Genomic DNA, 72,089 nt, shown 5'->3' on the forward strand with positions numbered 1-72,089 from the left:
TACACGCTGCGTCATTGAGCGTACCTTTGGAATCCTGAAGAGCCGCTTCAGGTACCTGCATAAAAGTGGAGGCGCACTGCAATACAGCCCTGAGACCTGCTGTAAAACCGTGGCAAGCTGTGCAATGCTACATAACATGGCAATGAGGAAAGGCCCCACAATTGATGTGACCGATACAGACAGATCGGATGACGAGCGCCCTGCTCCCCCTGCCAGACCTGCAGCAGGAGTTGGGGCAACTGCTGGATGCCAGAGACGGACAGAGATCACACAAAACTACTTCTAGGTGAGTAATGATGAAATGAGACAACAAAGCTTGATGATGTGTGAAGTGTTTATTCACACTTCACATTAAAGAAATAGTAGCTGACCTCAGCACATGTTGTGCACACAGTGCAGGTAAGGCACAAGTAACTGTGCAAACAGCATTGTAGGGTTCATTCACCCGTGTTGCAGTAAGTGTCACCGCACATGTTCACCTCCTTCGGTGACGTCCAGGCTGAGTGCCCCCCATGGTGTTCCCTTGTCCTGCGCCCTGTCTGGCACTGCGTCGTCTTTCCCCTGGCAAGGTGGGAGTGACGCTGCTCCGACTTGAGGTGTCCTCACTGTCGGCAGAGGCCATGAGTGCGCTGCCACCTTCGTTGGCCATCTGCAGCTGCTCCACAGCAGTGGTAACCTGCGCAAGTCCTCGGGCTATGTCCTGGCAGCAGTGCGCCATCTCGACCTGCATAGTTACGCTTCTGCGTGCGAGGGTGCTGGTGGTGGTGCAGAGGCGGTTCACGGCCTTCGTGTAGTTGTGGAGGCGTGCATTGGCACGTCGGCCAGCCCTGTCATTGGTGGCTTGGTTTTGCCTCAAAGTGTCACAGAGCTCACGGATCGCCCCTGCCATGGCCATGAAGCCCTCTCCCATGTTCTTCTGCTCATTGTGTATGCGGCATAGCTGCCTATTTATTGATCTCAGTGCTTTGCAGGCGCTGTTCCTGCAGCATGCTCTGTTCCAGGCCTGAGAACACGGATCCTTCTGCTTCAGTCGCAGTGCTGCTCCTGGGCCTTGATCTGCATGTGTCCTGTGGTCTACTCCTTGGCCTTTGTGTGTCATGAATGGGCATGTGTGACACACCCTGACTCCCCTCTCTCCTGTCGGTGTCATCCCCTGTGGCAGGTAATTCGTCCTCAAATGGAGGCAGTGGGGGCACATGTGCGCGCTTCCTGCGCTGGATTGGCTGCTGCTCAGTGTCATCACTGGAGTCCGCAGGGTGTGCAGGCTCCTCTCCCTCTGCGCTGTCTTCTTGTGCCCTGGAATGTGCTGTGGATGTAAAGGGACTACATGAGTTTGTGTTATTGTCTGCATGTGGCAATCAATAAAGTTCCTACAGTTTTTTTTGGCTAACCTCTGACACTGTATCATTCACTTATCCCCAACCCACATGTTGCATTAAATTTCCTTTGTCTCATGGACACACTGTCAGACATAGTACTACGAGTCCCATGATGCATTGCTGGGTGTGCTGTAAGACCTGGGCTGGAATTACATTTTGGGAGTTTACTATGCGCATTTGGGGAAGTGTGCATGGGATGGGGAGGAGTGTAGATTGATTTTGCATGCATCTTACCTTGACTGCTGGATGCAGGGTCGTAGCTGTCTATGTCAGCCACACCACCAACGCTCTCTGGCAGGAGAGTAGAATCCACAAGCTCCTCATGGGGTGTTGGCTGCTCTGCAGTGGATGGTCCTCCTCCAGTCTGATTTGCGTCCTTCAGTCTGGCTGCCACCCTCTCCTTCGACCTCTGGCGCATGTCGTACCACCGCTTGCACAGCTCTTCGATGGTACGAGTGGTGACTCCCACTGCATTCACCTTATTTTGTATTTCTAGCCAAATTTTCCTCTTCCTCGCCTCTGGGACACTCAGTGCCTTCTTGCCGAAGAGGAGCTCATGGCTGCAGACCATCTCCTCAATGAGGACCTCCTGCTCCTTTTCTGAGAACTTATGCTTTCTCTTCCTTTTCTCTGCATCCTTGCCCTGCTGTTGTTTGGTGGAATCCATTGCTGGTTGCACTCTCCTGGGATGCCTCCTCACACTCCCCAAGCAGCCTCTGGGTGTGGCTCAGGTGAGCAGGTGCAGGAAATCACTCCAGTTTTCTGTTTGTGATGTCATCAGGCTGCACCTGGATTGCAGATTCCCGTTTTTGCGATTTCTTAATTAGCGAATTTCGCTATTAAGAATTCGCAAAACGGGTGTCTGAGAATAATTTGCGATTTTTAAGAAATCGCAATATATTTGCGATAACTTTTTTACATCCCGCTTAGCGAATCTCAATTTGCGAATCGCAAAATATCGCAAATTAGGATTCGCTAAACGGGAGTTTGATACATATGCCCCTAAGTGATTTGCCCAGAATCACAGGATATTTAACCTCCCGCTAGACTCGAACATGGTTCCCCAGCTTTAAAGACGGTCACTCTAGCCGTTTAGCCACATCCTCTTTCCGAGGATCTATTAGTCCACAAAGGCCTTTCTGAATGCAAATCACTGATATTCTCCATGGTTGGTATACCAACTGACAGTAGTGAAGACAGTACTCAAAGTGAAAGTGCTGGTAACTATACAATATGATACACATATTAAATCAGGATTGTCCCTACTGAAACATATGTCAAGCCCAATAAAAATATTGTTCCATGTTAAAAGTCATATTCGTCACACAAACCTCACCTGTGTAGGCACCTCCAATGCATCGTGAGGAGTTTCTTAGATTGTTACAATGTGGGCTGGCTGATAGATAATGGGACCCAGAGTCTTCTTTCTCATATTGTCCTTGTAACATGTATTTGGTTGAAAAGTTAACATTATCTCAGGTACTGCCCCTTTAGGAAATCAATATAAACAACATTGCTATTGGCCTTAAAAGAGTGTTTTAAAGGGGAGCATCCCTAAATGTATACACATGTATCATATTGTAGTGTTTAGTAGCGTGTACAGCACCTTCAATTTGAGCACTGCACTGTCTTCACCACTGCCCATAGTTATACTAACCAAAGACAATATAATTGATTTGCTTTCCAAAAGCCCTTTGTTGATTAATTGATGATAATAATTGAATTCTATACAGGTTCTCACATATCGTATAGACCTGTGCAAGAATGAGGACACTGAGCAGTAGTCATAACAGAGGATGAAATGGTTTGCTACAAGTCATGAATCAGTGACCATCAAAGCAAGTGGTCTGTGGAAATAAGCTGACATCAGTAAAATAATTTCCCAAACACAGTATTGATTGTAACTCAAATGTCAGCAGTTAGAGCCCTTCCTCCACTTCAGAAAAACAACCCCTCTTCAAGCCACGCCTCATCACAGTGAAAACTGCCAGTGACTGGAACCCATTGAAAAGATATCCCACCTTGCCAATGCATTTCATTTCAAGACAGGAGGCTACTTTTATGCATAAACACCTTTTAATGCCACTCTCTGCAGCACCTTTAAAGAACATCTAACAATAAACAATCTAGAATTAGAACACTACAGTCAATGTGTAACCCCATCTCAGAACACTCTTCCTCTTTTAAATACTACTCTACAACAGATAAGTACCTTTATTCTTACAGCAGTTGTTTATTCTTACAGCAGTTGTTTGTTTGAATAGAGATGATTGTGTGTTTAATATAGCCTTATAGCCCGCCTTAGCAGGGTATACCGGCTATTAAAGGCCCGCTCCAACGTTAAAGGCCCGAGCCAAAGGCGAGTGACTTTAACAAGGGAGCGGGACTTTAATATCCGATATAGCCCAGCTATAAAAGGCTATAAGGCTATTAGAACATTCTGCCATAGAGGGCAGAATGTTCTAACAAATTAAACAAAGGCTTCATGGAGCGCTAGAGGATTGAATTCCCCTCAGGCTCCCTGAAGACTTTGTTCACAGCCACAGCTGTAAACAAAGACAATCCTTGGAATGTTGGAGCTCCTGGCTTATACCAGCCATTATAAGCCCGGAGCTACTCCATTGTTTTCAATTGAGCTCCCAACGTTCCAATGTTCTAATATGAATTGAGCAAAACCAAAGGGGATGAATTAAAGCATGCATTTATTTAAGACAAGTGTCCAGTTTGTGCACTTTAGAAAAAAATCATAAAGCTTCTAATTTTCAGAAGCACGTTAGCAAGAAAAGTGTTTTTTGAATGATTTGGTTGTGTGGACGATCAGGAAGATATGAAAATAACAAATTAGGGAAGTGTGAAAGTGACAAAACCACTAGGAGCATTATAAAACAGCTTGTGTGGCACGCGCCTACCTTACTAGTGAGATGGCTGCAGAATGTGGGCATGAGACATTTTGCTCTCGAGATGTGTTGTTCACTGTCTCAATAAAAGCAAACTAGCAGGAGGATTAGGCACGCTAGAGGATCTTGCGAGAATTAAAAGCCATCTTAGACTCGGCAATGGTACATTGAAATTCAATCTAGACACACGAGCGGTTATCACAGAATATTGCCATGAAGTTGAAGTAACGGTTGTAGGGCCAGATGTACGACCCATTTTGCATGTGCAAATGGGTATGCGACCCGTTTGTGCATGCAAAAGTACCAATGGGCCATGTATAAACCCTATTTAACGAGTCGCAATTTATTTGCGACTCGCTAAATAGGATTTGCAACTCGCTATTAGGAAGGGGCGTTCCAAGGGCGTTCCTTCGTAATAGCGAATCGTAACCTTATGTAAGAATTAACTGCCCTCTTCAAAAGGATGGTAAAGCACTCACAAATGCAGGGGAAAATATTTTTTAGGGACCACTACCTGCCCTTAAAAAAGAAAACGAAAATGTTCAATTTTTCTTTTTTTAAATGCATCCCATTTTCCTTTAAGGAAAACGCACTGCATTATATAAAATAAAACTGCTTCATTTAAAAGCAGTCCCAGACATGGAGGTCTGCTGAGCCCAGCAGGCCACCATACCTGGGAGGGCCAGCCATTACCAATGGGGTCGCAATTTGCGTGTGCCTCTTGAATATTGACGAGGCATGCAATTTGCAACCCCATTGGAAATTGCAAACAGTGTCTCTGACACAGTTGTACTTTGGCATTATGGACTTCCAAATTGCGACTCACAATTTTTCGCAATTTGCAAGTCGCTAATGCCAATGGTGGTATATCTTGCCAGAAGAGGTTCATTTGATTGGTTTTTAATCTGGAGAGTGCTGATTTAGAGCTATGTGGAGCACCTTGGTAGAGTGTGTATATTGGATGAGATTGAATTTTAAACTAGTTACAGTTAGGGGCTTAATAATTATTTTATTTTACATAGATAGAGGGAAGAACATTTTAAGGAAGCTATTTTGTGAAACAATATTGGGAATTGTGACATTTAAATAGGTATATAATTAGATAGCAGATATGGAGTCAGAACAAGGACGCAGTGTTGGTGCAGGTGGATCTATGATAGATTAGAAGTTGGTGCGGAAGTTAATTCAACAGGAAATGAAGAGTAAAGTTCAGGAATCTGTGGCAAATATTCTAGAGAAAAAAGAAGGAAAGATTGGGAGTCTGATGAGGAATTGTTTTCCCTGTTTGAGGAAGAAGAAAGTTTGATAGGAATTGGAGGAAAGAGATTGGCGGAGGAATATAATAAAAAAGGACTTACCTTCAATGGCCAGCCGCCGCCTCTCCTCTGTCCTCATTCTCTTCAGCTTCCTGTCCCGGCCGGTGGCAGAATGAAGTGCCCGGGTAGACAGGCTGCTTACTGAGCCAATCACAACACTGCAATGCACCGTTGTGATTAGTCTGAACGCTGTGGATCGGCGCTCAGACTAGAACAGGGAGCCTGCACACGTTCCTGACCAGTCTGTGTAATGCAGAGGGCTGGCCAAACAGTTCATGCGCACTTAGGGAGTGCACACCACTCCTCCCCTGCTCTGGCCATCCCCACACTGACTGCAATAGGAAAATAATGTGATAATAACTATACGTTATTATCATTTGATTTTTCCTTTTGAGCAGTGGAGCGACGCTCCTCCGTCTTAGCGGAGGAGCCTTCACTGATAACTTATGCAAAAGGAGCAAGAAACAACCGCATCTGCCTTGCTTGATGATTATATTGGCAAACAAGATTGTTCACAGAGAATGATCATGATTAAAAATGACTATTTTTAAAGATTTGTCAGAAGTGCTGTAACCAGTGCTTTGCCTGTTGAGTTCAGGCATAGTATTCTTGAAATGTCCTTAGGACGCAACAGGGGTTTGAGCCAGTTTTTACAAAGGGAACCACAAACATTTGTCTGGCCCATGTGTAATACAGATTGTGCATTTGCTAATTGTGCACTAGTGCACGCTCAGGAGAAGCACGCCCTCTTTTGCCTGGTGGTGTGACCTTCATAGTGCTCCACAATACAGATGCAGGCAGAAAGATGACGAGGGCGCTTCCCCGAGGGTGCTCCTCATAACAGTAGAAATAATAGCCCAGGGACCCTTCGGGCACCTCCCTGCAGACAGGTGCAGCAACTTATTCCATTTCACATGCAGGCCGCATTTCCGCCAGCACAATGAAAGTTGGACCAGCTGCCTCAAAGAGCTGATCCACTAACACGCTGTTCACAGTGCATGTGAGGGATTGTCTCTGCACAGAGAGCAGTACATTTGGGGGTAGATTTACCATCTTTTCACACAAGGCAATGCAGCTAGCAACTTGCTGCCCTGCTTTGCTTGAAAGGGAGAGGGCAGGAATGCTCCATATTAACAAAGATAGGGAGCATTTCGTCTCTCTCCATGCACTGGAGCACTGTGTGCTGCCTAGTGCCAATGCAGGTACCCTTGAACCATAGTGCAAAGGTATCTGAGTTACGGGCAGGATTGCTTTTGTGCAAACAGGGATACCTTCATACACAAAAACAATCCTTGGAGGCATACTCCTTCTATGTCTGCTGCACACATGTGGAAAGAGGTAAGAACAAGGAGAAATAAAGATATTTCTCCCCTTTACACCTCTGTCAAGTAGGGACACCATTTTGGCACAAGCCAAGCTTCATACATCTTTTTAAATCTGGGATTGCAGCAAAATACATGGCCGGATGCTTGGGAATGCTCACGCTCCACCAATGTAATGGCTGCCCGACACAAAGTAAGGCAGAGCTACCTTGTGTTACTTTGTATTTAGTAAACCACTGAAAGCTGTGCACAGTGGCTTTGTGTGACTCAGTAAATCCCAGTTAAAGACTTACGCTGCCTTGCGACTACTTGCTTCACGCAAGGGCAACGCAAGTGCTTAGTAAATCTTTGCCTTGATGTGATACAGCGCACAGTCTCACCCAACATCTGGCACACACACTTAAGTTTGTGCCACTCTGCAGAGCGGGACAGTGTGCCGTATCTGCAATTGAGTCACAGGAGTGCAATGAAATTATGACTTTTTTTGGTAGCTGCCAATTTGAAACTTTAAAATGCGGCTACATTATAAAGTTGCCATCTTTTCTCTATACATTCGTGGATCTGAGCTGGCAACACTTCTGCGCATTGATCAGGGTACTTTGAGAACAGTGACATGGGCCAGCTCTGGTCTATATGCCCTTGAAGGTTTAACTCCTTCGTTCAAGGCCTCAGCTTTATAGTTGGCTGGAGGAGGAAAACCTCTTCCAAATATATTCTTTCCTGTAGAAAGCTGCCTTTTAGGAAGCTGGAAAGTGTACAGCTGTGACATGTCCTTTATCCACTGTGTCTCACCGATATGGCATGTGCTTTTCATTGTATTTTATCGAAGACTCCAATAGTAATTTTGAGCATGTGGAGGATTTATTTTCTCACATGATCATGCAGCTTCGTCCAAACTTACTCGACTACCTGCACTCGACTCAGCCTTGATTTCAATTTTCGTGGCTCCTGCAATGTATTTTATGGAAGATGCAAGTGATTTAAAACCAGTACTTGTATATGTGCTAATACAGCGTTAATACTGGACCAGTTTTAGGTGGGTTGATACAATTGTAATTTTGGATGGAATATCTGTTGCTTCCTGCTGTTATGTAAACATGTTTTTTTTACGTGCAATAATATATGATCTCAATAACAAAAAAATAATTTGTGTATTTAAAGTATTCACCTCGGGGACATAAAGCTTTGACTAGTCACTATAGTGTGCATGTAACTCCCTATCCTGCTGTAGGTCAGTAGAATTGTCAGCCTGGGTAAAGAGTTCTAACATAAAATGGCTGTAATTTATTCTGATGGTATCCGAGAGTACAACATATGGGGCATATGTACAAAGAAGTGGCGGAGTGAGGCGATAGCCGGCATGACTTAACGCCTCACTCCGCCACTTCTGAAACGCAGGGCTGCACCATATTTACAACAATATGGTGCAGCCGGGCGTTTCCCCCTACACTATCGCTACACTTAGCAGCCTAGCGCCAACGCAGGCACCCTTGCACCACAGTGCAAGAGGGTCTGCTTACAAGGGAGGATTGTTTATGTGTAGGAAGGTGTCCCTTCCTGCATATAAACAATCCTAAAATGCCATTTTGTCACTTTTATGTGTGCTGCTTCATGCAGCGCACATGAAAGTCACAAAATTGCATTTTTTTGCAGATCGTTTATGTACAGGAAAGGACACCTTCCTGTACATAAATAATCCATGGCAGTTTGCTTTTTCCATTTGTGCTGCACAAGGCAGCACACATGGAAAAAGCAAAAACTAGGAGAAATAAAGCAATTCTACTTGTTTTGCCAAGTTAGGACCAGGTTTTCCCTGGTCTTAATTTTGGCACTTCCTCCTATGTACGCTGCGCTTGTACATAGGGGTAGCGTCAAAATCAATGGGTGTTACTGTGGAACGCCCACTGCAATACCCACTGCCCACCCCTTTCACACTAACCAAAGCGTGAATGGGTGCCTTATTTACAAGGCACTGTTAAGCCACATTAAGGGCCTCATGTAGGTAAATAAATTTTACCGGTTCATAAATACCGAGCCGTACCGAATCGGTAAATTAGAACCGGTAAGTTATATGTAGGTAAAAATTCGGTAACAGTTACCGATTCGGTAACAGTCGGTAAATACGAATCGGAATTCACCGAATCGGTAAATACCGAGGTGGAATCCACCGAATCGGTAAATACCGAGGTGGTATCCACCGAATCGGTAAATACCGAGGTGGTATTTAGCGAATCGGAAAATACCGAGGATACTACCACCTTCCCTCAACTAAGTAGCCAAGATCACAATCATGTCATTACAGAAGGTCTCTCAGGCTTGAATAGGGGACCCCATACCACAAAGATCAGCTTAGTGAAATCACATCACAGGAGCATCAGGAGTCTCCTCGCAGGAAGGCTCGTCTTCGGTCTGAATAATAAACATGATGTCTGAGCAATGAAAAGCACCAACTGTCAGGTATGTGCAGCTGCGCGTGTGCCATGGCTAAATCGTGGGTCGAACAACCTAGAGTGGAAAACATGCATTGTGTAACATTCCAGACTGTGTGTCACAGCATGTACAGACCAAGCTCGCTGCGCAGAGCTTGGGATGGGAACAACAGAATGCACTCGTCTGAAGGAAGTCTCGAGTCAGCAGTTTATTCAAGAAAGAACATGTAAACGCAGTGTCGTGTGCAAAGACACAAATATGGCTACATAACATTCAACGTGGTTATGCCAACTGAACAATGCATGTACGTATTCAGGGAGAACTCACTACACGCCCCCTTGAGCGAAGCAATATGTAATAGGCAAGAAAAGAGAGAACGCAGAGTTCAGTTTCGTCAGAGCAGAACAGGGCGTAACCAATGCCGCGCCAAAGTCCTACAGTCCAATTAATTGCAGCATACAATTCCAAAAAACACAATGCAAGTATAGTAAAAAACTCAAGCAGACCATCAGGAAGAGAAACACGAGAAATAAAAGAAATAAATGTTGCGCCAGGGTGCTGTCCAGTAGCACAGGCGCAATGGACGACAATCCAGTTAATCCATGAATGTATAGGCAGCATATGTGGCCACGGCTTCCAACAAGCAATCGTTTCCAGGGCCACTAAAAGTCTCAGCCATCCAATTGAGTAAAGAAAAGGAACATACGTGTTCTCCAACCAACGGAGCCTCCAGCACAATCAGAGGGCACCCGGAATGTTCCTCCAAATAGCTCATGGACAAGAAGTCGTAGGCTGCCGCTGAGATGTCCCAATTACCCAGGATACCATGCGCCGCTCCACACGCCATGATCCGGACACCAGAACAGGACAACTCGTGAGACACTAAGGGCCGCATCAGTCGATCGAAATCCGGCACCGGAGACACCATGTTGGTCAAGCACAAATCCAGAGGCCATTCAAAGGGACAATCCAGGCAGTGTAATACAGGTTGTACGCAGGTGAAGTAGGAATACCTGAAGGATAATCCATAAGCCAGGCTCAAAGTCGCCAATGGCAAAGTACCATAGAAGTCAAGCATCCTATCACGAAGAAGATGCAGACGGGACAGGTGCTCGTGTGGCACAGAAGGAGCAGCCATTCCGGAGTATGAAGAGTAAAAGCAGCACACCTGCCACCAGCGCCAGAAGCAGCGGAACACCTCCAAAGATGCTCGAGAACAGTGAATGAACAAATGCCGGAATTACACCAAAAATAGTTTGGAAAGAGGTCACGAGACCCGAGCCCCACATGTTAAAAAAAATGAGCCAGGCCGGTCGTGGACGAGGCATTGATAATACTTTGGATCAAAGAGCCGAAATGCAGGGGGAGGTCAGTATTCAGAGGCACCTGTTCCTCAGTGCGCGTAGTAGCAACGTGAAGGACAAATATTTCACGAGAGGAAGTCAAAGGCACCTCTTTGTGGGACAATGGCGCTCTATTCTGCTCAACTTGTTGGACTCTGCTTTCAAGGTTGGAATCGAAGGCCAGATGGAAACATCCCGCCGCCCATGCGGGGGTGGAAAAAGAACAGTATAGCAGCAGACAACTTCATGCGAGACAGTTATGTACGGGATTACCACTCACATCCTGCAGCAAACTTCATTAATCATAATTAAATGAATACCGTTTGCAAGCACAGTGAAAGAAGGTGTAATCACAGGCACTGGGATACCTCGTAGGACGCACGCCAAAATCGGGGCTTGTACATTGCAAGCGCCGTGTACTTGCATGTGCCTATTGTCTCATGTATGAATCCTAGAAGTGAGAGTGCTAGAGCTAATATCTATAACGGCTTAGGCCTTCTCCATGTTTGCTTGGTCAATAGCTCTCAGTCTGGAAGCCGCCTCACTGTGCGACAACTTGCAGACCTCGTTGTAAATAGCATACGCGCACCTTTTGGTTCTGCCACCCACGGGACCATTCACAACTTCATTCCATTCGGTATGCACATTGATGGAGTGGGTGGACTTCCTGATCCTGTAGATGTGCTCTGTGTCAGCTGGTGGACAGAGTGGGATGTGTGTCCCATCAATGCAGCCAATATAATGGTGGTAGAAATTCCTGAAGGAACGGGACAGGCAACTCTGGGATACACCACCCACCGCAGCTGTCACCACCTGAGAAATGCCGGATGCCAGCAGATGTGGGCTGCAGAGCACCTGCACATGTGGGGGTATGGCGTGCGCCCTTCTTATTGGCTGGTCCAGGAGTGGGTGCGGGTCCCTGATTGAGTCCATGATGGTTTCGGGGTGTAGCCTGTGCCTCTCATGTATCTCTGCATCAGTCAGCTGGAATAGTGTGATGCGCTGTCTGTGGATGCGTTCCTTCCGTCGCCAAACCCTCAGTCCTGCTGCCTGTAGACGTAGGCGCCTTGCAATGGCGTACATAGCTGCCAGGGTGTCCACGCTGTTGCATTTTGGGATTGCTTAGCTGCACTGTTGTTGGTTACCACCTGCTTTCAATCCGTGTTAATTACCGACTCTTATTTACCGATTTTCTTGGATTTCTTAATTACCGAGTGCTCCTACATGTCATTTTGATTTTTACCACTTCATATTTACCACTTCATATTTCCCGATTCGTTAATTATGTATTCGGTAACTATGAATCGGTATTTACCGCCTCATATTTACCGAACAGTGGTTTTTGGACTCCTACATCTCACTTGTCTGAATACCGGTCGGTAACGGCATATTTACTGAAAATCGGCCGTTACCGACCGGTATTTCGCTACCTACATGAGGCCCTAAGTGGCTTACACTGCCTTGTAAATAAGGCTAAGCCCCTATCGCCACCACAACGTCGGAAAAAGAGACGTTGTGGTGGTGATAGAGGCTTGTACATATGCCCCTTAGAGAGAGCGTTGTGGTAATTAATGGTATAGCTGTAAAAAATCGAGGTAGTTCCTCTTGATGCTCCCTGAGCTAAAGCTAATTGTCTTCAAATAAGACAGACATGTAGGGAGGCGTTAAGAGTGGAAAGAGCATAAAGGCACTTGCAGAAAAAGCACATTTTCGGATTACTTCCATACCTTTGTGAACACTACAATATAGTGGCTGAGATATGAGGGAATACATGGATTTTTGTTTTCTACTGGGAACCACCAGTATGCATTATTCCCACTTCGGGTTGCAGGTAAGGAAGACCTATAGCCTCTGAATAGGGCATCTGCTAGCAAGGCCCTCATTACTAACAGGCCCGGGAAATGGGCCGAATTTTCTCTATAACAGGACTGACTGATACAGGGGTTCACAGTATCTCAAGCGGTGTAGCAAATCCATCCCATTCTAAGATGTACACCGAGAGCCCATTAAGAAATTAGAAATTATTGGGCGATTCGTAAATTCTGGATCTAATTTTCCCGGTAATTCTTTGGACTTTCACCTGGAGTCTACTGCTGCTTTCCAGCCACATCCAAATTAAGTTGACAGTTATTATGGGGACCCGCCTTAAAATGAGTACCACTTGGGGCGATCACTGTAGCCCAGCAGAATCGAGAAAACTGCTGGAGAACAACACAAAAACCACATAGAGCAGCTACCATGAGCTTGTGACATACGTTACCTGGGCCAGGTTGTGGCCTTTGTTCACATATGGTAGAAAAGTCCTGCTTTCACCTCAACACTAAAGTAATTATGAAGTAAAAACAAACATACTCGCACTGAAGGAGACTACCCTGGGTGCACATGTGCTCATTGTGAAAGAGCAAAATGCACAGCCACTCAACGGGGGCATATTAACAAGGGACATATCTCCGCTTTTTTGGCTTTAAAAGCCCAAAAAGCGGAGATAATAATATTGCCCTATTACCAGTGCGGCGCTAACATTCATTAGCGCATGTTAGCAGCCGTATTCCACACGCCTCGCATTGCATCTCTAATGAGATGCAAAGTAGGCGTTCCCTGCCAAAAGTAACAGGAACATATCGCTAACTGTCCTTTGCCGTATTTACAAGACGGCCCAAGACACAAGTAGCATTACAAAAAGCCGCGGTTATCGCCAGGAATTAACGTCTAAGAAAATCCTGACTTGCCTATATGTTACATGGGAAGTGGATTGTACGGCTCAATGCACATCTCCCTATTAACAAGGATTCCCCTTACGCTGCCGGTGTATTGCTGGATTCCCAGCAATAAACCCGTATTTCACCACTATCGCCGGATTTTTGATCGCCATGGAGATATGCGTTGATAATAACGCGATATCTCGGTGATTGAATCCAGCTGGCGTTGTGCAAAGTCGCGCTAAGCAGGAAATGCGATAATTATCGCATTTCCTTGATAATATGCCCCAACGTGAGGTTAACCAGTTGCCCCATGCTGTTGGGATTGGAAGTAAAATGTGAATGACATCACAGCAGCTCCTTTGAGTAAGAATATTATACATATCATTTTTGTAAAATCGAAAGGTCTTGGCTAACGCCAGTCCTAAAAAGTACTCATTTTGAGACCACAGATGGTCAGTTGGCATACTTGTGCCAGAAAGGAAACTTGGCACACATTTGACATTCTCACCAGGTACCATCTCTTCCTTCAGCTATGGCTGCTAGTCATTTCCATCGCTTGTTTGACTGTGTTCGATCCGTTCCACTTTTTCCGCTCTATGCATCCCCTGGGTGGCTTGGGGCTCTGCAACCGATATGTTCTATCCGTAGTCAAACGGGCCTTTCCTTAAATTCTAAAAAAAAATCCACGGTGTCAAAAGCAATCCATGCCATTTTCCAATATTACACTAGCAGGAATTTAAGGGCCCTCTTGGTGATGGAGAAATGGACAATTACATGTTACAGCAATGTAAGCATCGGGCGGACACTGTGGCATTTATAATAACCCTATAGAGGAATTGCAGATAATCAGCTTTCAAAGCGCCACCCATATTTTTCCAGTTTGATCACTAGTATTAATCATTTTGAAAGGTGTATGAAAATGTGCTTTGTAAAGTACGCTATTTCCTTGCCAGCATTCAGCCCATAAGAGACTCGATTGTGAATCACCTGTGTTGCCTCTGTCAGTGAGTGCCCTGCAATGCGCCAGGCTGCCAGCTTGGATGTCTGTCAGGGCCAGAGTAAACACCCCCGGTAACTGAGAAGGCCCGCTTTCCAAGGAGTTTGCCTGACAGTGTGCGCAGCTGGCCGAATATTCAGTAATTAAACAACTTCATACATTACGGCGCTGCTTCGCAGACATGTCTTCTGCAGACAGGATAACAATCTCTCCTTTGTCTGCAAATGCTGGAGACAAGTGGTTGGGCGAAATGTGGTCAGACTAATTCTGTGTCAAATATGTTTGCATGATAGTTTATTTACCGTGCTGTGCGAATGTTCTTCTGCCATTTTTCAAGGGATAAATAAGGAATGATGTAGTTTACAGGATTTTCACATGGTGATGCAAGTGTTTGTTTATTTAGCATGTCACTTGCTCTCCTTTATACAATATTTTACATGAATATTTAATGAACTCTGCCATAACATACCAGAAAAAAAGACTGTAACTTAGCCTTCGAAAAATAAGCAACTGTCCACGGCTTGGCGCAGCCTTTTGGAACACGGTCAATAGTCTTCCATTTCAAGTCACTGCAGTGAATTGAGCGTTAAGGTGACACATTTCTGCAGCTCTGTGTGCGCGGAATGGCGGGAAGGGGTTTGGGTAGATTAATGTAAGTAAGGGCAAGACAGGAAGATTTCGACGGCGCAGTAGCGTAACGAAATTTGAGGGCTCCCCCCTGCAAAGTACAAGGAACGGCCCCCCTCTGGACTCACTCAGGAGCTCTCAGGTTACTGTGCTGAGAGGGTCCCCTGGGGTTAGCCTCCCCCTTCCGCACTGCGGGGGCTTGTAGTGACCTGCTTGTCACTGGTCTAGTGTTCCTAAGTACCTGCCAATCCCAGAGGGCTGGCTTACACACCATCCCACACCCATCCACGGTAAGCGTCACAGGACATGTGGCCCTGAGAATAAAAGGAGCCGGGCGCATGTGCCCTGGGCCAGTTCTACCAACCAGCTAACAGTGTCTGTGTCCTTATTATTTATGCATGGGGGCCTAGGGCCCCGCACCATTACATTGGCGATGCACATGTTGGACCCGTCTGTGTAGCCGCCTTGTTGGTGGATGAGGGGGAGAGAGCAGCCTGTATCGAGGGCATCCCCTGCTAGCAGGCACAGGAAGGGCCTGACTGTCCACAGGGCATGAAGTGAACCCAAGCGGTTGCGTATAAGTGGATGGGCTGTGTGGAGAGCTAGCATTCGGGGAAAGGAGACTGCCACAGAACCCCACAGTGAAGCGGACCCCCACCTGACCAGTAGGAGAGACAGCGCAGAGAGAGACAAGAAATTGCTGCAAGTTAGAGCAAAAGGCATGTGGCAGCAACTGCAGCATGAGTGAAACTGCCACCCAGCTCAGTGTGACTCGCCACCAGAGACAGCATACCAGTGGCGGTAATTAGAGTCCAGCAAGCATAGGAGGCAAGACTGGGTAGATGTGGAGTACCCCACGAGTGTCAAGTGTGCCATGGCTCACCTACCTAAGGAGCACCATGCGGTGGGGGCGAAGAGGTGAGGCAGCTATGCCAGAGCACCCCACCGCACAGGAACTAGAGCGCTGTGTCGGCGCCTGCATGGCGTGAGGGCTCCGTACGGCCCAGGAAGAATAGACTTACCATACTATGAAAGAGGTGCCCCTGCATGTGGGAGGTCTCCTCTGCATGGAGACCAGCGACGGCATTCAGCAATGGTGCCCTGCCCATGGGTGGAGTGAACACCGGAAGGCCAGCAGGAGTAAGGCTGCTGCTGTGAAGTGGCCGGCGTGAAAGAGAGCTAGCTTCAAGCACCAGGGAGGCGAAGCCCACAGCGTGGGTTAAGGGTTAAGCTGTTGAGGCCGATTGATCCTGACACTGCATGTGAGGTTCAGCCCAGGCAGTCTTGCAGGCAAAGTACTGAAGAGGTGCAGGGCTGGAGGAGAGGCTGCATCTGCACAGTGCGAGTCTGCACGAGGAGAGAAGGAGTGCTGTGTGTGCGGCCGTACCTAGAAGATGGCAAAGCTGAAGTGAGTATGAGGGCTGCTGCAGAGCACGATGGAGCAAGGGTCCCGCTTGGAATGGAAAAAAAGAGTAGTCACTGCTGGCAGCTTGAGGAGTACTGAGGAGGTTCTGCTGCTGTGTTGAACACTTCCTGCTGTGCCCGCATAGGGCGAGGTCTTCGCGCAGCCCGTGAAGGTGTAGAGAGTGCTGTGAGGGGTTGAATATACACCTGTGGCAGACAAGACAGGTGGAGGCTGTGGTCTGGGGGGCAATATATCAGAAACTGTGGCAGCATCACCTACAGGTCACAGAAGGCACCACACCTGACAAAAAATAATCTACATTTTAAAGTGACAGGGCAAGGCACATGCAGAGCCGCTTCGGTACAGCTGCTGTGGTGTAAAGCTGATGGGGTAAGATGGACATATGCGTGTTCTGGAGTGGCAGACCCCCCGCAGTCTCAGTTTTGCTGGGGGTGATGACAGGATCACAGCATTAATCTGCAGGAGAAGTTAGCTGTCTAGGAGTCTTCATAACTCCAAGCAAACCTGGTGACTGTAGAGGTGAGCAAGCTGGACTATTTGTGATATCCACTTTGGGGTCACACGGGAGACTGGATGGTGAGACTGCGCAGATGTCCTGAAGAAGACTTTCCGACCACTCCCCACCAAACCGTGGCTACCCAGGGGCAAAGGCCTCAGGGAAGCTGGTTAGAGCAGGTCCCACCATGAGAGATGAGTCTACTGACGATCCTCCGCATGTCCCAGGAAGATGAAGATCTCATGCTAGGTGGCAGGAGTAATCCTACCAAGAAACAACTACCCTCCAGGTGGAGCGAAGGACTTGAAGGTGGGAGTCGTAGCGCTTTCTCCACAAACCTAGATGGTGGCATTGAAGTGACACGGCGAAGCACACTCAGTTCAGTGGAAGCTCGGTAAAGAAGGTGAAATCGTGACATCTACCAGATTCACTATCTGTCCACCTGCACCGTCACAGAGAACTGTACATAGAGAGACATTAGTGTCAACTTCCATGCCTTGAGTCTAAGGAAGACAGGACCCACAGGGCAACACTGAACTGTGCCAAGCAGAACTGGTGATCCTAGCTGCAGTCATTGTCTTGTTTCTGCAAGCAACTGAACGACTAAGTCGAAGTTCCTATTTATTGTTTTATTCTCTCACACAGGTTGGACTTTGTTGTTCCAGTTTGAATAAAGTTGTGGAGGGATGTAGTAACCTTCTCGATACCGGTCTAATGTTCCTATGTACCAGCCACTCCCAGAGGGCTGGCTTACACCCCACCCCACACCCATCAACCACAGGCGTCACAGGACATGTGACCCTGAAACTAAAAGGGGCCGGGCGCACGTGCCCTGGGCCAGTTCTACCAACCAGCTAACAGTGTCTGTGTCCTTATTATTTATGCATGGGGGCCTAGGGACCCCCACCATAATAGGGCTGTGGGTGCCTTTGTTACACCACTGCACTAAGGCTGTGTAGAGCCAAATTAGTGGAAATATAGGTCAGGGCAGGTCATTCAGTTTTTGTACCTTTCTTGTTTTGCTCTTGCCTGGACTCAATTTATAGGTAAGCATTTCAGGTTCAAAGTATAAGCACCTTTTCGGAACGGATAAGAGGAGTCTTCATTTATAAACAGTATTTTCTTCTTAGAATGAGATTTAAAATCTCAATTACCTACTGGTAGTCCTGGAGTTCTCAGTCACAGTCCCATCAAAACGTATCTCGTCCCACGGGAAAGGATTACCTATCACAGCTAAAAAAATAAATAGCAATAGAAACTCACTGCTGTCTTCAATCAGTTTCGTCTTGTGTGACTGAATTAAAGGAGGATTCACAGGTCACTTCCTAAACACTACCATGTAAAACATAGGCCCACTGGAAGCTTGAAATAAAATATCTAGGATGGAAAGGCAGGAGCTCGGACTATGACAATGGAGACTAGACCTCTGAGTAATGAAGATTGCCCATATAGAAAGAAGTTATAGAGTACAAGTAATTATAAGAGCCCCCATCCAGAGTATGTGCACATTGTTAATCAAAAACGGAAAGCAAGGAAAAAAGACTTAGAGTTCTAAATCCTGAGAAACATGAAATCTAGAAGAAATTTTGGGTAGAAAAAAGGTTCTGGTCAGAGCTACTCTTAAAACTGTAAAAATGTGTCTTACAAAAAAGGAAATGCATTCCCCCTAAATGCCTTCCTAAAGAAATCAAAAGTAATACCTTTGCTGAAAGAACCTTTATCAAACTTTTTCAAATTGTATTAAATCCAGAGACTAAAAGTGAGATATTGAAATATTCAAAGTACATGTTGCAGGTCACAGAAAAGGAACTGAAATGTGAATTACTGGTCTTCTAAGGAAAAAATATCACAAGGTCAATTCGGAGATAAATAGTATCACTGAACCTCTGAAAGGTCAGACAGTAGCCTATTCACTTCTCAAAGCTGAAACTGCCTTAAGGAAAAACCTCTCATACCAAAATCCAAGACAATAAAAGGAGTACTAGAAAACCCTTGCAGTCCATTTCATGAACACCAAATTAAAAAAGTCACCAGTGCCTAGCATAAACATTAAGGGGCTTATTTATGAGCCTTTTGAGCAGTCGGTGGGTCGCGTTGTGTGACGCACCGATGGCCAACGGCACAGCCTGCTGCATGAAATTTCCGAACACACATAAAGTCATCCTGCGTGGCTTTACCTCTGCTCATAAATCTCACCCCGTTTCATGCAATAGTATGTGTGTTAGGGGCGTGACATTGGTGTTGCTGTGAGTGGTCCCACACAACATCCATGTCCACTGATGCATTTCCAGATTTATGAGCAATCGTAAATCTGGAAATGCATCAGGATGCTACGCCACCCCCAGGGGTGATGTGGGGAGGCGCAACGAGGAGAAATTTTTTCATTTCTCCTCGTTTTTTCCGCTTTCAATGCGTGCTGCTTTCTACAGCATGCATTTGAAGAGGAAATCACCTCAAGTGATTGTTTTTGTGCAGGAAGGTGCCCCTTTCTGCACAAAAACAATCACCCTTGCACCATGTTGCAAGGGTGTCTGTGCCTGTGCATGGCAGCAGCTTGTGCGCCAGCACAGGGAAAGGCACAGAGATATGACATGTTGCTGTAAATATGTTGCATTCCTGTGCCTGTAAACGAACGCAGCGTGGCTAGCAAAATTACTTGCGGCACGGTGCTGTGTTAGTTTCCCATAAATAAGCCTGTAAGAGTTATGAGTTGCCTGGCGACGTGCTTGCTGAAAAAAATCTGCAGCTTCATTAGAACATTGTTGTCCTCGTGTGGAGCTTGCATGGGAATGACTTTCTGATCAGAGTAGCCCCAGAAGGTGATAGACAAGTTGGAAACATCCAAGGAGAGCCAGTGGACAATTTCAAGGCCGTGGGACACCAAGTCTAACAAGGCCACACCAGGCCAGTATTCCTCACATCATTGTACTGAAAATTGCACCATTTGAATCAAACATATAGGAAGAATGAGTAAAGCATTCCCTCAGGCCATGGAAATGACAGTACAAATACACTTTATGTCCTGGTTTTTATTGCACTTCGTCTCAAGTGATTCATACAATTCTGCATTTTCAGTGGTGAAGTATGTTTTTTCAGCTATAATGTAGATTTGTTACTTCTTTTTAACATTGTTTAATGAGTAATTTAACATTGTTTAATGAGTAATGTGTTTATCTTTTATGGGCTACCTCGTAAGACCGAATAAAGACTGAATTGAATCGACAGGACAACTATTTCATGCTTTTCTACAAGGATGTAGGGGACAGAAGTAGGAAAGAGGATCACTCTCTTCCATCACAATAAAACTAGCTAAAGAAAGACCGAAGTAACTCACCACTGTCAGGGGCCGTATTACAGTAAGTGCCTGGGTGGCGCAATAGGCGTTTGTGCTGCGTTTGTGCCTCGTTGTGTGCCCCCGGGCTCTTTAGTATTGCAGAAGGGGGCACAGATGCTTGTTCGTCCCCTTCAGTAATACTGATAGCTCTGCCTTCAGGGGGCTTTCCCTCATTTGCATAGGGGCGTGCCCTATGCAAATGATGGAATTCCTTTGCCTCTGCGTGCGCGTCATATTACAGACAAGGGTGCAGAGGCAAAGAAGCTCTCAGGGGGCGCACTCACAGTGAACAACCTTCTAGGTGGCGCACTGTGACAGCAACCCCTGAGAGCTGCCCTCTTGGATGGGGAACGGGAGTCCTATGAACCCCCCAGACATCCCTTGAAGGGGATTAGAGATCCCATTGCAGGCTGGTGCAGTCAGCGTCTGTACCCGCCTCCAAGGGGATCTCTAATCCCCTTCAAAAGTGCAGGCAGGTTGCCACCTGCACTGTGAGAACACAGAGCGGCTTCCAACAGCCGCTCCATGTTTTCATATGAATGCGATTCCCCCTGGGCAGCCCAAGTTCGTGACTGCCCTGGGGCAGCACATTGGTCGTAATAGGGCGCATTTTCAGTGTTTGCGCTCGGCTCACCTTTTAAAAGGTGCGCCGGGCGGAAAAAAGAAAATGCGTAGTATGGCTCCTGAAGTCATTGATGAGCTAATACCCATTATCCCTCCCCAGAAGATTGACTGCTTTCAGAGAATGGAGATGCATCACAGCCTAAAAGATCTACTGAGCAAGGACCCCTAGCTTTGGTGCAGGCGTAACCCCTCGCTGGTTGATGTAGTGTAACGTAAACTAACCTGCTCGATTGTCTGGGATGAAGCGATGAAGGCTCACCCTCTCCCTGCAAAATTGGCAGCCCATGTTCATGCTGTGGAAGACAATTACTAGGCGATAAGGTAATTTGGAGGAGAGAGAGAGAGTAAGAATACAATGGTCCTTCAAACTGCTTGTCTTCTGACATCTCTGCACTGCTCTCCCTGTTGCACCTGAGTATGCTGTTCTGATATAGTTTATGTGCCTGAGTGTGGAGCTAAGGTGTTACAAGAAAGGGGGACATGTTTACTAAACAAACAACTCAAACAGAAAAACAATGCCACAATAATAAGGCAAAAACTGTGCAACGAACCATAAGTTCTTATTGTACCTCAGTTCCATTTGATCTTTCTCTCGGGGCTACTGGCATTCAAGTAGTCCGAATACCATTTGCACTCGAGAAAAGTGCAGGTTACTCAGCAATACTTCAAACACAGTCTTTTGCCACATGTGGCACTATAACCTTACTAACATAGTTTGTCTTGTAGCTTTTTTTTTTTTACCTCATTCGCCATCAGATACATTCAGAGTTATTCAATTTACTCCTATGGCCCACCTCTCAAATGACACCAACTGTAGAGCTCTGTATCTAGATAGATATGCTTTACACAGAGCCTCTCTACAAGCTTGTTCTGTATCACACGGGGCGCCTCTCAGAAAACAGAGAGATAAAGTAAGTTAGTGTAAAGGCTTAATCATTGGACTGATTTCATTCTAATGATCCAAAGTGTCTAACCATTCCTCACATGGACCCCAAAAATCTTTTTTTATTATTTTTATCCTTTTCTAATTTAACTCTGTCCAACTTCATTGAGTATTTAATGGAGATCACCCAATCTAATAGAGTTGGAGAAGTATCCTTAATCCACCTTTTGCAGATTTCTCTTCGTACAAGTAAAATCAGATATAGACATAACTTGTTTTCCCACCTGGACACAGACTCATAATGTGGAAACAATCCAAAGAAGACTAAAGTTATGCTTACCTGGGTGCTTACACCAAAAATACCGTCCATACCTCGGTTTACCTCCGCCCAAAAATTACATAGCTTTGGACAAGTTAAAAACATATGGACATCATCCGCATTGATCTGGAAACACTTTCGACATTTTGGCGCTGGGCCTTTCGAGAATTTTGAGAGCTTAAGGGGAGATCAGTACACCCTGTGAATACAAATGATATGGTGCTTCTTAAATTTTCAGGTTACACTGTAGTATACAAAATGTAATGAGATGCTTTCCATAAATTTTCGAGGTGGCCGCCAGGCAAGTTCTCTCCCCACAACTCCGCCAGTAGTTTAAATTCTCCCTCTTCCAGGTCAAGCAGTAACCAGTAAAGAGTTGCCACCTCTTTCTTCTTTGCTTTTTTTTTTTTTTTTTTTTTTGTATAAGCTTTATTCGAGACAATTCTCATAAAAGCACATAAAATCAACACAGTTATACAATAATACATTATTACGGATTAAAAATTCATTAAACATAGAGTACAGCTCATACAACATTTGCATATAAAAACCATATTTACAAATAGTATTACATTAATCATTGTTGAGAGGAATACCTTGTTACCTGCTTCCCCCCAGGGACCGTCTTCTAATTGCCCATGCCCAACCCAGGTATTTAGCTACCCCTATGACTATCGAATCCTGAGTTGTAGTACGTAGGATTCTTAGAGCCACTGTGCTATCTCGTGTCCCCAAGTTTTTGCATACCGGCGAGAGCCATTTTCTCCTCGGATTCACATAAGCGTGGCATACGAAAAGAAAATGGCCTATGCTCTCCTCGGCATTTTCGCATGCTGGACATAAGTTATTGGTGGGTCTGTGCCAGCCAGATGTCAGTTTCTTGAGGGGGATAGATCCTGATCTTAGCTGAAATACAAGTTTCCTGTCCATTGGTACCGTGATGTTGTCCCAGTAATTTTCCAGGGCAGGAAAAATTTTTATCTCCAGGAAGCGACCAGTCATAGAGTCGGCCCTGGTGTCATTCAGCATCTTAACGCCAACCCAATCCCAGTATTGTTCTTTAAGGGCTTCTTTGCTAGGGAAGATCTCTCCCTCAGGGTTATTCCAAAGATTTGAAAACCCTAAGTTTACTAACATGGACTTCAGATGTTTTAGCCATTTTATCTTATGGAAGGTATCTTCCTTGATAATCCATTGAAAACCCTCCGCATATTGTCTTATTTCTGGAGTCGTCCAGAGACGTCTCCAGTAAAGGACTGGGCGCAATCGGGCTCTATCTACAATGGTGCGTCTACCTAACTCCAAAAACAGTGGGGTTAAGGGGGTACTCTGTGGGAGTCTTGTAATCCCTCGCATAAACTTGTTCTCTGAAGTCTGAAGAGCCGCTAAACCATCCCAGGCCCATAGCTCCGCGCCATATAATGTGGCACCCAAAACCTTCGCGTCATACACTATTAACGCGGGTTTTATGGGTTTTGTTTTGGATTTGCGGTGTTCCCCCCTTAAAGCACCAGAAAGCTGCTGGTGCTTTAAGACCACTTTATCTACATGATGCGTCCAGCCAATGCCCTCTGCGATCTGTACACCCAGGTACGTAAATTCTTTGACAATGTCTAACCTACTGCTGTTTAAGGTTACCTTGGGGTAGTTCCTGCGTCCGGGGGAAAAAGCCATTAGTTTTGTTTTTCCCACATTTACCTCTAGCCCATGCTCAGTGCAAAAAGCATCAAAAATGTTTAATGCACGTTGCAGCCCCATGGGGGTCTTAGACAAGATAAGAGTGTCGTCAGCGAACATCAGGATCGGAACCCTGGTGTCCGCTAACGATGGGGCATCAACACTAGCCTCCAGCATCCTCTCAACGATTCCGTTAATAAATAACGAGAAAAGTAAAGGGGCCATGGAACAGCCCTGTCGAACACCCCTTTCCACTGGGAAATCCTCTGTTGTCTCTCCACTTCCACCCCACTGAACTCTAGCGAAGTTGGATTCGTGCAGTCGCATAATTATTGTTAGCAGATCAGCAGGGATCCCCAACTTTTGCAAAACCAACCATAACTTAAACCGGGGGACTAGGTCGAACGCCGTCCGCAGGTCGACGAACGCGACGTACAGGCAGCCCCTTCCCAGTACAACGGTCTTCCACCTTAATATGGTAAAGCGGAAGACCTGATCGATGGTACTGGTTGCTCGCCTGAATCCCGCTTGGTATGGAGAAAGGGCGTTGTTGTCTTCAACCCAGTCCATAAGCTGGTTTGTTACCATTCTCCCGACTACTTTCTGTATGGTGGCTATTAAGCTTATGGGCCTATAGTTTGCAGGCAGTGAACGATCTCCCTTCTTGTGGATGGGGATAATGGTTGCGCCTTTCCAGAGGTCTGGGACCACTTCCCCCTTGGCTAGGGCATTCGCTACAAGGAGGGTATATCTCGCCCATCTGGTCATATCGTGTTTGAAAATATCAGGTGGAATGCCATCTGGACCTGGCGCCCTCCCACATTTCGCGGAACCAATGGCAATTTCCACTTCTCTAAGGGAGAACAAATCGTCGGTTGCATAAACCGGTGTTATACTATCAGCTGCCACAGGATGGTTAACTTCCGCGTACTGAGGTCTGAAGTAATCAACCCAAGCTTCCTCTGCTACATTGTTGTCTGGCTTCGCAGGACCGGCTCCACTACCCCACTTGATGATTTTCAAGAATGCCCTGGAGTCTTTACTATCTGAGGCCTCTTTTAGTTCGGCCCAGTGGCCTTCATCCCAATTCTTTTTTGCACGATAGATGGCCATCTTGTACAGTTCCCTATTCTTTGTCACAGCGGCGCGGTCCCTATTCCTTATGGCTTGTCCCAGGGCTAATCGTGCTGATCTACAATGACTATCAAACCACCTTCCCACTTCTTTAGATTTCTTCCCTTTCCTTTTTTTAATGAAGAAGCATGGTCTCAGGAGGGAGAATAACTTATTGTGGATTTCGGTGATTCCACTATCCCCTGGAACCACTGGAACCGCTGTTTCCATCGCGGAAATTGCACAATCAACAGCATTATTGATGTAAGTCATAGTGGCCTCGTTTGCCAGTACCTTGGGCCATTTTAACCTGCGTTCATCATTACTCATAACAGGGGTTTCATCGTATATCACTAGAGGGTTACCCGCACCAGTATTCCACCACCTATGAGTCGCACAGAGGGGGTTGTGGTCACTTTCAACCCGGGGCCTAACTGTCATGTCAACAACCCCTTTCCACAGTTGGAGACTGCACAAAATGTAATCGATTCGGCTCCTGTTGATGCCATTGTCAAAAGTGTAGCTGCCCTCCTTGTCCCCAGGTGTCCTCCCGTTCAGTGCTCTTAAGCCATGTTCCATACAAATTCCATTCAGTGATAAGATCTCTTTTGTCCATCTCCTTACAGGTTTTAGGCGTAGAGGTGGTACTCCCCAGAGATTGTCCTCTTCGCTCTCCAAGAGGTCATTTGTACAGTCCAGAGGTTCAAAAGTCCTGTTGAGGTCCCCTACAATTATCGTTACACTTTCCTGGGACTTGGTCTCAATGGCAGTAGACAACAGCTCAATGGTGGGTAAATTGGTTACGTTGCTACCTCTCACGTAGACATTGTACAAATCTATTAGTTGACCCTTTGCTACGGAGATTCTTAATAATTGCAAATCACAATTTCCCAGGTCCAACATTTTGATGTTGACCTGCAGGTCCTGTCTAGCCCAAACAGTTAAGCCTCCCTTGGGCCGCCCTCTTCCCCCTTTTGACGCTGGTATACAATAGTTCAAATAACCAAGACAGAAAAGGGGATCACAAGCCCAGGTTTCTTGGAAGCAACAGATGTCATACCCACTTATAAAATCCACCCAGGATTGGGAATCCAATTTACTTGCCAGCCCAGCGACATTCCAAGATAAAAGCGTACCAATGCTAGCATCTAGCCCATCTCGGGTGTTTGTCAAAGGAAATACTTGGGCTAACATAGGGCTTTCAGTAGAATTAGTCTGCCTTTCTTGGTCATCTGTCGGATCCACTGTCGTATTGGCTGGGTATGTTATCTTGGCATTTGTATTTAGGGTTCCCAGTCTAAAACCACCTCCTTCGACCAAACCCCCCGTCTCGATGTAATTGACCAATGAGTTTGTAACAGTTGTATTACCATGAACATCACGTTGCCCTTCTGGCTCGTTAGTGTTCCCTCCTAAACTGTCAGTACTGGTTTGTCAATATCCCCATCCCGGCTCCTGCCATCCTACATGAGGGTTGTAATATGTGTAAGTGGTATGATTATGACCTACAGGAGGAGGTGGTAAGGGATTGACTAGCCATGATACAGTAGGGGGAATAAGGGGTTCATTGAGTAAACTAGTCGTTACACTAGTCGGTCGGGGGTAAAAAAAGGTAAGGTCTACAATTCCGATACCTCCCTTATTTGTTCCCCATCCCTGCCTTGTTATCCATCCCGCCACCCTTGGGTCTTGGAAATTGACCACTATGCAATCCCCACCCAAGGTTTTCGATGTATATCCCATCCAATCTATTCTCCTTACCCCTATGATTAGCCCGTCGATGTCACCAGGCAGAGGACGGTTTTCCTTTAGCCAGTGCATGATCTTGTTTTTGAGCATCTGGAAAGTTTCTCTCTGTCCTGGGGGTAATGGTGGGACGTTTATAAGAACTGCTACATAGGGAAAGGAGTCTGGGGTGAGATTAATTGGTGGTTTTCTGTAGGGTTGTTTTGCCACGAGCGGTGGGATAGATTTGGGAACTTGGGGGACAGGCTTCAGCGCCTGTTGATTGTTATTTATTTGGGACGGTACTGAAGTTTTACCTACCAACAAACCTGTGTTAGCCCTATTCCCTCCCACCGGAATATTCTGAGCTTTCTGCGTGCTATTAGTTACGTTTGCGTTTGTTGGTACTATTCCCGCTTGGTGACGCACTGTAGCCTCAGCACTCGTTGCGATTGGAGGATTTTGTGTCGGGGGGATTGTGGGCTGTGTAGGGTGTATTATGGTCGACTGAGGTAAATCAGGGCCAACGTTTGCTCTCTCTGTTCTGTCTGAGGATTTTATAATGGCTTTAACTGTAGGTTTGCTCAGATTGGGAGGTAAAGGAGAGCTATTTCGGGGATTTCTTCCCTTATCCTGAATAACAGGGTTGTTTAGGACCTGAGAGTTTGTGCTTACTTCCACCCTATTCGCTTTAATCAGTGATTTTGTGGAATAAAAATTGTCTAAGGTAGTCTGTTCAAAATGGTTTAGCCTATCTACAAGCTTTGCAATTCTATCCTCAATGGGGGTGAGTAGTGATCTAAACAATTTTTCCAGTTCAGGGAGAACAATTACAAGTGATTGCTCCTTATCTTTACATGGTACAGTGGAGTCGGTACAAGGATTGTCATCTCCGTCCTGGCTGTTCAAGGAGACAAGATTAGTAGGTGTAACACTTTCTGTGCTTTGAGTTTCGTTAGTAGCTACCTCTCCTGTGTTCACGAGTTTATGTAACTTCCTGAGTTTTTGAGGGGGTTTGACCACCCTTTTACATTTTCTTACAGATGCTGGTAGTTTCCGTTTGGACCCGATTTTGGGTTGGGCCAATGTAACCTGGGCGCCAGAATCAGTGAGCGGTGCTGGTAGGATTTTGCCGCCACAAGGATTATTTAGTTCTATCACAACATCCTTGTTTGGTTTTTGGGCCTGGACCTCAAAATGGTCGTTTACAACTGGCAGGTTCACTGATGACAGAGGAGTTACCAGGGTGGGGTAGGCTAGATTTGAAAACTTATCCGTTGAATTCTTAAGTATTTCGATTGACAGCCTACGCTCTGCGCGCTTCTCTGCCAAGGTCAACTCCTTGTCTATTACCAGTGAACGATTAAAGAAAAATTTATCTAAGGGGCCAATTGCCAGTGGACCAGACTCTACAAGAGGAGTTATTTGATGGCTATTTACAGAGTTTGTTGACGTAGACGTTGCCATGTTAAACACTAAACAAATCCAACTTTTCTAAGCCACTTACTGGAGGAGATACTATATGTCACTGGTAAGGGGGGTGGCCCAGCCCGGCCTCCTTTGGCCCCGGACGGCCACAGACGGTCCCGCCCTTGTCCCGGGCTTCTCCCGCGCGCTCTCCCGCGCTGCGGGAGTACTTGTGGCTTAATAAGGAGTATGAACACAATAGGTGGAAGGGGTAGGAGGGGTCGGGGAGAGCGGCCCAGGTGTAGCTGATCAGGGCAGGCGGGTGCTCCTGGGAAATGCAGTCCCAAGGAGCTCACGCACTCGCTCGCAGCCCCGTGCAAGTACTTCCCTCGGTGTCCCCTTCAAGGCGCTGCGGTCAACACTCCTCACGCAGCGGGACCCGCGGAGCGGGTTCCGCAAGAAGTAGGCTGGCAGCAGGCAATTCCAAACGGGCAGAAACAAAAGCAGCAAGGCGTCCCACTCGCCGTCTCAGCGAGAGCAGATGATAAGGGCTCGGTGGAAGGGTAGGAGGGGTCGGGGAGAGCGGCCCAGGTGTAGCTGATCAGGGCAGGCGGGTGCTCCTGGGAAATGCAGTCCCAAGGAGCTCACGCACTCGCTCGCAGCCCCGTGCAAGTACTTCCCTCGGTGTCCCCTTCAAGGCGCTGCGGTCAACACTCCTCACGCAGCGGGACCCGCGGAGCGGGTTCCGCAAGAAGTAGGCTGGCAGCAGGCGATTCCAAACGGGCAGAAACAAAAGCAGCAAGGCGTCTTTGCAATTTTCCTCGATAGTGTATTTTCTAGTTCATTGGGCATGCCAACATCCATCCCGACAGTTTGATGCCAACTTTTTATTTGCCAGTACTTAAATTTGGACAGCTCGTTATCTGTAAGTGAATTCATCTCATCCCAAGATAGCAGAGACCCTTCCGGTATCAGCTGTTTCCATCACAGGATTCCAGCCTCGATTAGAGGAGTTGACAAAGAATCTCTGGTCCACCCTGATGATCCTGGGGCATTCCACATGGAAGCAAGAGCACTAAAATAACTAATCTTTAAGGTCTTCTTGATCTTAACCCAAGTGCTAACTAAGCCGTTTAGTATTTTTAGGTGGACTTTCTTAAAAAATCTTGGGTCTCCATATTTGTATAAGAAACCCTGACTCCATCTCTCAACATCTAGGAGCATCTCCTTAAGCATTACACCGACGTCTGAGCCATTTGGTAAGTCCAAGAGCATTTTACCTGCCCTCAATGAGAAAACCCTTGCATACAGAATTAGATCTGGGAGACATAGCTCTCCTGTTTTTTTCAGCACAGCTTCTTCCACGATATTCTGATACCTTTCGGGGCCCAAATAAAGGTATTTGGTTTCGACTGAAGAGTTTTCAAGCTTTTTAAATTAAATACCAGCTGGATATTTTGTAGTAGAAAAGTTATTTTAGGAAACAGCATCATTTTTATTAAGTTAACTCTACCAATTAGAGTCAGAGGTAAATAGGCCCATCCCGTTAGGGACTTGTGTATTCCTTTCCTGATTTTTTGAAGGTTTGTTTCTGCAAACTTATCGATATTTTGGGTGATCAGTATTCCCAGATACCTTATCACTTTTTTTGTTGGATAAGCACAGGCGCCCAAATTCCATGCCATACATTCAGTTTTGGCTGCATTTACTTCTTAGCCCGAAACACACCCAAAATTCTGTGCTTCTTTATTGATTAACGGGATTGTACTATTCAAATCCAATATAAATATCATTAAATCATCGGCGTATAATGCCATCTTCTTTTCCCAATCTTTAAATTTAAAAGGAGGTATACTTGGATGTGGTCTAATCTTTTCAGCCAAGGGCTCGATGTATAAATTAAAAAGCATTGGAGATTGCGGGCAACCCTGCCTAGTGCCTCTGTGGATTTTGACTGGAGCAGATAGGTTCCCGTTCACTAGAATTCTGGCTGTAGGGGCTTGATATATCAGAGACACTGACCTACAAAAGTTTTTTTCTAAGTTACTCTCTTTTAATATATATTTTAAGGTGGCCCAGTTTACTCTATCAAAAGACTTTGTGGCGTCTATAGTAGGCCTGGGCTAAAATTTCGTTCCGCTCGTGAAAAAATTGCGATAATTTGACATTTTCGCATTCCGCGGAGAGCCCGAAAATGTCAAAATTTCCGCATTCCGCATTTTACCGGAAATTTTTTGCTTGCTTGCGCTGTAAAATAATACATTCTCGCGTGCGCGAGATCGCCTTACCTGAATCCCTGCGTTCGCCGACAAGTTTTCCCGATCCGGTCGCGTTCTCCACGAGATGTTGGATTGTTGGTAGCCATTTGCGCTGTCTCGCGACAGTTCGCGCCCGCAGTAACGTCATTCGTCGCGTAATCAAGTCTTTCTTCTTGCGATCATGCGCCGCGAGACAAGTGAAAACATGATGGCCGCGCCCGTTAGCAACCGCATGGGTAAGTTGGCGAGCCGCAACCACGCAGAAAAACTTCCGCATCTTCACGATATTTCCGCGTGTTTGCAAAGATTTTTAACATTTTCACGATAATTTGCGAAAGTGAATTTCGCAAATTCCGCCCTCCCCTAGTTATTATGACCAGGGGGGTTTCGTATAAAGTTGCTACATCAATTGCCCCAATCAGGTTGTAGGTGAGGTCCCTTATTCCTTTGCCTCTAATGAATCCCTTTTGATCCCTATGTAGTAAGCTCTCTGTCACTCCGTTCAGTCTCTCTGCCAATATTTTTGCAAAGATCTTGTGTTTAATTTTGAGCAGAAAGAATAGGCCGATATGAGTCACATGAGCGTGGTGGTTTAGAGGGTTTGAGGATTAACGCTACCTTTGCTTCATTCAATGAGGGTGGTATATCCCACCCCCTTCAAAGATATGCGAGAATAATATCATCATAACAGGCATTAGAACTTCACTTAAAACTTTGTATAGTTCCGCAGGCAGCCCATCTGGGCCTGTGACTTTCCCAGATTTGCCCAAAACTTTGGCTTTTCTGATCTCAACAATGGAAATCGGCATATCCATATTGCGAGATTTTTCTTCAGCAATCCTGCTCGGGCGGTCTGACCCAGCCAATTTCTTATTTCCCCTTCCTGGACAATTAAGTCTTCATGATAGACTTCATCAAAATGCAGCTGAAAGGCCTTTTCAATTTCGTCTGGGGTCTTAAGTACATTCCCCATAACAACAGAGTTTAACTCATTAATGGTACCTCTAGCCAGGTCTTGTTTGGTCTTCCATGCCAGAAGCTTTCTGCAGCTCTTGTCGTACTCAAAATGAGCTAGTTGACTGGCTTGCCACTTCTTTTTCAACCTTGAATCAAGGACAGCCACCAGGTCTGATTTAAGAGACTCTAGCTTTGCTGACATGTTCACATCCGAAGGATTACTCTGATGTGTAATGAGGTAATACTGTTTCCTGTATTTCCTTTTCTATCCCCTCAACTTCTGCTTTATACTTTTTATGTCTAGCAATTTGTACAGAGGTTATTAGACCCCTTAAAAAAGCTTTGTACGCATCCCAGGCAATACCTATATTAATGTGTAAAAAGGCCTCTGAGTCCAACATTAACTTCACAGTTATGCCATCCTCCAAAAGAATGGCACGTTCAAGTGTCCATCTCTTAGGGGGTCAGTCTAACTGGAACCTTGAGAGATAATGTCACCGCTGAATGATCAAAAAGATGTTCCACCACATGGTTAACATCCTGAACACATTTCTTTAAAACTGTACTCAACAGGAAGTAGTCTAATCTAGACTTGTGACCGTATTTTTTAATATTTAAGGTGTAACCTCTTTTATTGCCCATTTTACTCCCCTACACATCATACCAGGCTAGCTGTTTCACTGCATTTTTGATTGATGCACTGAATTTAAGATTTTGGATGGATCTACTTCTTTGTGATTTATCTAGTGCATGGTCCAAGACTTCGTTAAAATCTCCAGCAAAGATTAACGGTTCTGTGTAATTTAACAATTCAGACAATAAGTTCTTAAAGGGAGCCGAGTCATCTGTATTTGGGCCATAATATCGTGCTACTGTGAACTTGAATGAATGCCATTTAATTTTGGCTATAACCCATCTCCCCATCTTATCCACCGTGCTGGACTCTAGAGAGATAGCTGAGTTTTTTTTAATAATTATTGCAACTCCCTTAGTTGAGAGTTGTTGCGTTGTACAAATCACATCCTGAATCCACTTCCTGGGTTTACATAAGGATTTTGACTCACTTTCTGACAGATGTGTCTCTTGTAATATAAGAATCTGTTCCGAGGTGTCTCTCAAGTACTGAAATCTTTTCTCCATCCTGTAATTTGTTCTTAAACCATTCAGGTTCTAGGAAAGCACCTTTAATCCAAAATTCTGATTATCTAGTGAACAAGCCATCTCTCTATTATCATCTCTGATTGAAACATTCTACTCTGGCGATTGGATATATTTTTAGATTTTTTCCCACTGATGCCCACCCTGTGCTCTCCCCTCACCCCCTCTAGTGATCCCTTCCCTGGAGAAACCCCCCTTTCCTCTTCCATGGCCTCAACCTAGGCCTATGCCACCCCCCTTAAGTCAGGAGCTTAATACTGAATTACAAACTTTCATACACCAGGAGTTACTACTTTTTTGTTCCTGTTCCCTCTACACCCCCTGATATAGACTGTAAAAAATTCTCAGCATCTTCTACTCGTCTAAATAACTGTATTTTGTTGCTATGCCTTACTGTCAACGATGCTGGAAATTTTAATTGTGCTGTAGCACCCAATTATTTCAGGGGATCAAGTAGTTTCCCCAAATCCCATTGCCTAGAGGCCGTGATTGCCGAGACATCTGATCGTATTTGGAATGATTCATCTTCTGCAAATAAGGAATTTAATTTAGGAGCTTTATTGAGAATTTCCTCCTTTAAACTGTATGTTAAAAAATGCACTAAGATTTTTTCTATGTCTCGTTTTGTTGGGATTGAGCCTGATAGGGTCTCTGTGTACTCTTTGTATAACTGCCATAAGCGCCTCATCTGAGCACTCGACACGAGTGGCCTGTTTTATTAGTTTTACTACAAACTCTTTTAGTTTGCTTCCCTCCACCCCTGCCAGCACCTTAAGTTAGCGAATGTTGTTCCTTCTTTGTGAATTCTCTAAAGACTTTAGTTTGTCTTGCATTTCCAACTCTTTCTCTTTCAGTGCAGCTATATTCCTTGCGTTGTCCCCTGTCTGGGTTACTAGTTCAGCTACAATGAGTTCCAGTGCCGTGGTCCTAACAACAAGTGAGTCCAACTTACCTTCTAGTTTTTCACATGATCTTTTTATGTCTGTTTGGTTACTTTCCAAAACGAAGAATCTACCTCTGACTTCCTCAGCTAGTGCTTATAGTAAACCACACATTGATTGTGACTGAGAATAGTTAGCAATGTCGCCAGTCTGCGCTTGCACTGTGTCAGGCTCTTCCAAGTTGTCCCTGGCAAGTCCAGCTTGGGTTTTGTCTAAGGATGCCTGTGGTGTAGCTACTTTTCTGGGACTACCTAGCGCTTTCTGCTCCAGCGCTGCTGCCACCGAGGTTTTCTCTGCTTTGTCCGTCATTACTGAGCCCTGTAAATTGTTCTCTTCCTGTAATCCTCCCTCGTCCATAAGTAGATTAAACCTATTAGAGGTAGGAATGCTATTCAAGGAGTTTAGAGACTCGCTAGGGTCATGCGCAGAGATCTCATCTGTTGGTTTTAATATTAGCATACTGGGGGCAACTTTAAAATAACTTCTTAAAGAAGGCGTTAATTTGGGGGTCTGTCGAACCGGAGGTACACTCTTTTTTTTTTACAGGACACCCTAGGTTTGCACGCCTGTAAATCTTTTTTAATCGGTTTATTTTGTGATGTAGGTTTCTTTTGATTTTGATTTTTGGGCTGCTGTGCCTCTCGGTTTTGTGTGGCCTCACTATCTTTGGAGTCCACCATATGTGAACTCAATTTTGAGCTCTTTAAAGAATATCTAGATTGTACCCACCCCGAGTCTGCTAACCTACAAGTTTTTCCCCTGTGCCTCTTTGCTCCTCTACCTTACCTCCCCTTCTCACCCGACGGACTTCACACAAAGGTGATTAACTAAAATACCTTGTATTAATAGTTTCTCTGATTTGTTATTTCTATGATTCAAAACAGTCACCTCAATAACATAAGCAGCGACCCTCTTCTAGTGAGCAAATAGATTCAGGGCTTTCAATCTTGGTGAACATGACACAAAGGGGTTCTCCTGGATAAGTAGGGAATTATTGGGCCCCACACAATTTTAAAAGCAAGCTTCTTATCTGCTATAATTTCTCCATAGCTCTGAGGTTCTACATATGTGTATGTCAATGAATAATAGGTGGGTGGTCTGCGCTTCTCTTGTGGTCCACTACTGTAGTTTTGTCAACTCTCAAACAGTTCCAGAGAAGTATGCTGTCTGCTTTAGTCTGGTATTACAACCTAACCCCAGGAGTACAGTTTGGAGCTATAGAGGTATGGGGTAGCCAAGAATGATCTAAACCATTGCATCCCTTAAGGGCGGCTGTATATCCCACTAAATGTGCTTGAAATCTCCCTTGTGTCAAACCCGCTCCAGCATTGGGGTCTGAAAAGGGAGTAAGTCTTATACAATTTTGTTGGGTAGCGATACCAGTCCAGTAACAACTTAGAATGTGCCTCTCTGTCTATTATACTATGAGCATTTCAATAATGATCTCTCTGTACATCCAACTATTGCCCTTCCTCCATGGCATTTGTGTCTCTCTGGGTCATGGTCAGTGGAGTCCCTTCCAGGAGGAGGGTGAATTAGTGTGAGATTATTCCCTCTGATCCTGTTGCGAGTTTGGTAGATTTTTCACTGAGAGTTAGTGCTCTACTTGAAGCTTCCTTCCACTCTGACTGTAGCACTCAATGCCGTAAATGTGTATAGTGAAATCTCTCTTTCTCATCTACATGAAATTATTTTTTACACTCTTCAAAAGATTTGATCATCCCATTGTTGAAAACATCAGAAATCATGAGGCAGTCTCCATTGTGCCACAAAGGAAAGGAACCCGGCTGGAGCAAAGGTGTAAATATTGCATTGAAGTGTGTAGACGTGTGTGGAGGTGGGTAGCAGTCAGATGTAGGAGTTTATTTAGAGTGTCCCAGACATGCAATGTTATAGATGTCGGTGTGCTAAGGTATGTGTTCGCCTAGTGATTCCATTTTGGTTTCAATCAAAGATCCCACGATGTGGGGCCTACTACTCCTCTACCCATGAGTATCCATATTTTGTCTGAGGCTCTGTAGCTCCATGCTCTAAGTTTGGCAGCCCTATTGCATAGCCTTGGGTCGAGTAAGATTAGGCCTCCTCTTCCTTTAGGCTGACACAGCAATTTGTACAGGTCACTTAGATGGTCAACTTGCCACATGTATTTCAGCAATGCTCTTGTAAAATAACTAAAAAAGCTGCCATGAAACATGACTTGCAAGACTTAAAAGAGGTATAACTTTTCGGTAACAACGTCCTTTTAATGAAATTTACTCTTCTCATACATGAAATGGGCGTCTTTCAGTCTTATAAATGTAGAAAAAGTTAGCTTTATATAGGTCTCCAGGGTCAGGGATAATGATAACCCCCGGATAGTAAATTGATGTTGTAGTCCAGCAGAATAGTGTAGAGTGTTTAAGACTCTTTGCATCTGCTTGGGGATCTGTACATTTCAATATTTCAGATTTCGACATGTTCACTTTAAATCCTGGAACAGCCTCATATTCGCGAAGCTCCTGAAAGCGAGGGAGAGAGATCTCTGGATTCAATAGCGTCAGTCGAATGTTGCCTGCAAACAGTATTACTTAATGTGTATCCTGTCCAAATTGAAGACTCTGTATACCTGCATCACCTCTGATCTTCCTCTGTAAAGGTTCGATAGTGTGAGCAAAGAGATGGGGCGACAGGTGCCAACCCGTCTGTGTTTCTCTGTTTAGTGTCAGGGGTAGAGACAATACTCCATAGAGTGATATTCTAGAGAGTGGAGACTGATACCTGGCTAGCATCAGTCCTGCAGGCGCGAACCTGTTTTTTATAGAATAAGTTTCATAAAGCTCCAATCCACCCAGTGGAAGGCTTTTTCCATGTTGAAGGTTCCAAGGAACATATGCAATACCTTTGTCTTTGCCTTTTCAGCCAGGTGGATCACTCTGGCAGGTTATCTTGGACATAGTGATTCTTAATGAATCCATATTGTTCTGTATGTATTAGTTTTCTAAATGTGTAGCCAAAATATTCATAAAGATTTTTACATCAACATTTAGTAAAGCTATTGGTCTATAAGAAGTATATCGTTTCTGGACCTTTCCATGTGTGTGTATAATCAAGACTGTTTCTTCCTCCATCGTAGGGATGACTCACCCTCCCTAGCAAAAAGATAGTAAGGCAAAAAGATAGTAAGGCATGTAATCAAAAGGTGTGCAAAGGTCTTACAGAACTGTCGCCCCTACATAAATCAGTGCCTGGTGCTTTATTAGTTTCTAAAGTCTTTAAAGATGCTTTAACCTCTTCTTTACTTATTGGAGAATCAAGGGCCTCTCTCTGCTGTGGCTGGAGCAGCAGAATATGTTCTGTCTCTAAATAATCTCTTTGGACCCCCACAGAGAGCAAGTGGGAAGTGTATAGGTTGATATAAAAATTGTGAAATGCAAGGAGCTTCTTTGGTTCCCTAGCAACTGCGTTGCCAAAATCCAGCCAGATGTTCTTAAATAGTTTGCTTCTGTCTCAGAGGATCTGCCAGGTGGCATGTGCCTGTTGTTTTTCCCTGAGCACAGTGTGCTCTTTTAATAGAAGGAAAGATAATTCCACTTTGTTTGTATTTAAAGCTCTCATATGTATTTTGAGAGTTGTCTCTACTCAGAGGAGGCCCAGGGTGACGATGCTCTGTATTGGAAATCTGCAATTTATCATTCTTGTTTAAGCTTTTCTGTATGCTAGCACCAAAGCTGGTTGACGCTGCTCGAGGGAGTGCTGCGAGGCAGTGAGGCAGGATGATAGAGGGGCAGAGTGGGGGGCAATAAACTCCGTAATTGGCCCGAACGGAGTTGAGTAATCAAATAAATAAATAAAACAATTTACATTGCGCGCTGCATCGCTGATTTGGCGTTGCAGCGCGCGCAATGTAATTCATTTTAGTTATTTATTTCTTTACTCAAGTCCGTCCGGGCCTATTCTGGAGTTTACTACCCCCTACCCTGCCCCTACCCTACCCCTCCCTGCCTCACCCCCCCATTCCCGCAGCACTCCCTCGAGCAGCCGCCACTGGGTTGACGGTCGTCATCAAGCCATTGCAGCTTCCTCTAAGGACTGCTTAACCCCTTGCGTGCTCATGACGGAACCACGCCGTCATGAGCCACAGGTGGCGTGTGCTCATGACGGCGTGGTTCCGTCATGCTGCGGCCGTTGGCGGCCGCTCCTCCCACGCGGCACTGATTCCCCGCCTGTGCGGGCGAACAATGCAAGTGGGCGGAGTCGTGACAGAACCACGCCATCATGAGCACAGCTCGCCCGTGACTCATGACGGCGTGGTTCTGGCATGAGCATGGCGGCGCCGCGCTCACCCCGCACCCCCCCAGCGCCGCGGCGGAATTCGCGCCGCAGCGAAGGGGTTAAACAAAGCCCATAGATTAGACTGAGTCACCTCCCCGTCATCAACATTATGGAAATAATTCTGGATCAGCTAATGAAGTTCCCCTCTCAGGACTGGGTCTCAAAACATCAAGGTGTGAAAAAGTCATGTTCTGGTATATTTGGGCTTGCAATGCCAATCCGCTTCGATCAAGACCGGAGCGTGGTCTGAGAGGCGAATAATGTTTCAGTCCGTGGGTATGGGTATTAGTGAATTGTTAATCAGTATATGTGAGAAAAGTTGTATCCTAGGAATTCTCCGTTGCTTGCGCCAAATATTGCAAAGACTCAAAGTTTTAATTAATTTTTTTCAATTATTTGAAGAATTATCCGATATGTGCCATCACTGTTCCAGTCCAGTCTACCTAGTGGTTCCGTAATTCATTGAAATCGCACATTAAACTTACATCTCTATCTGTAAATTCTGCTATAATGGTTGTAAAGTTATGCAAAAAAAAATGGTTTTGTCCCTTGTTGGAAGCATAGGTCCTCGTCCTTTTATTTGGGTAATTTAAAACCCCAGCAGTTAGGGTAAAAATATTCCCTATCTAAAGGAGACCTGAGAAACATGGCTGATGCCCGGTGGAGCTGCTATAGAGGAGATCGGCCCTGGTTTTCCCTGTCGGCCGTCACCTACCCAGCCGGTCATTGGGCACGGTTCTCCTTGTCTCCCCGCTGTGTGTCCTTACTACTGTAACATTGTTTTTTGTCTGTGTTTTTACTATGCTCTTGTAACGGATGTAATTTGTATTATGTAACTCAATGTTCCTCATGTAAAGCGCTCTGATATCTCCGGGTCTAGCCAGCGCCATATAAAACTCAAATAAATTTGAAAAAATAAACAAATAAATAAATAAATACATTTAAAAATAGGGTTTTAAAAGTGTGATTTTGTGGGTTGGCTTTAATAGCGGCCATCGTAACCGCCCTGTAGTAGGTAATAATGTGACTGGCTTAATGTTTTTGTGGTGTGCAGTTTTATTTTACACAATGACTGGTAGGCTTTGTGTCCCACTAAATATTTCCCCCAAAAGTTGTAGAACAATATCACAACAACAAGAATCAAATGTAACTGGTTGTTGCTTGCACCTGCATGGCTTCACATTACTTCAGAAGCCCCATATTGCAGGCCCTCCAAGGGTCCCTCCCATTGCTATAGTTTCACAGAAAGCCATATATCAAGGTGATCTGGGACTACCTGTTTGTTAATGATGCTTCCAAATCAAATTAGTAAGGGCAGGTGAATGGCCCTCTGACAAACCAAAATCACAGTTAATTTTTCCAGTATCTGTATCTTAACATTTCTCAAATTTTTAGTTCCTGAGTTGCTAAAGTCTCAACCTACTTTAGACAGTAGTGACAAGTCAGGATTACCAGAAAGGCCACAAAGTCAACATTGATTCCTTGTTTGGGTATCTCCTCCTTTTCACCAGTTGAGGACATAGCATTTTCCATTCTCTTCTCTCTGGGACTAGTGAATTATTCCTATAGTCTGATCCCCCAGTGTCTCATTTAGGAATGTGTGAAAGTTATTTTAATCATTATTAACACAAAACAGTTGCTCTTTTTAACACATGTTCAGCACCCTTAATTGCCCTCCCGTCTCTCTCTCTCTCTCACCTCCTGCTGCCACACATGAACCACACCAAACAAATAACTTGGCACCAGCATCACTGCTCTGATCTAGTCTGCGATGGGAACTAAACTGTGAACACATAATGGATACCCTGCTTCACAAGAAACAGTTAGTGCCCATTCCTGTTGTTTTCCCTTACACTGGAGTCAAGTGCAAATGCAGGCACCCTTGCACCATGGCGCAAGGATGCCTGTGTTGTAGGCAGGATTGTTTGCGTGCAGGAAGGGGCACCTTCCTACACAAAAACAATCCTGAGAGGCTTTTACCTCTTTCTATATATGCTACAGAATGCAGCACGCATAGAAAGAGGAATAAAACGAGGGTAAATAAAGATATTCCTCCTCATTACGCCTCTACTGGGGAGGCCTATCTTTTTGGTGCGTTCCCAGGTTTAACTGTTTAAAAGTTGTTAAATCGCAACTTTCAGCTTCAACAACCCTACTGCCTGCTGCATCAACATCACATCTGCGGATGGTGATTCTCTCACTGAGGTTTGAGTGGTGTCCAACAATTCTTTTGCTAGGACATACTTCATCTCCTCTCTCACTTTACTTTTAAGTGTTTGTAAAGTGTCTATTAGGTCTGATTTTGTGAGTGCCATGTTATCGGGTGAAGATGCCCTTTCAGCGTATACAGCCACTGTAGTCGCCAGATTCTCTTATAGGATTCAAAGAGAGTCCTCATTGATTTTGTGAGGGTCTCTTTGGTGGTATTTATGCAATATTGGGGGATATTCTCAAGAACGTGTGATAACTACTGCGAAAGTAGCTTAATGCAACTTTTCACATCGCAGTCTATTGCGGGAAAATAACACCGTGTTAACGTGGTATTCCCAACACGGCGGCACCATGCGATACACCCACCACAATGCTTCAAATGAACGCGGTAAAATCAACGTGACGCCGCAAAAATGCAACACATGAACGTGAAAAAAGCTGCTATGAGGAGAACCCACCCCCTGCACAGTACACACAGCAGCCAGCACCCACCACCACGGCTGCCTCCCAGGACCCCCACGATGTATACATGGCCTTCCAACTTCGTGTGTTGGGGTGCCAGGAGAAGCTGGCTCAACAGGTGCAGGTGGGGTTCGACCGCATGGCAGACAAACTAGACGCCATACGTGGATGGCTGAGTCTCATCAGGGACCACTCACAGTCCCTGACAGACAACCACAGTCCGCTCCATGCCCTCCAACAAACCATGGCTGACATCGCCAGAGTCCTGACTCTGCGACAAGAACGACTGTCTAGTCAGAGTGGCTCCAGCGAGCTCGCCCGGGAGTTGGGATTCATGTGGAGACTCATGGAGGACAGGGAGTGGACGCGGGCGGAAAGGGCGGCTGCCATGGCTGTACACCAGCGAGAGGTAGCTGGGTCCCTCAATTCCCTAAAGACCCTCCTCATGGCATTGCTGCCACAAGGCCTTGCGCTGATGCATGCTTCTGCTACCACTCCATCCACACATCCGGTCCCTGATGTGTCAGTGCCATACAGTGCAGCGGACATACCACCTCCGGCCCCTGAGATGTCACTGCCACACAGTGCTGGAGACAGAGCACCACCACCCACATGTGAGGCACATGCAACACCAGAGGATGAAGATGCGGATGAATCTGCCTCCGTGGTCAGAAGGACGCAGTAGCATCCATCTCCACCATGTGGCCTGTTTCTGCTTGGTTCTGCTCTCTGCATCATCACCTTCCACTGCCCCCAATGCACTCACCTTGGACCTCGACATGGCCTGCCATATTCTGTTGGGTCACCAATGACACAGCTATCAGACTGCGGACTGAACTCCTCCTCTACTGATTTACTTGTCATTCCCTGAAGGACTCTGGCTGGCCCTCCACGGGCTAACAATGTGAAGTGGGGTTTGCATGGCCCTGTAGTGCTGCAGCTGCAACACTCCACTGAATGTGCATTAAACATTCATTTTCACACCGATGTGTCATGCCTATGATCTTGCAAGAGTGGAGGTATGGATGCATGTAGGGTCAATGATTTCACCTTACGTCCATCCTGCTCATGTTGTGGGACTTGGGTCACAGGGTGACATATTGCCGATTGCGTGCCGGGTGGTGCCGACACTAGAATGGAGACACATGCACTAGTTACTTCATTGTCCAGCCATGGACGGAACCATGCCCAAAGCCCCAGGGTCATTGTTCATGCCCTTACGCTGGACTGGCATATACCAGGCCAGCCCACTGTGTTTACGCTTACAGGGGGGACGACAACGCTACTTGTCCCAGGTCTTCCCTGTAGGGATCTGCTGCTCACATATATAGTTGTCAGCATGCCACAGCCACTCCCTCACAGCTGGTTTACACCCACACCACACCCATGCAGCACAGCCATCACAGGACATGTGACCCTGCCAATTTAAAGGGCCTGGCGCACGTGCCGGACGCCATTTCCAATCTGTTACTGGGTTTCTCTTTGTGGTTATCATTTCTACCTGAGGGCCTAGGGCCTGGGCACAGCACATTGCCCAGTGCCGGGGGTGACATGATGGCATCTGCACCATGGTACTCAATTATAAATGGTCCATGGCTTGCGGTGCACAGACTTGGTGGCACTGGATACACTGCGGCAGGCACAGGCACACCATCACGAGACGTTGTCTTTTGGTGCACTGAGGTAGGGGCACCTTAAGTGCTGAGCAGGTGTGCAGCCTGCGATGATGTGCCATCCGGAATGGTGGCATTAGTGTGAGCCCTGCAGGACCGCGGTGTAGGCCTGAGCCAGCGGGCAGTGCCAGCTTACTGCCACGTGGCGTCGCCTCGCGGTTCCCAGAGTTAGTGGCACCTTTAGGGCTGAGCGGGTGTGCACCCTGCAATGAGGCTGTGTGCACTGATATGTTCTCTGCCATAGCGAAATCAAGACCCAGAATCTAGGTGTGACCTGGTGGCCCGCGGTGCGGGGCTGCATGATGTGGAGGGTGCCATGGTCGCAGGCCCCAGGCTTGGCACTCTCACCGGCACGTGGTGGGCCCTCTTGGAGACACGCCGGTGGCGGAAGGTGCTTACTGAGGCCTGGTTGCGCAGGGGCAGGAAATCTACGCTGGGCGGCGGGAGGGACTGGGGTGCAGCAGCCTGTGTGCGCAGGGGCAGGCAAGCGATAATGGCGTGTGCTACTGTATGGACTCTGCCATTCATGTCTCTGGTAACTGTTTCAGATGAGGGACCTGGGGGACTGCCGTGTGTACCAGCACATGGTTGGAGACACACCGGTGGCCGCAGGTGAGCAGTGAGGCCTGGGTCTGCAGTGTCACCACTCTCTCTCCCTCTGTTTCTCTCCCTCTCTCTTTATCTCCCTCTCTCTCTCTTTCTGTCTCCGTCTCTCTTTCTCCCTCCCTCTCTTTCTCTCTCCCTCTATTTCCCTCTCTTTCTCTCTCCTTCTATCTCCCTCTCTCTCTCCCTCTTTCTTCCTCTCCCTCTCTCTCTCTCTCTTTCTGTCTTCCTTTCTCTCTTTCTCTTTCTCTCTCCCTCTCTTTCTCTCTCCCCATCCCTCCCTCTCCCTCTCTCTTTCGCGCTCTCTCTCTCAGTACTTTGATGGGCGCATGACACACCTTCTTATCTGTATTTCTGTCTTGCAGGCTGTGACTTACAGAATGCCCAGAGAAGACCCACCGTGCCTCTTCAAGATTGTTGTTTTTTGTTTAATCTGTAATAAAGGTTTTATTTGGCTTATATAATTTTAATGTATGATTTCGATTTTTCTGTCCACACCTGTATGTTAGGTGTTGTGATTGTGCGACTTCAGGCGATTTGTTTGGTTTTTGGTTTTGTGGAGTTTATGTGCATTCTCTTTGTACATGGGGGGGGGGGTCCGGGAGGGTGGTGGTGGGTGTTGTTGCCCTATTGGGGCTCCAGGCTGCATGTTCAGTTGCTCGGGGCATCTGTTGTTCTTCATGTTTGGCTATGGGCTGTGCTCCCTTGGCTGCTGCTGGCTGTCGTCCAACTTTACACCAGGTCAGAGCAGGTGTTAATTTCCTGCTGCTAACGCGCCTTATCGCCTGTTTTGGGATCTTATCGCCGATCTTGCTGGTCATTGAGAATGTTGTGGAGTGGTGTTGTCGCGGCTTTTTGCTCAGAATGCCTACTCTGCATGTCATTAGCATTAGTTGCCGGGGTCATCAGTGGCGATGTATCGCCGGAGAACTGGTGATATCGGCTGTTTGCACCGACTTGTGCATGGGGCGATAAATTTATCGCGACTTTGGCTGCGATAAAGTGCCAATAACTCAGCGATAAATCCTTGAGAATATGCCCCATAGTATATTCTGTGCTCGGAGATTATCCTCAGGCTTTTAGATAGTTAGGTATTTCAGTAGGAGAGGTGAAAAACTTGTTTAGAATTGGAAATCCTTTTCCTGCTGAGATAACCGACAGTCTACATGGCTGCAAGGTGGCACCTTAAGAAGACAAAAAAGTGTAAAATATACCTTCTTTTCATGCCTTTCACGTTTATGTATTGATCCATAAAAGGTGAATTTGGTCCCAGACCTTCTTCAGTGAGTCCATGTGGACCTTCTCACATCTGGCTGCCTGGTGGTGTCTCCCTTGAAAAAAAAGGAGGAAATTCTGCCCTCGGGCTTTGATGGGTACTGATAATGCCTGCTTCTTCTAGTCACCGCAGTGTCTTTGATCAGGCACAGTGACTATGCTGGAGGCTGGTGCCTGAGCTGTGAACGTCATTGCTTGAAGGCATGTGGTTGGAAAACATTGCCTGAAGGTCACAGGCCTGGAGCCGCCACCAGAGGATTAGCATGTGCTCATCCAGCCCTGCCAGTACTCTCCAACAGAAAGTCTCCTCAGAGTTCTCCCGGGGAAATCAGCCACATAGAGCCCATCTCCAGGACTTCGGGTTTCATTGCTATCTGTTTGGCTGCGATACACGGCCTCACAAGCACAATTATAATACCAGCTGTCCATGAGCGAACCCTCAAACCTGTCAGTCCTCCCCTACAAAACAGATATTCATTGCCTCTCTGGAAGAGTCATGCAGGATGGGCTTCAGCAAAGATTGAGCTGTGTACTTGTAGTGCCAGAGGCACTCCCATACATTGGGACCTTGTGATGACCTTTGACTACCATTGATTCAATTGCTTTTTGGTGTTCATATCAATATTGAAACATTAACCAACTTCAAACCGACCTCCAAGTTTACCCCTATAACAGCGAGAGATTCTGTAGATGTATTCAACGAACTGATAATCAATGAAGTCAAAAGTCTATGTAAATCATTAAATAGAAAGAAGAAGTCATTTACTCAACAGTCTAAAGATTATTATAACTTGGTTGAGAAGTTGAGCAATGACAATGATTGTATTGTCCGTAATGCGGACAAGGGTGGCAATGTGATCCTTTGGGGTAGGCAGCAGTACCTAATAGAGGCATACAAACAACTCAATAATAGGTTAAACTATGTCAAGGTAAAAGAAAATGTCATGCAAGAGTGTTATTTATTATATAATACTTTATTGGTTGAGTGGAGTCGACAAGGCTTGATAAGCAAAGATGAAATGTCCTTTCTAAAAATTATCTGCCCGACCACTCCGGTCTTATACCTTATCCCCAAAGTCCACAAAGACATCACAAATCCCCCTGGCCGTCCCATCATCTCGGCCATAGGGAGTGCATTCGAACATACTTCCAAATTTGTTGATTCATTCTTATGCCCCCTTGTGAAATTCATTCTTATGCCCTCTTGTGAAACTGCTACCATCGTTTATCTTAGATACAAGTCACTTCTTACGTAAAGTATATGATGTTCCATGGGAAGCTAATTTGCTATTGATGACCATAGACGCTACCACTCTGTACACCAGTAATCGCCACAAAGATGGCATTAATGCATCCAAATATTTCTTAGGGAACCGTCCCGCAAAATTTTGGCACCATACACAAATGTTACTCAAAATGATTACCATCTGCCTTGAGAACATATTTTTTCTTGTTTAATGGTGAATTATATCATCAAATATGCGGGACGGCGATGGGCACCTGCTTCGCCCCCAGCTATGCTAATTTGCATATGGGCTGGTGTGAGGAGCAGGTGGTCCAGTCGCTATGGCATGCTGAGTGGCAGAATAATGTAATACACTGGAGTCATTATATCGACGACCTTTTTATCATTTGGAAAGGCACTGAAAAAAGTGCCGAGGAGTTTGTTAAAAAAGCTCCAAACAAATGATTTAAATTTAAAACTGACTAGTGTAATTAGTGCTTCTGAGATCAATTTTTTGGATCTTACAGTGTACTATCGTAAGTCTACAGATGGAAACACATTGTTACATGCTATTAGTTTCCATCCAGTTAAACTAGTCAAGAGCATCCCCTATGGGGAATGCCTCAGGGCTATGCGCAATTGTAGCAAGGAGCAGGATCTAGATAAGGAACTATCATGTCTTAAATCCCGCTTTCAAGCCAGAGGCTACTCTGAAACATGCCTGAATCAAGCTATCTATAAAGCAAAAAAGAAAACCAGAGAGCAGATACTCTTCAATAAAGATAGCAAATCAGCCAAACCACCGCAATCAGATACTAATCAGTGTAGATTTATCACCACTTACAATAACCAGCAAAATGAATTAAGAACTATCCTCTACAAACATTGGCATATTATTCGTAATGATCCTGTGCTAGGTAAACTTATATAAAGGAGACCACAGTTCACTTTCAGAAAAGCCAGATCTCTCCATCAAGCTCTGGTTAGCAATATGCTACCCAGTGATACTCAAAAGAGACCGATCAGTTCATGGTTGAGTAGAAGGGATGGTTTCATTAAATGCCTTAAATGTAAGGCGTGCATGTTTGGTAAAAACACTACCAGTTTCCCATTAGGCTTTGCTCAGAAGTCTGAACAACAAATTAAGGGAAAATTTTCTTGCAAAACAGGCTATGATGTCTACGTGCTCCAATGCCCATGTGGCTTGAAATACGTAGGCTCTACCATCCTCCCTGTACATAAAAGAGTGCTGCAACATTTGTGTGCCTTTAAAAAATGGGGACAAATCTTACCCCGTGGCCCGACACTTCGAACAGTACCACACCAAAAATGCTGAAGGTCTCTCTTATTTTGTCATTGATGCCATTCCATTGAACAGCAGAGGTGGCAACCGTGAGAAAAAATTGCGCAAACTAGACTCCTGCTACATTATTAAACTTAACACAAAGATCCCAGATGGGTTAAACATGGAAGAAGATTTACATACCCATTTATAGATTCCTCCCGATCTCTTTTCAGGTTTTATTTTAGTTATTTGGACATTGTTATATTACAGACGATATGTGGTGCACAGGGTTCTCAATTTATGTCATTTTGTGCCTTTTGCCCACTTGGGCATAATTATACGTATTGCCTATCTGATTACTGTCAATTCTTGTATTGGACACACTTAACTTTGACTATTTGGTCATACCAACCATTGGTTTATTTAATACTGACGTAACACTGGTTTCGTTAACAGTTTTCGGTCTTTGCAATAAGCACAGGCTATGATAGGACCACCAGGGTCAAAATTGTGGCTTAGCTTGTTTGGTGAAAAAAACACGCTAATGACTAACTGCATAATATAATATCTAAAAAAATATAACGCAATGAAATCCATGCTGTTTCATTATGAAATGATTTTGATTAATTGAGTGTGTATTTTGGTATTTTACCTTTAATTAACTTCAACCCCTGTGACACACTACGAGAAACTACTAGTCTGTTGTCCAGTTTTATTGTTGTAGTTCACATGTGACTTGTTCACATTCACAGTTAAAAAAGTCATGGTAACTTTATTGAATTGCTAGTGAACAAGCCTGCAGGACAGGCGAAACGCGTCTAGCATTTTCAGCTGACATTAAAAAATATTTTTTGCGCACACGGCGTCGACTGCTTTTGTTGTGAAAGTTTGGCGAAATATATATATATATATATATATATATATATATATATATATATATATATATATATATATATATATATATATATATATTATCCAACAAAGTTCCCCAGCTTTGAGAGGGCACTCGACGATGCTCAGCCATCCGGCAATGTAATGCAGCTTGTTTGAATGCTCCCACTTAATTAATATTGCCAACGCGTTTCACGGCCTCTCGCCGCTTCTTCATGGGCTGCTCGGAAACACACACTGAAGCGCGCATTTGGTTTGCATTGTAGGCTGATTTTATTAACATGCTCGCCCCCAGTGGGCGTGTCTTAAAGAGCTTTCTTTCCTGATGCATGATGGACTTAAAAGTTCCCAAATGCGAGATAAAGTTAATTCAATGAGTGTCCATTAAGAGCACATTATTTATTCCTTTTTTCAAACCTTGAGTAGGGGTAGGAACATCGCTGCAAGCTATTTCGCATATCGAGCATTGTGCTCACACGCTCTCGAATAGTTTCGAAATCACAAGCCTCAATCAGCTGGATACCTTCTTTTCCTGCTGACGATGGTGCCCCCTCCACGGCAGGGATGCCGTGCAATAAGTTATCCAACAAAGTTCCCCAGCTTTGAGAGGGCACTCGACGATGCTCAGCCATCCGGCAATGTAATGCAGCTTGTTTGAATGCTCCCACTTAATTAATATTGCCAACGCGTTTCACGGCCTCTCGCCGCTTCTTCATATATATATATATATATTCACTTAAAAAACCATAGGTTTCACACAAGTTATAGTTAGCTGTACATTTCACTCGTAAAAAACCAATGAAATTCCACGTTATAGTTAGATCAGGTAACTATAACTTGCGCGACCGCAATGCACTGCTGATGACGTCACATATTACATCACTTATGACATGGTCAGTGACATCACTCATGACATCAATGATGACATCTGAAATGACACATTGTGCATTGCGGTCACGCAAGTTATAGTTACCTGATCTAACTATAACGTGGAATTTCATTGGTTTTTTACGAGTGAAATGTACAGCTAACTATAACTTGTGTGAAACCTGTGGTTTTTTAAGTGAATTTGCAAGGTTTTTTAAATGCTAATTCCTAACTATAACGTGTGTGAAACCTATGGTTTTTTCAGTGAATTTGTACGGTTTTTTAAATGCTAAGTTATGTATTTATTTTTAATTTTTGCGCGCTCAAATCACTTTACGCACACAGTACAACAAATTGGAGAGATTGTGTGAGAGAGAAATAAGAAAATGGTGGGAGGCCACCTCACTTCAGAATTATATGGACGTCGACAGGGTACCAAGAGGCTTACGGATATTTACTGTACCTGCTTACGAGAACCCGGACCCACAACTGCTTGAGGAATGGGCAGAGTACACAGCAGCGTCATGCAAAGGGATGCTAGCTATCTTGGTGAAATTTGCATGTAGCGACAGAAACAAAGCTCTGGCAGATATAGCCATTATTGAGAAGGATCTCTCCAAGGACGCTGACACGAGTACACAGGAGGCCCTAAGGGAGGAAATGAGAAAACGATTACAAAAATATGAAGCAGTAATCAGACAACGCAAACAAGAGAAGTTTGCTCGCGATGAACGAGATTACCTGCAGGGGAGGATACTTACCTTTGCGAAAAAATTTGACGAACCCCGGAGAGCATTGAATAGGAAGCAACCTACAGAACCAGCAACCAGAATCGAGACCTCCGAATCAGAGATCACAGAAAGTGAGCTCTCTGGAGATGAAACATCGGCCCCTGCCAGCAATCCACTTAAGACCCCTATTCACCAGGAGTTCAATCTAATACGCCAATCCTGGCTCAGAGGTGGCAAGAGCAAACCACCCGAAAGCGAAGACCGACAAGAAGGGGCGGCTGGAAGGGCAAGAGGAAGAGGAAGGGGCAAACAGACAACGCGAGGATCTCGGAACAGGGGCAGGAAATGGTAAATGACACCGATGACACAGATGATCTCACCATTGTCAACCTAACATCCAGAGTGTTGACAACTGCTGAAGAGTCCGCTCTCAAACTGGGATTATCATTCTGCCCCAATAACCACATGGAGTATACGCAAACGCGTATTGACTTATTCAAGTTCATACGTAAAATGAAGCTTCACAAATTTTTCAAATTGAAACCAACAATGACGGAAGTTAGACGACTTAAACAGCAAGGACAATTCAAAGCAACTGATCTGTTAACAACTAATGATCTTGAATTGCTCGAGATGCTGGAGGCTTTACGAAATGATGAAGACAATGTGACTACTTCAACGGAGGATCCCGCTGCAAGAGCGGTTCAAGTGGGCATAGAACAAGAGACACCAATCACCACCTTCAAGCCCCCCTCTGTCTTCATCCCACAAATGCCCTTTGATGCGATTGATGCATTTTCGGACGCTGTCCTACAGGACCTTCAGTAATTTAGAACTAAGACTGCCAGTAGAAGGAATCACGGCACCAATCTCACTGAAGAACAAAGGTCCATTTTGAAGGATTTTTCCAAGAATGAACAAATTATCTGCAAACCCTCCGACAAAGGAGGTAATATCGTATTATTAACGAGAGAACAATACTGTTGTGAAACTTACCGTCAATTGAATGATGAAAGACTCTATGAGGCTATTAACATCGAGCAATACAATCTTAGCATTTTGCAATATCACTATCTGGTAGAGAGATGGCGTAACAGAGGCATGCTGGGAACAAACGAATTTCTCTTTCTACGCAACCCTGATCCCATATTACCAACATTTTATCAATTGCCCAAAATTCATAAGGACATAAACGATCCACCTGGCAGGCCCATTGTCTCCTCCAAAGGGAGCCTTACTGAGAACATGTCTGTCTACATTGATTCCTTTCTTTTTCCATTGGTATTACAGCTTAAATCTTATGTCAAAGACACCACGGACTTTATCATGCAGATTAACAATATCAAGTGGGAACCTACTTACCAACTGATTGCCATGGACATAACCAGTTTGTATACATGTATAGAACATGGTAAAGGGCTAGAGGCGATTGCCCATTTCCTTGGTAAAAGACCTCTGAAATTCTCTGAACATAATTCAATGTTAATTGAGTTTATCCAATTTTGTCTGTCTAACAATATTTTCCTGTTTCAAGACCAACTATATAGACAGCTGTCAGGGACTGCCATGGGGACCTGCTTCGCCCCCAGCTATGCGAATCTTTTCGTAGGCTGGTGGGAGGAGCAGGTCGCCCTAAGCAATCAGATGCATAAGTGGACCAACTCTGTAGTGGCATGGCACGGTACATCGATGACCTGTTCCTTGTTTGGAGAGGGTCGCCAGAACAGGCCCAGGATTTCATATGTGACCTTAATAAGAATGAATTGAATCTTAGGTTCACCTATGAAATGAGCCCCGTAACGGTCAACTACTTAGATCTCAAGGTGTATGCAAGGGATGGAGTCCTTGAAACTGAGCTGTACAGAAAACCCACTGCGGGCAATTCTATTTTGCACGCCCACAGCAACTATCCACCTAAACTTATCAACAGCATTCCATATGGCGAGTTTCTTCGCCTCAAACGGAATTGCTCAAGAGTTGCTGATTTTGAAAAAGCAGCCACCCGGAGTCTGAAAAGATTTCAAGCAAGGGGCTACAACCATGAGAAATTAGTTTCAACACTTAACAAAGTGAGAAGAATACCTAGAAAGGAACTATTAGTATACAAAAAGTCAGTTAATAGACAATTAGATGATCAAGAGGGGAAATTTCGTCTAATAACTACTTTTTCAGACGATGCTAACAGATTTAGGAAGATACTCACAAAAAGTTGGCATATCCTTAAGACTGACACAGTTATCGGCAAGGACGTCCCTAGAGTCCCATTGATCACATTTCGGAAATCCAGATCACTTCGAGACAAATTGGTGCAGAGCCATCTATCACCAGTAACACAACCCACAGGCACTCTGAAAGCGTTGCAAGGATTTTTCCCATGTGGGAAATGTAGGGCCTGCAAAAACAGCAAAAGGGTATTCACATACAGCATTCCAGGGATCGGCAAACCAAGACATATAGACAAATTCATCACCTGCTCCACTACCCATGTAGTATACTGCCTGATATGCCCATGCGGGCTAAGATATATTGGCAGTACAATCAACAGTGTGAAGATGCGCATTTTAGAACACCAACGCGCAATCAATAAGAATGATACCAACTACCCGGTAGCCAGACATTTTGCTCTCAAACACCAGAGCAACAGGGAGCTTATGCAGTACTTTGGCCTGGACCAGGTGCCCGCGAACATCAGGGGGGGCGATAGGGTCCAGAAATTGCGGAGGTTAGAGTCCCGCTATATTATTGACTTACACACGAAGTTCCCCCACGGTCTCAATAGTGGTGAGGAACTAAATGTACACCTGGGTAGATGAACTGGTAACACAATGTCTTGAAAATATGATCAGGGTCATAGAAAGAGATTTGGCAGCTGCTGCACTATCAATATAAACTATGTATGAATCTAGAACATCTATGATAGTGTGCAAGCCGGTCCATCATAGGTTTTGAGGAAGCTCTAGAAATCTATTGAATTTTGAAATTTCTGTGACAATGTTGAAATTTGAAATTTGAAAATTCGGGAAATTCTCAATATGTTCTTTTTCTTTCTTTCTCTCTCATCCCAACGCCTCTTTCTTTTTCTCTCTCTCACTCTTTTTCCTTTCGTGTGTACGTCTTTTTTCTTTTTTCCTTTTTTCCTGTCTATTATAGATTGTACTATGTTATAAAATATATATATCTTTGTATGGGACACAGAGCCATGACTGAAACATGTTTCGCATATTGATGCATAGGGTGTGCCACTACATGGCGTTATGTCGGCGGTTTGCCATGCAGAACTAGAAATATTTACCGAGTCATGGGTACCTGCGGATCAATCGCCTCATATTTGGAGGCCACTGCCATAACATGGAATTTTGGATTTAATTAGTTGTACCCATCTATTGATTTTTGGCGTAAATCTGACACCTTTGGATTTTATAAATACTGGCGATCATTTCAGCCAGCATGGCTCCTTAAGGGTTATGATTTTTGATTTCAAACTGCATATTTATATACTTATGTGTGTTTGTGTATAGAGTACACCATTCAAAGATGGCCACCCCAATCACAATGAATTAATGTGGGTTTATTGCCATCATTTGTTTTGATTATGTTGTCGCGTGTAACATGACGTAATTGTATTTAATGTTTGCGCGCGATCGCTGCGACAAGACACTGATGAAGAACATTTCGAAACGCGTCTGTCCTGCTGTCCGTCTTTTCTGCTGAATAAAGAAAAAAACGATACTTAACCCCTCCAGTGAGTGCTTGACTCTATCTGAAAAGTAAGGGAGTTTGGGAGCCGAATATTTACGTGGGGCACCACCACGCTACAGCACCCGCCTGTGAGTGACCTGGTTTGCTGGTGCAAGTCTGGGAGCGTTCATATATATATATATATATATATATTCACAGAAAAAACCATAGGTTTCAGGCACGTTATAGTTAGGAATTAGCATTTAAAAAACCTCAGAAATTCACTGAAAAAACCATAGGTTTCAGGGGTGTTATAGTTAGCTGGACTTTTCACTTGTACAAAACCATTGAAATTCCCCCGTTATAGTTAGTTCAGCTAACTATAACTCGCGCGCCCGCAATGCACTGCTGATGACGTCACATATTACATCACTCATGACATGGTCAGTGAAATCACTCATGACATCACTGATGACATCTCAAATGACATCACTGATGACATCACTGATGACATCATCCAGTGAATGTGTGTTTTTCTGAAAATTAAATATGTTTTATATATGTATATCTCAAGGTCGATGGAAGAATAAATGGGTATATAAGTGTCTAAATGGATGATTTGTTTTTGAAAAATTGATTGTGTAACTGACTGATTAAGTGTATCATAGTGAATACATGGCTTAGTGAGTAATGTTTAAATATGTAAATATCTGTATCAGTCTCTCACTTTGTGTATAAGTGGCTGCATGGGTTGGTGAGTAGCTACATGGGTGTCTATATAGGTTATTAGTTGGTTTTTTGAGTATCAGTCTGAGTGTCTGCATGGTTCGGTGCGGGGTATTACGTAGTGCATAGGTGCATGAATGAGTGACTCACTGTTTGTATGTGTTAAACACAGCATGTGTGCAGGACTGTATGGGTGGATGAGTGTGTGTATGGGTGTGTTAGTGAGTGAATGACTGTCTCAATAGTGTCTTTATGAGTAACTACATATGTTTTAAACTAGTATATGTGACTATTGGTGTATATATGTGAGTATATGTGAGAGTGAGAGATTGAAAGAGTTCCTGTATGAATAAGTATGTGTTTCTATAAGTGATTGTTTAAAAGACTAAGTATGTGTAAGTTTCCGTAGAAGTAAGTATGGTGGTGTGTGTATAACTGTATATGCAAGTAAATGTATGTTTGATTCTTTATTAGCATGAGTGACTATGTGTGTGAGTAACTCTATGGATGAGTGGCATTGTGTAACAGGATGTATAGGTGTATGAGTACATATGATGAGTGAGTACATGTATGAGTGACTGTATAGGACTGTTGGTGAATGAGTGGATGTGTATGTGGATCTTAGAATTACTGAAGAGGTTGTTGTAACTGGTATTGGTATGTCCATTGTTTTGAAAATGTTAGTCTCTATTTTTGAATGTGTGTATCAAAGGTTATATTAGGGTGAGAGGAGGTCTGCCACTCTATCACAAGGATGATGTCATCAGTGATGTCATCAGTGATGTCATTTGAGATGTCATCAGTGATGTCATGAGTGATGTCACTGACCATGTCATGAGTGATGTAATATGTGACGTCATCAGCAGTGCATTGCGGGCGCGCGAGTTATAGTTAGCTGAACTAACTATAACGGGGGAATTTCAATGGTTTTGTACAAGTGAAAAGTCCAGCTAACTATAACACCCCTGAAACCTATGGTTTTTTCAGTGAATTTCTGAGGTTTTTTAAATGCTAATTCCTAACTATAACGTGCCTGAAACCTATGGTTTTTTCTGTGAATTTCAAAGGTTTTTTAAATGCTAATTTCTAACTATGCCTACAGAAATAGGACATGTGAAGAAAGAAAAAAAAATGCACAGAAAGAAACAAAAGAAGTGCAGAAAGAAGCAACAGAAGTCCTCAAATACGAAGATAAGTGCAGGAAGAAGGATAACGTGCAGAAAGAACAAAAAGAAGAGCAGAAAGAAGCCTTGTTGCAAAATCATCCTGTACCCTCAACTTTTTCAGACGGATACTGGTGGTAACTGAGTCTGACTAACCAGTCCTAGAGCCAGTGCTATGTTAAAAGACACTTAGAATACAGTGAAAACACCTACATACACTAGGGAACATTATGCGTTGGGGTCCCCCTGTGATTAGCATGACCTCCTCTGTAAGCCCCTAGTGTATAATAGGGCATGGGGATTAAAACTACCTCTTAAAACAGGCCACAGGGCGTTTTTGCACACGTTAACTCAGGCCCCGTCCCCTCCCTTCACCACTGTGTAAACACGCCCTGTGTCCATTTTTAGTTGGGAGATTAAGTTCATTTGAATCCTGAGGGTCCCTAGGGTCCAACTAGCCCACTAGGTACCTCCAGTAAGTGCCACTGAGCTGCGTTGCAGAGAGGTGTAAAAAGTGGCACGGCCTGGACCACCTCTCTGCAATGCAGCTCAGTGGCGCTTACTGGAAGCACCTGGTGGGCTAGTTAGCCCCCAGGGGCCCTCAGTATTGAAGGGAAATTATATCCCCAATTTAAAACGTGCCATAGTGCGTGTTTGCACACGTCACCTCAGGCCCCGTCCCCTCCCTTCACCACTGTGTAAACGCGCCCTGTGGCTGTTCTAAGTTGAGAGATTAAGTCCCCCTGAATCCTAAGGGTCCCTACGGTCAAACTAGACCACTAGGTACCTCCAGTAAGCGCCACAGAGCTGCGTTGCAGAGAGGTGTAAAAAGGGGCTTGGCCTCAGAACACCTGGCTGCAGCGCAGCTCCCTGGCGCATACTGGAGATGCCTGTTGGGGGCGCGTTTGCAGAGTGCTGCACGGAGGGGGCATGGCCTCCGGCACGATGCCAGTCTTTTATTTATTTTAGTTTTTTAAGAAGGGGGGCTGTTTGGTTCCCCTTCTTATTCTAATTTATTGGCCCTGATGACCCCATCCCCCAGGGCCAGTCTCCTAATTATATTTTTTTGACCCCAATCCCCAGGGCCGGCCACTGTTTTTGATTATTTTTTAAAAATATATATTTATAGACACACCTAGGACATGCTGGACAAACCGTACGTACCTATCACCATGACGATTTGCGTGATATTCATTAAAAGGCGACTATGCATGCAATGAATCCACGTGGAATGTATTTACACCACTAGTGAAGCTCTGACATGTCTGATGCCCTACCGTGCCTAATCCTGGTAGACACCCTTGTCGTTTATTTATACAAACATGGGTAGCTATTGACGGGCACATTTAATACACATGCACACCAAGCCATTCAAAGGGGATTCGACAAAAATTCGACCAAAACTATGCAAGAAACCCCCCTCACGGTTAATAAAACACACATCCACTGCCGGATGTGTAATACTTTTTATTTTACTCTCTGGAAAGGGGACGAACATCACTTGAGAGTCACAGCGTGCTCCTGACAGAGCCCAATGCTGTGTTACACCCACCATTGCCTGCCGAGTGCCACACACCTCTGTGTTGTATTCCACTAGCTAGTGCATATGCTATGACACTCTCTAGCCCATGTGCACTGTAACACCACCCCGTGAATATGTCATGCCACACTTGTCTTCGCACGGGTTATATTGCCCCATCTAACGTGCCTTTCTCGATGCCTATGTTATAACGCACAGTGCTATGCCATACATATTACAATCTGGGATCCATATCTTTGTCACAGTGCATATGCAACGTTACACTCCCCAGCACATATTTTATATTACAACTTTAGAGACTAGTTAGGTTACACAACACTGCCCTGTGCATATTACACTCCAAGGCGCATATCGCATAGCACGCGCTAGTGCCTGTGCTATCTCGCGCTCTCCCATGAATCTGTCATTGCGCACAATGTATTGCATATTATATTTCACGCCCGGTTCATCTTATATCACACTTTTTGGTGCATAGTTTATACCATACACTATATCTAGTTTTCATTTTCAATCGTGCTCTCAGGACTATGTTCTATACAACACTGTGTTCACCTACCCTTTTCACGGGCATTACATTTTGCGATAGGGGGTGGAGGGTCAGGGGGTGTTTCTGCCAAGTGAGCCCGGAGTCACAGTCACAAACGTCCTCTTCTTCCTGAATAAAAGTGAGATTATGCTGCATACTTGTTCATATTTTAAGTAGTTCGCACAGACACAATGTTTTAAAAACAATAAAGTTCCTAATACCCGCCTTCTCTGAACAGTTAGCTTGCTGCCCCATCCCCTTCCTCCCTATCCTCTGTTGTGTGAATCCATGGACTAGCCTCCTCCCTCCTGCCATGCATGGTCTGATGTGCTGCCACTGCCCTCAATTTAGTATGATGTACCAGTCCACTCTTCCTGCCCTCCATTGCCCAATTCTATGCCCCATCATTGACCTCCTGCTTAAACTCTGTGCTTAGCTTGCTGCCCCTATTCTCCTTCCCCCTGCCCTCCGATGTCTTTGTGCATGCCCCTGCTCCATCCTTTTTGCCCACCATGTCCCATGGACCTGCCACTCCTATCTACTCTGAGTGTTCTGTTGAGCTGCCACTCCCCTCCCACCTGCCTAGCATTGTCAGATGACTGTAACCTGTCCCTGCCACCTCCACCCTGCCTGTCCACATGCCATGCCCCTATCCTCTTCCTCCTGTCCTACATGGTCCATTGTACTGCCACACCCTTCTGCCCTCCCTGGTCTGTTGTGCTGCAACTGCTCCTCCTGCCTGCCCCGTGTGGTCTGTTGTGAGGTCCCTTCCCCTGAACTTTCTTGTCTGTGCACAGGTCCTGACCCTTCCTTCTATCCTCCATCGTCCTTTGTGCATGCCCCTCCACCCTCCTTCTTGCCCATCATAGCCATTGTGCTGCCACTAACCCTCCCACTTGCCATGCATGGTCTTCTGTGCTGCCATGGCCCCTCCCACCTTCCCTGTGTGGTCAGTTAGCTGCCCCTGACCCCCTCCCACCTTCCCTCCATGGTCTGTGTGTATGCCATCACAGTCTCACTGTTGCTCTTCATGGTGTGTCTTGCTTCTAGTGCCCATCCTGCCTGACCTCCATGGCTATCTTGCTGCTCCTGCCATGCCCCCTTGCCCCCAGCCCTACTCCCTCCCTCCTGGCTTGTCTGTTCCATTGTAATGCCCCTGATCCGTCCCTCCTGCCCTTTATGGTCTGTTATACTGCAGCTTTCTCTCCTGTCTGTCCATTATGGTCAGCTAGCTACCATTGCCTCTTGCCCCTCTGTTCTCTGTTGTCCATGTGCATGGTCCTGTCCCCTCCCTCTTGCTTTCTATGGATTGTTGTGCTGCACTCCCGTCCTGCATGCCCTGTGTGGTGTATTGTGCTGCTGCAAACCCTGATGCCTGCCCTGCAGGGTCAGTTTGGTGCACCTCTCCATGTCCCTCCTGTCCTCTGTTATCCAAGTCCATGTCCCTATCCCATTTCCTTCCATGATCCAATGTACCATACTTGCGAACATTTTGAACTTGGTAAGAGGGAGATTTTGAAAAAAAACTGGGGTATTGATTTTCCCCTTTGAGTTACATTGAAAAAGAGGATATTGTAGACAGGAGACAGATCAAATAAAGCCCATTTGAGCTTAAAAACATTGGACGTTTCCTGGCTGAATCGGGTCTGTTGGCATGTATGGTTGTACTACCATTGCCTCTTCCTTCTGCCCACAATGGTCTATTACATTGCCACAGCCTTGAAGGAGGGTAGATTTTGTATCACAGGGGGCCCCTGGCCCGTTCTGTCCACACCTGAAGTATGAGACCCTTGTCCTTGCCCTGCCAGCTGCATTTGTAGGCCGTATTAAATTGACCAGCGGGTCCTGTGTTGCTATATAATTATCCTGAGACATCCTTACCACTCAGCCAGCATAAAACCCCTGTGTAGGCCCTTCTGTTCAATATGTAGGCCTCTTTGTTAAATTGACCATAGCTCTGCAATTTTAGTGTATAGCAGTCTGAAGGCAGGTCTGCGAGGCCTTCTGATCCAAACTAGTAGCCCCCACCCTACCCGAGTGCTCCGTGCTCGGTATCAAAGTTCAACATCCCCCTGAAGCTGTCGACATACAGTAGGCTGCATCCTGGACTGGTACTTGCTTCCTGGGCAGGTTTCCCGCTTTTAAGGAAGTGGCAACCGCAGAGCGTCAAGTTAGGAGAACTGAGGAGATTTTATACATGAATATATTGAATTCCCGTACAATACCCATTATTTTCTGCTTGCTCTATGGAACTTACGATAAGCGATTGGCCTGAGAGACTGACCTTTTCACCCAGTCCATTGTCAGCATTAAGTGGGTAAATGACGAAATGTCTGGTAAAATCTGCAGACGAAGCTTTTGGGTAGCATACGTAGGTAGATGTAGCGTGCAAAGGAGCCCACAAAATGATATAAAAAGGGAGCACCCACAGATATCGACGGACTACCTCGCCGTCTGTATGTAGGTTAACAGGCAGTGCAGGTTTTCCCCAAGAGCTGGGAGCTCTTGTCTTCCTTTGCTTAAAATGTCTTGCTCTGCTTTGCTTGAAGTATCTTATTCTATTTTACCTATATGAAATGTCATGTTATGTTTAACCATTGTTCTCTTTACTTTTGCATTTAAAAGATTTTGTATTGTAATTGCAGGAATGCTTGCTCTAAGAGTAAACGTGAGTGTTCCTAGGTAACATTTTCCTTGGTGTAACTTGTTTCTCATGATGCATTTATAGATGTGTTTTCTCTCTCTCTCTGTCAGTACATTAATTGAGATACAGAGAATATTATGACAGCTGTATGATTATCTGGATTCTGTATTTTGTACTTTATGTCTCTATTCTGCAGTTTCTTTGAAGTTGCATCTTCTCATTAAACTGCCATTGTATTCTGCCTCCAATTCCATGTCTCATATGTCTGTTTTCTTCATTTTTGGAGCAAGCGTTCCTAGGCACCCCGGCTCAAATTAAGGTGCCCCTTTTGTCCCTGACTCACTCTCCTGCTCAGTTCTGTGGTGGCTCCCGGGGATCTGGGGACCGCCCCTAGCTTCCTTGACCCGTAATAGATCTTCCCTCCAACAGCCTCTCTTGCAAGTCCTGTATTGTTGGTTTGTTGCCCCTGCCCCCCTTTCCACTGCCCTCCATAGTCTGTTGTGCTTCCACGGCCCTTCCTGCCTGCTCAGTGTGGTTAAATTGTTGCCTTTGCACCCTCCTACCTGCCTTCAATTTTCAGAGTCCGTGCCCCTGGCCTCTGCCTCTCAACAGTATCCTAATGAACAACTAGATTGCTAACATTCTATATTTATTACAAAAGTGTGGAACGCCTGACATCATCTTGATGTAATCAAAACTGTAATACCTAGAGCATTTCCTTTAGAAATTACATATATGAGAGGGTCTTATTGGCATCAAAATTATGGTTAGTGCTCTAAAAGACTAAAATAAGGACATATTTTATGAGTTTTCAAATAGCGACAAAGCACTTTTAAATTATTTGTTATCTTTATGTTTTTTTATCCAGTTGACCACTTGATTAAATGTTGCACTTAGGGGAGAGGATGTGGTGTTACTTCCAGAACTGCAGACTTTGCAACTGGGGAACCAGGTTGAAGTTTCTGCTTCAGCTCGACATTCTGTGATTCTGGTCAAATCACTTAGTCTCCCCATGTCTACAACCAAAATGAATTTGTTCTTGTGTGATGTAACCAATGCTCATGTAAAGCACTCCAATACCTGACAAGTCTGCACTATATAACACTGCAAAAACACAAAATAATAAGTGTTTTGCACACTTCTGTCATTGGGCTATATTTGGGCTACATCTGGGTGATTTTGGGCTACATTTGGGCTCTTTTGTCTCCGGTGGCCATCTTGGGAGATTTATTTGTTATGAAGTTTCCTAATTTCCTCATGTAGTGCAGTCTCCTCAGTAGGAAATGCTTTCAGTTTTTTACTTTGATTCCATCATGAAGGTATTCAGATATGTCACACATTTGCCATAAATTCTGAATGTTAGCACTCTAGTTGCTCATTAGATCACTGTAGTAAAACTACTGCACCATGGAAGTCTGCTCCTGGTATTAAAAGTGCATGTTTCAGTCTGCATGTCAGAATTTTTTAATGAAATAGAAGAGGATTTGAGAAGTCACTCAAAATGTGCCCTCATTTTCTTTCTTCAGCATTAATCATAATTTCTATGGCAAAATGAACCTCCTCATTGTGTTCCTTTTTAAATTAAATGTTTTAAGTGTTACCAGTTTATTCCAATCAAGATGGCTTCAGGTGTGCCTTACTTTTGTCATAATGAAGACAGTAAGCGCTCTAGTTGTTTTTAAGAACATTCTGGGACATTCTGTCATTGGGCTATACTTGGGCTACATCTGGGTGATATTTGGGCTACATTTGGGCTCTTTTGTCTCTGGTGGCCATCTTGGGAGACTTATTTGTTATGAAGTTTCCTAATTTCCTCATTTACTGCAGTCTCCTCAGTAGGAAATACTTTCAGTTTTTTACTTTGATTCCATCAAGAAGGCATTCAGATGTGTCACACATTTGCCATAAATTCAGAATGTTAGCACTATTTTTGCTCATTAGATCACTGTAGTAAAGCTACTGCTCACCAGGGAAAACTGCTGCTGGTATTGAAAGTGCATGTTTCAGTCTGCATGTCATAATTTTTTAATGAAATAGAAGAGGATTTGAGAAGTCACTCAAAATGTGCCCTAATTTTTCTTTCTGCAGCACTAATCATACTTTTTATGGAAAAATGAACCCCCTCATTTTGTTCCTTTTTAAATTAAATGTTTTAAGAGTTACCACTTTAATCCAAGCAAGATGGCTTCAGGTGTGCCATACGTTTATCATAAGTAGGACTGTTAGCGCTCTAGTAGTTCTTTGGAACACTCTGGGAAGCTGCAGTAGAACACAAAGGAATCAACTGACAGTCTCTGCCCTTGTTGGATGTACATGTTTTACTGAGAATGTCAGACTTCATTCTCACATGACTGAGAAAGATAATGTGAATTTACAGAAAATAAGCTCTCAGTTTAGCCTATAGATCACCTTCCAAACCTCTGTGGTAAAAGCATGAGAAAATATTTTTCTCTCAATCATGATATCCCAGCAGAAGGCTTTTTCACATGGTGAAATCACCTTAGAACATACCACAATTCCTAAAATGAGTATGGTACCATCAACAAATGATTTATAATGTAACTAAAGTCTTAAAACCTTCTATTAACTGCAATGCTTTTTAATGAGGTGCTATCATGTATATTGGTCCCAAGATGGCTGCCAACACTTCTTGGATGAAGTGCTGACAGCCAATCAGATCTCAGGATGAGATGTGTGGTTAGGCTCCGCCCACATATATATATGCTTTTAAATGCTATTTTCTCAGGAAATACTGAACAGATTTACACCAGACCTGCAAAAGGCACTTCCTTGACCTTATGGCTACCTCTCTGCCAAATTTCAAGTAATTCTGTTCAGCCGTTCGGGCTGTAGCTGTGTCTAAAGGTCCTATGGAAAAATGCATGGGGAAAACGCGTTTTGGGACCCCCCTTTTTTCTCGGCCCCTGCTTGACGAATCCCCCCGAGACTTTCAGGGTAGGAGCGGAGCGTAGCGCCCCACCTATTTTGAAAATTTCGCGAGGATTCGTCGAACGGCGCCAAAGTTATTCCAAATAGAATGTTGCGGATTTCCTATGGAAACAGGGTCCTAACTATATCTACCTACTGGCGACCTCCAGTAGGTAATATATATATATATATATATATATATATATATATATTCACTTAAAAAAACATAGGTTTCACACAGGTTATAGTTAGGAATTAGCATTTAAAAAACCTTGCAAATTCACTTAAAAAACCATAGGTTTCACACATGTTATAGTTAGCTGGACATTTCACTCGTAAAAAACCATTGAAATTCCCCTGTTATATTTAGTTCAGATAACAATAACTCGCGCGCCCGCAATCCACTGCTGATGACTTCACATATTACATCACTCATGACATGGTCAGTGGCATCACTTATGACATCACTCATGACATCATCCTTGTGATAGAGTGGTGTTTTTTTTCACCCTTCGGGGTCCTTCAGGGACCCCCTGACAAAGGCTAGGGGGTCAGGAACTCTCTACCCTGCCCCCTTTTCACGTTATCCACCTTTCTTTTTTACTGTCACACACAAAACACGCCAAATGGCGGCCGACACTTCCTGATTTCGACCATTTCGAATGTTGACTGACATGTAACCACCAATCAGAATTACGCTTGCGCACGTTATTGTGCGCGCTTATAGATATTTATGTGCTTTTAAATGCAATTTTCTCAGGAACTACTGAACAGATTGACACCATATATGCAAAAGGCACATCCCTGACTTGAGGACTACCTCTTTGCCAAATTTCAAGTAATTCTGTTCAGCCGTTCAGGCTGTACCTTCGACTAAAGGTCCTATGGGAAAATGCATGGGAAAAACGTGTTTTGGAACCCCCCTTTTTTCTCATCCCCCGCATGACGAATCACCCCCAGACTTTTAGGGTAGGAGCTGAGCGGAGCGCCCCATTAGTTTTGAAAATTTTGCGACGATTCGTCAACCGGCGCCAAAGTTATTCAAAATAGAATTTTCAGATTTCCTTTGGAAACACGGTCCTAACTATAACTATCTCCTGGCGACCGCCAGTAGATAATATATATATATATATATATATATTACCTACTGGCGGTCGCCAGTAGGTAGTTATAGTTAGGACCACGTTTCCATAGGAAATCCGCAACATTCTATTTTGAATAACTTTGGCGCCGGTTGACGAATCCTCGCGAATTTTTCAAAATAGGTGGGGGGCTATGCTCCGCTCCTACCCTGAAAGTCTCAGGGGGATTCGTCAAGCGGGGGCTGAGATAAAAGGGGGGTCCCAAAACGCGTTTTTCCCATGCATTTTTCCATAGGACCTTTAGACACAGCTACAGCCCGAACGGCTGAACAGAATTACTTGAAATTTGGCAGAGAGGTAGTCCTCAGGTCAAGGAAGTGTCTTTTGTAGGTTTGGTGTAAATCTGTTTAGTAGTTTCTGAGAAAATAGCCTTTAAATCAATATATATATCTGTGGCAGCTTACGGTGCGCTTACGGTGCGCTTACCGTACGCATACGGTGACGTGCGCGAGCGCGATTCTGATTGGCCCTTAGATCTTAGTAAACATTCGAATCGGTCGAAACCAGGAAGCGGCGGCCGCCATTTTCTCTCTCGCACTCTGACAGGGGGTTGAAAAACAAAGGGCAAAAACGTGAAAAGGGGCTGTTTACACAGCTCCCAAGCACCTAGCCATGTCGAGGGAGTCCCCAACGATCCCCCAAGTGAAAAAAGGCAATTTTAATTTTTTCGAAAATTTCGCCGATTACGCTTACCGTACGCGTACGGTAATAAATAATTTTAAAAAAAAACCAATATCCACATTCTCCCCACCCCGTGTGCAAAAGGTGCCCGAAGGGCACCTTTTGTGCAATTGGTTATTAGAGCTAAACCAAAAATATATTTTACCTGTCACAACGATGCTCATCATATGTCCTCCATGTGCGCACGGTGCGCGAAGTGCATCTTGCGTTCATGGCCCATCTAGCGTAACGTGGGCACGCGGTGCGCGAAGCGCACCGCGTGCTCACTGTGCGCGCACGGTGCGCGAACGGAACGAACTGCGTTAAGTGGGCGCGCACGCCACAAATGGCGTAAAGTAACTTAGCATTTAAAAAAACGTACAAATTCACTGAAAAAAACATAGGTTTCACACACGTTATAGTTAGGAATTAGCATTTAAAAAACCTTGCAAATTCACTGAAAAAACCATAGGTTTCACACATGTTATAGTTAGCTGGACATTTTACTGATAAAAAACCAATGAAATTCCCCCGTTATAGTTACTGTAGGCAACTATAACTCACGCGACCGTAATCCTCTGCTGATGACATATGTGTCTTTATGAAAAAAAAATATTTGTAATATATGTATAGCTAAAATTTAATGGAAGAAGACATGGGCAAATAAGTGTCTAAATACAGTATTAGCATCAGCAGAGGATTGCGGTCGCGTGAGTTATAGTTGCCTACAGTAACTATAACGGGGGAATTTCATTGGTTTTTTATCAGTAAAATGTCCAGCTAACTATAACATGTGTGAAACCTATGGTTTTTTCAGTGAATATATATATATATATATTCACTGAAAAAACCATAGGTTTCAGGGGCGTTATAGTTAGCTGAACTTTTCACTCGTACAAAACCATTGAAATTCCCCCGTTATAGTTAGTTCAGCTGACTATAACTCGCGTGCCCACAATGCACTGCTGATGACGTCACATATTACATCACTCATGACATAGTCAGTGACATCACTCATGACATCACTGATGACATCTAAATGACATCACTGATGACATCACTGATGACATCATCCAGTGAATGTGTGTTTTTCTGAAAATTACATATGTTTTATATATGTATATCTAAAGGTCGATGGAAGAATAAATGGGTATATAAGTGTCTAAATGGATGATTTGCTTTTGAAAAATTGATTGTATAACTGACTGATTAAGTGTATCTTAGTGAATACATGGCTTAGTGAGTAATGTTTAAATATGCAAATATCTGTATCAGTCTCTCACTTGGTGTATAAGTGGCTGCATGGGTTGGTGAGTAGCTACATGAGTGTCTATATAGGTTATTAGTTGGTTTTTTGAGCATCAGTATGAGTGTCTGAGTGTCTGTATGGTTCGCTGGGGGGTATTACGTAGTGCATAGGTGCATACATGAGTGACTCACTGTTTGTATGTGTTGAAGATAACATGTGTGCAGGACTGTATGGGTGGATGAGTGTGTGCATGGGTGTGTTAGTGAGTGAATGACTGTCTCAATAGTGTCTTTATGAGTAACTACATATGTTTTAAACTAGTATATGTGACTATTGGTGTATATAAGTGAGTATATGTGAGAGTGAGAGATTGAAAGAGTTCCTGTATGAATAAGTATGTGTTTCTACGAGTAATTGTTTAAAAGACTAAGTATGTGTAAGTTTCTGTAGAAGTAAGTGTGGTGGTGTGTGTATAACTGTATATGCAAGTAAATGGATGTTTGATTCTTTATTAGCATGAGTGACTATGTGTGTGAGTAACTCTATCGATGAGTGGCGTTGTGTAACAGGATGTATAGGTGTATGAGTACATATGATGAGTGAGTACATGTATGAGTGACTGTATAGGACTGTTGGTGAATGAGTGGATGTGTATGTGGATCTTAGAATTACTGAATAGGTTGTTGTAACTGGTATTGGTATGTACATTGTTTTGGAAATTTTAATTTCTATTTTTGAATGTGTGTATCTAAGGTATATTAGGGGGAGAGGAGGTCTGCCACTCTATCACAAGGATGATGTCATCAGTGATGTCATCAGTGATGACATTTGAGATGTCATCAGTGATGTAATGAGTGATGTCACTGACCATGTCATGAGTGATGTAATATGTGACGTCATCAGCAGTGCATTGCGGGCGCGCAAGTTATAGTTAGCTGAACTAACTATAACGGGGGAATTTCAATGGTTTTGTACAAGTGAAAAGTCCAGCTAACTATAACGCCCCTGAAACCTATTTTTTTTTCAGTGAATTTCTAAGGTTTTTTTAAATGCTAATTCCTAACTATAACATGCCTGAAACCTATGGTTTTTTCAGTGAATTTCAAAGGTTTTTTAAATGCTAATTTCTAACTATGCCTACAGAGATAGGACATGTGAAGAAAGAAGAAAAAACGCACAGAAAGAAAAAAAAGAAATGCAGAAAGAAGCAACAGAAGTCCTCAAAGATGAAGAAAAGTGCAGGAAGAAGAATAACGTGCAGAAAGAACAAACAGAAGAGCAGAAAGAAGCATTGTTGCAAAATCATCCTGTACCCTCAACTTTTTCAGACGGATACTGGTGGTAACTGAGTCTGACTAACCAGTCCTAGAGCCAGTGCTATGTTAAAAGACACTCAGAATACAGTGAAAACACCTACATACACTAGGGAACCCTATTCATTGGGGTCCCCCTGTGATTAGCATGACCACCTCTGTAAGCCCCTAGTATATAATAGGGCAGGGGATTAAAACTACCTCTCAAAACGCAGCACAGGGCGTGTTTGCACACGTCACCTCAGGCCCCTTCCCCTCCCTTCCCCACTGTGTAAACACGCCCTGTGGCCATTTTAAGTTGGGAGATTAAGTCCCCTTGAATCCTGAGGGTCCCTAGGGTCCAACTAGACCACTAGGTACCTCCAGTAAGCGCCACAGAGCTGCGTTGCAGAGAGATGTAAAAAGGGGCATGGCCTAGACCACCTCTCTGCAACACAGCGCAGTGGCGCTTACTGGAAGCACCTGGTGGGCTAGTTGGCCCCCCGGGTCCCTCAGGATTGAAGGGGAATTATTTCCACAACTTAAAACGTGCCACAGGGCTTGTTTGCATACGTTAACTCAGGCCCCGTCCCCTCCCTTCACCACTGTGAAAACACGCCCTGGGGCCATTTTTAGTTGGGAGATTAAGTTCATTTGAATCCTGAGGGTCCTTATGGTCCAACTAGCCCACTAGGTACCTCCAGTAAGCGCCACAGAGCTGCGTTGCAGAGAGGTGTAAAAAGTGGCATTGCCTGGACCAAGTCCCCTTGAATCCTGAGGGTCCCTAGGGGCAAAATAGCCCACTAGGTACGTCCAGTAAGCGCCATTGCAGAGAGGTGTAAAAAGGGGCACGGCCTGCACCACCTCTCTGCAACGCAGCGCAGTGGCGCTTATTGGAAGCACCTGGTGGGCTAGTTGGCCCCCAGGGTCCCTCAGGATTGAAAGGGAATTATTTCCCCAACTTACAACGCGCCACAGGACGTGTTTGCACACGTCACCTCAGGCCCCGTCCCCTCCCTTCACCACTGTGTAAACGCGCCCTGTGGCCGTTCTAAGTTGAGAGATTAAGTCCCCTTGAATCCTAAAGGTCCCTAGGGTCAAACTAGCCCACTAGGTACCTCCAGTAAGCGCCACAGAGCTGCGTTGCATAGAGGTGTAAAAAGGGGCGTGGCCTCAGAACAACTGTCTGCAACGCAGCTCCCTGGCGCATACTGGAGATACCTGTTGGGCTAGTTGGCCCTCAGGGACCCTCAGTATTGAAGGGGAATTAATTCCCCAACTTACAACTGGCCAGGGGGCGCGTTTGCAGAGTGCTGCAAGGAGGGGGCGTGGCCTCCGGCGCGATGCCGGTCTTTTATTTATTTTATTTTAGAAGGAGGGCTGTGTGGCCCCCCTTCTTTTTCTAATTTATTGGCCCTGGGGACCCCATCCCCCAGGGCCTGCACCCTAATTTTTTTTGTTGAAAAAAATTAATTTGGCCCTCCCAAGGCATTAATCTGCCCTGGGGACCCCAACCCCCGGGTCATGGCCTTTTTAAAAAAAAATCTTTAGGAGGGGGTCTGCGTTGCCCCCCTTCTCAGGCCACTTATGGTCCCGGGGACCCCATCCCCCGGGGCCAGCCTTTGTTTTTTATTATTTAAAAAAAATGTATATTTATAGAAACACATAGGACATGCTGGACAAACCATATGGTATGTACCTATCACCATGACGATTTGCGTGATATTCATTAAAAGGCGACTATGCATACAATGAATCCACGTGGAATGTATTTACACCGCTAGTGAAGCTCTGACGTGTCTGACACCCTACCGTGCCTAATCCCGGCGCCCCCGCCGGTGGGTACTCTCCAAGTAGACACACTTGCCGTTTATTTATACAAACATGAGTAGCTATTGACGGGCACATTTAATACACACGCACACCAATCCATTCAAAGGGGATTCGACAAAAATTCGACCAAACTATGCAAGAAACCCCCCTCACAGTTAATAAAACACACATCCACAGCCGGATGTGTAATACTTTTTATCTTACTCTCTGGAAAGGAGACGAACCTCACTTGAGAGTCACAGCGTGCTCCTGGCTGAGCCCAATGCTGTGCTACACCCACCAGTGCCCGCCGAGTGCCACACACCTCTTTGTTGTGTTCCACCAGCTAGTGAGTATGCTATGACACTCTCTAGCCCATGTGCACTGTAACACCACCCCGTGAATATGTCATGCCACACTTGCCTTCGCACGGGTTATATTGCCCCATCTAACGTGCCTTCCTCGATGCCTATGTTATAACGCACAGCACTATGCCATACATATTACAATCTGAGATCCATATCTTTGTCACAGTGCATACGCAACGTTACACTCCCCAGCACATATTTTATATTACAACTTTAGAGACTAGTTAGGTTACACAACACTGCCCTGTGCATATTACACTCCAAGGCGCACATCGCATAGCACGTGCTAGTGCCTGTGCTATCTCGCGCTCTCCAATCTGTCATTGCGCACAATGTATTGCATATTATATTTCACGCCCGGTTCATCTTATATCACACTTTTTGGTGCATAGTTTATACCATATACTATATCTAGTTTTCATTTTCAATCGTGCTCTCAGGACTATGTTCTATATAACACTGCGTCCACCTACCCTTTTCACGGGCATTACATTTTGCGATGGGGGTGGAGGGTCAGGGGGTGTTTCTGCCAAGTGAGCTCGGAGTCACAGTCACAAACGTCCTCTTCTTCCTGAATAAAAGTGAGATTATGCTGCATACTTGTTCATATTTTAAGTAGTTCGCACAGACACACGTTTTAAAAACAATAAAGTTCCTAATACCCACCTTCTCTGAACAGTTAGCTTGCTGCCCCATCCACCTCCTCCCTATCCTCTGTTGTCTGAATCCATGGACTAGCCTTCTCCCTCCTGCCATGCATGGTCTGATGTGCTGCCACTGCCCTCCATTTAGCATGATGTACCAGTCCACTCCTCCTGCCCTCCATTGCCCAAGTCTATGGTCCATCATTGACCACCTGCTTAGCCTCTCTGCTTAGCTTGCTGCCCCTATTCTCCTTCCCCCTGCCCTCCGATATCTTTGTGCATGCCCCTGCTCCATCCTTTTTGCCCACCATGTACCATGGACCTGCCACTCCTATCTACTCTGAGTGTTCTGTTGAGCTGCCACTCCCCTCCCACCTGCCTAGCATTGTCAGATGACTGTAACCTGTCCCTGCCACCTCCACCCTGCCTGTCTACATGCCATGCCCCTATCCCCTTCCTCCTGTTCACCATGGTCCATTTTACTGCCACACCCTTCTGCCCTCCCTGGTCTGTTGTGCTGCAACTTCTCCTCCTCCTTGCCCCGCGCGGTCTGTTGTGATGCACCTTCCCCTGAACTCTCTTGTCTGTGCCCAGGTCCTGACCCTCCCTTCCATCCTCCATGGTCATTTGTGCATGCCCCTGCACCCTCCTTCTTGCCCATCATAGCCATTGTGCTGCCACTAACCCTCCCGCTCGCCATGCATGGTCTTCTGGCTGCCATGGCCCCTCCCACCTTCCCTGTGTGGTCAGCTAGCTGCCCCTGACCCCCTCCCACCTTCCCTCCATGGTCTGTGTGTATGCCATCATAGTCTCATTGTTGCTCTCCATGGTGTGTCTTGTTTCTAGTGCCAATCCTGCCTGACCTCCATGGTCATCTTGCTGCTCCTGCCCTGCCCCCTTACCCCCAGCCCTCTGTTTCCATGTGCAGACAACTATTCCCTCCCTCCTGGCTTGTCTGTTCCATTGTAAAGCCCCTGATCCATCCCTCCTGCCCTTTATGGTCTGTTATGCTGCAGCTTTCTCTCCTGTCTGTCCATTATGGTCAGCTAGCTACCATTGCCTCTTTCCCCTCTGTTCTTTGTTATCCATGTGCATGGTCCGGTCCCCTCCCTATTGCTTTCTATGGATTGTTGTGCTGCACTACCGTCCCGCATGCCCTGTGTGGTGTATTGTGCTGCTGCAAACCCTGATGCCTGCCCTGTAGGATCAGTTTGGTGCACCTCTCCATGTCCCTCCTGTCTTCTGTTATCCGAGTCCATGTCCCTACCCCAATTCCTCCTGCCTACCATGATCCAATGTACCATACTTGCGAACATTTTGAACTTGGTAAGAGGGAGATTTTGAAAAAAAACTGGGTATTGATTTTCCCCTTTGAGTTACATTGAAAAAGAGGAGATTGTAGACAGGAGACAGATCAAATAAAGCCCATTTGAGCTTAAAAACATTGCACGTTTCCTGGCTGAAATGGGTCTGTTGGCATGTATGGTTGTACTACCACTGCCTCTTCCTTCTGCCCACAATGGTCTATTATATTGCCACAGGTTCTCTTGCCAGTCCTGTATGGTTGGTTTGTTGCCCCTGCCCCCCTTTCCACTGCCCTCCATAGTCGGTTGTGCTGCCACTGCCCTTCCTGCCTGCCCAGTGTGGTCAAATTGTTGCCTCTGCAATCTCCTACCTGCCTTCAATTTTCAGAGTCCGTGCCCCTGGCCTCTGCCTCTCAACAGTATCCCAATGAACAACTAGATTGCTAACATTCTATATTTTTTACAAAAGTGTGGAACGCCTGACGTCATCTTGATGTAATCAAAACTGTAATACCTAGAGCATTTCCTTTAGAAATTACATATATGAGAGGGTCTTATTTGCATCAAAATTATGGGTAGTGTTCTAAAAAACTAAAATGAGGACATATTTTCTGAGTTTTCAAATAGCGACAAAGAACTTTTAAATTATTTGTAATCTTTATGTTTTTTATCCAGTTGACCACTTGATTAAATGTTGCACCTAGGGGAGAGGATGTGGTGTTACTTCCAGAGCTGCAGACTTTGCAACTGGGGAACCAGGTTGGAGTTTCTGCTTCAGCTCAACATTCTGTGACTCTGGTCAAATCACTTAATCTCCCTATGTCTACATCCAAAATGAATTTGATCTTGTGTGATGTAACCAATGCTCATCTAAAGCACTCCAATACCTGACAAGTCTGCACTATATAAAACTACAAATACACAAAAAATAAGTGTGTTGCACACTTCTGTCATTGGGCTACATGTGGGCTACATCTGGGGGATATTTGTGCTGCATTTGGGCTCTTTTGTCTCTGATGGCCATCTTGGGGGATTTATTTGTTATGAAGTTTCCTAATTTCCTCATTTACTGCAGTTTCCTCAGTAGGAAATGCTTTCAGTTTTTCACTTTGATTCCATCAAGAAGGTATTCAGATATGTCACACATTTGCCATAAATTCTGAATGTTAGCACTCTAGTTGCTCATTAGAGCACTATAGTAAAGCTACTGCTCACCACTGAAGTCTGCTGCTAGTATTAAAAGTGCATGTTTCAGTCTGCATATCAGAATTTTTTAATGAAATAGAAGAGGATTTGAGAAGTCACTCAAAATGTGCCCTAATTTTTCTTTCTTCAGCACTAATCATAATTTCTATGGCAAAATGAACCCCCTCATGTATGCCTTTTTAAATTAAATGTTTTAAGTGTTACCAGTTTATTCCAATCAAAGACAGTAAGCGCTCTTGTTGTTCTTAAGAACACTCTGGGACATTCTGTCAATGGGCTATACTTGGGCTACATCTGGGTGATATTTGGGCTACATTTGGGCTCTTTTGTCTCTGGTGGCCA

This window comes from Triturus cristatus, chromosome 2_2 (genome assembly GCF_964204655.1).
Source record: "Triturus cristatus chromosome 2_2, aTriCri1.1, whole genome shotgun sequence".
Lineage (NCBI taxonomy): Eukaryota > Metazoa > Chordata > Amphibia > Caudata > Salamandridae > Triturus > Triturus cristatus.